The 72,089-nt window shown below is 30.9% G+C and overlaps 1 protein-coding gene and 1 long non-coding RNA gene across 3 annotated transcripts; both read right to left on the minus strand.

The window, feature by feature from the left end:
• Positions 1 to 13,759: 13,759 nt before the first annotated feature.
• Positions 13,760 to 49,901, minus strand: LOC148937733 (uncharacterized). Its single transcript, XM_089071188.1, is given in 11 exon segments — positions 13,760 to 14,097; positions 14,939 to 15,537; positions 17,051 to 17,644; positions 19,233 to 19,826; positions 21,333 to 21,687; positions 27,000 to 27,610; positions 29,210 to 29,803; positions 39,005 to 39,598; positions 45,144 to 45,752; positions 48,172 to 48,295; positions 49,140 to 49,901. Coding segments are annotated over 8 exon segments (3,939 nt in total). The 5' UTR covers positions 45,709 to 45,752; positions 48,172 to 48,295; positions 49,140 to 49,901; the 3' UTR covers positions 13,760 to 14,097; positions 14,939 to 15,505.
• Positions 32,006 to 37,523, minus strand: LOC148937734 (uncharacterized). 2 transcript variants are annotated; one of them, XR_016137977.1, is made up of 4 exons: positions 36,969 to 37,523; positions 35,959 to 36,090; positions 34,840 to 35,415; positions 32,006 to 32,231 (listed from the first exon to the last, which is right to left on the minus strand). It is a non-coding gene; the product is annotated as an uncharacterized LOC148937734 (long non-coding RNA). The 2 variants fall into 2 exon arrangements; XR_016137976.1 differs by lacking the exon at positions 32,006 to 32,231 and having other exon boundaries at positions 34,585 to 35,415.
• Positions 49,902 to 72,089: the final 22,188 nt, after the last annotated feature.

Consider the following 72,089-nt stretch of genomic DNA (forward strand, 5'->3'; position numbering starts at 1 on the left):
AACATTAATATTATCCAACATTAATATTAATGTTATTAATAACGGTGCAATGGGTACTGTTGGCTTCTTCGTCTTTGGGGTATGGAACCCCTCGGAATACTGAGCCCCTCTGCCACGTCAAGGCCGTACCCTTTGGAGGGGTTAATATTTATAAAAAAATCATAAATTTCAAAGAAATAAGTCGCGCTAAGTACGTATATACTTTGTTAGATAATAATTATTTCGATATGTTTACGAATTGTTAATCATACCGATTAATAAGTAGTTTTAGTATGCATGCATAAGATATAGCAATGTTTCGTATCATTCAGCATCGAAGAAATATGAAGAAATGCGGAGCAATGGATTTTGCTACTTGCCCGTATCAAAGCCAGTGAATGAATGATAGCACGTGGAGCGCTCGTAAACGCGTGACACGCTATTCGCGCACGTAAACACGTGACGTATCAATCGCGGCGCGTAAACATTACTCAAGGCTACACAACACACAGTCTGACTACGACGGAATTCAACAATATTACAAATCAATTTTAATTTCACAAAACGTTACAGTATCTTTCGATAACAGAACAAAAGATTAAATAATATAATTGTTACATTTTAAATACCTTCTAAATTTTCTTTATTATTATACATTTGCCGTTTTATTTAGAGCGCATTTGTTTGGGCGCTCGCGCGTTGTTCTTATTTTGCTTTAATGTGTATAAATAATAAAAATAAAATGATACTTATAGCACATTTAAAATAAACGTAGCCTTTCTTTTATACTAAAAGCAGTACTCGTCGAAGGAATTATCATTTACAAAAAGACGATGAATTATCATTACTTTAAAAATATTAAGCGCTGATCAATAAATATAAGTCAGTTCCGCTTAAAATATTCAATAAATATTCAATAAAACAACGTTGTCTTTTGATACGTATGTATAAATCTGACGAACTCTATAACTACGCGAGCTATCAAAGTTTATTGTAATATACATATATCGTAAGATATATTGACGTAAGATTGTATTCTGTGTTATCTAGTACTTATCACGACTTCATTTCGAAAGGAAAATGCGAAGATACACGGAGCGAACACGTAATACCACCTGCTCGCACGAGTATCAACGGTTGAATGATAACGCGGGCGCGTACACAATACCCGTCGATTATAAACAAAATATCAAGGCCGCGCTATTTCAAACATAAACGTTTCAATGTCTGTAACAAAATATTAAATATTATAAGATAATATCTTTAAGCTTTGCGCACAGTAAAGAAAATATTAGGAATAGGAATAAATGTTAATTTATGAAATAAATAATATCTTGAAAATAAAACTTTGGAATAACATTTAGTTAATATTAGTAATTGTGTGGGATTTTAGTGGCGAAGTTATGTATTATATAATACGTGATATAAATATTTTATATAAAAATATATAATATTAAAAAACAAATGGTGCGCGCGAAGCGCGCGCCTTATAATGTTGTATGGAATTGTTAAAATATAGTATAGTGATACAATTATGTTTCTATATATTTTTATAACTCCTGTAGACACATATTTTCTGCAAAATATCTGTTAAAAAATATTTATTCAATGATTGCATATGTAAATAAAACGTGCTTAACTCTTCGTACATCCAAGTAGTTTTAATATTATAATAATTTCTGGGAATTTAATAACTGCAAGAGAAAGAGAGATTAATTTTGTAAATTATACTAATTTTAATTAATTATATTAATTTTATAAATTACATTTGTAAAATATAAAATGTTTTTTACACCAGAACAAATCTGTCATCTCCGAGCATGAGAAGAGGGATAAATGTGTGGAAGTGTGAATCCCACGTTGTGAATTTGTGTCACTCACTCGTAATCGAGGATCGTTTCTAACACCATCGTTTACGATATTGGCTGATAATGGAGCTGCTCAACAAATAATCCGTCCCTTGTATATCATCTGAATACTCGCGTTCGCTTATAGTTCTAATTTACAATAATCTGCGGTCGACATTTTTTCATAGCTACGAATTTAGTGGCTTTCTATTAGCTGATTCAATTTTTCTTTTGCACGCAGTGTTTAATTTCGAATTTTTTAAATGTATGCTCTACATATATTCTAAATGCGTGTAAGACTAATATCGAATTTCATATTTGGTAGATAATTTGGAAATAGCAGTATTTTTATAAGCAACTTTTATGAGCAACTTTATATATTGCTTTTATATCCAGAATCTTTATTTTAACTTTTCTTGCGTATGAGAATGTATAAATTTATTTTATAATTAAACATTTAATAATTAAACGTTATTCTTCTTGTGCTAATTAAATGGCTAATGATATCATTAATTATCGACGCGCAGAAAGAGCATGGAAATGTCGGTTATTTATGTGAAGAGCGATAGAGAGCTTTGAAAATCATAATACTCCGGAAACTAGCAAATTTACAACATTAAGCGCGGGATTAATTATGCGTGTTTCTCGAGATTTTAATTACTTTTCAGTTCTAATCCGACATTGTTCTCGTTTACATAGAGCCGAAGACATACACACGCGATAATTACGGCGTAACTATTTATACACGCGGTCCGCAGTACGTTTCGCGTTTCGCAGTAATTTACGTTGCTAACGTGTGATTTGCGCCAGCAGAACGCAATTATAAAATATGAGACAGCGTCGGCCTGAAAAATGCAGGCGCGTATTCATTTTAACAAGATTGAGTGGCAACGCGCGTCGGAACAGCACGCGCGGACATTGTCTCTGCGACAAATGTACGGTCTAAAATTGTCCGCGTTTCAACCGATATCGATGTTTAATGCGACACCGCTTAATTAATTTGTGATCCCGGCGCGAGTCGCCGACCGGACGACCATCCGCTTAATTAAAACGCGCGAGTAATACGGCGCGTTTATTATTTTCGCGTCTCGCGGCCGGTAGCACGTTTCATTCCTTGTTAATTTTGCTTGTCCTCGGGACAGAACAACGGACTGCTGGGAACCGTAAGTCACTCTTGCGATCTTTTCTCTCGATCCCGACAAAGCGCGATATACGAACTCGCATGCTGCGATGCGGTCGACAGCGGCGGAGATGCGGTCTTTGATACATCTGCAACGCGTTTTCTCCCTGTAAAAATTAAGTGGCTGTCTAATTATGGAGTTATTTGCATGCAAGATTAAAGGATGCCCGCGAATTAAGCATCGAGACAAATTCTGCCCAACGAATTTTCGTAAACAGATATCATAATATCATTTATGTACCTAATTTCCAGTTTTATTTCGACGGAAATTGAATTTCGAAATTAGACGGTGCTTTTAATTATTTTCCTTGATTTTATTATATAATAAAATAGGAACGCTAAGAAATCGTATACGAATTCTTTTATATCGAAAAAAGTAAACTTTTGATGTATGTGGTTATATGCGGATTTTATTATTATTTTTTAAATGATTAGGTAAGATTTCGAATTACGAGTTTGCGCATAATTGAGACAACATGCGTATTCTTTGCGCTTTAATATCGTTAAATCCTTACGAGAGTGATGCGAATGGACCACTAAATGTAGGCTCGTTAAAAACACACGCGTGACAAATTTCTTCGCACGACTTAGTGGCATGTTGCCGTGAGGGTTGCAGGATGGGGCTGGTGTTTTATAACTGGCATTCGTTAGTAATTGAGCACTCTGCTGAGTAGGAAACGCGACGGTCGACATTGTTGTTCGCGGAAAGCATTCGTTTAAAGTGCGTTTTACTTAAAATAATGGTGTAAGTCCGGAAGATGCATTTGGAATTTTACGTCTTTTTGTAAACATAAATATTGCGACATTTAAGCTATACAATACGTACTTTTTAGTTAATTGACAAGAAAAATGATATAATAAAAAACTAAAGTAATTATTACATAAGTAATAAATATATAGTATTAATGTATAAAATAAATTAAAATTAACATTAGCATTATTTGGATCTACTTAAAAAATTCTGGCATTGTTGAGAAAAATTCCGATTTCATTCATGTTTATAACGAACACCGAATAAATCAAAGCAACTGACTTTGTCGTTAAACAGGACGAAAATCCAATGACATGAAATGGACATATCCGCGCCCGTCGGCATTTTTGGAATACGCCTTTACGAAGAAGCGCCTCTCGATTCCTAGGCCGCGCCGTGTCGGAAGAGGGTGAGATCGCACGTTCAGACAGCCCGGGAAAACATTAGGCTCGGTTTCGGGCTTGGAAATTTGATAAGCCCGTCTCGTTGCGACCGGCCAATAATTTTGCGGCGATGCTTTCGCGCAGACTTCCGGCGAGTCGCGATATATCAGTCCCGGGGGTCCGGGGATCCGGGGTGAGCCGGAACCGGAAACCGTCAATCATAGGACTAAGTTAACGCCGAGCTGCTCTCGCTGCTCGCGAGTCTGCACACCCCGTGTGCCGTCGTACGAATCGTTTTATGGACCCCACCGTGCCCCATACTCTGTAACTCAGATCTCCCGTTCTAACTCTCTTGCGCCGTCATCCCTTGAAAATATACTTTCTAGAAGCGAGCATCGATTTTTTCATAAATAACCGCCCACCTGATCGCCCGGTAAATCTCTCGATCTGCTCTCTCACCCCCGCCGGCCGCCCCTTCGGACCGTTTAATAGCGCGGCGAAGCGCACGTAGATACAGCGTAAAGCACTTTACGCGACAATGTAGCGGGATTATGTACAGTGAGAACCTCGAAGGGATCCAGCCCACATCATGTCGGTGGTTTTCAACCCTTTACTAGGGCATTAGCAGATTGTTTCTTTCTTGAATAGGGATTGCAAGGGATTGCAAGGGAGATGCTACCAATTCGACGAAACGAGCTGCTAAAACTGCTAAAACTGCTGAAACGATCATATGAGTTTCTGCAATAAATGTAGGGAAGCACAAATCTTGATACTTAACTGTAGACGAAATAAAGTAAAATTATGCGATCTTAGTGGAAAAATTTAACTGAACATTTACTTTCTGTAAATATTATAAAAAGATATTGAGAGTATCGAAATGTGATAGCTATTTAGTAAAAGAATTTTCTGCACGACTTTTTCAATCATATAAAAATGAAAATTATAAATTGGAATTATAAATTATCATATAATTACAACATTTACATCTGATTTGTAATTCTTTATGGATACATTGATTAAATTAAATGTTACATCGCACTTTGAATTTTTTACTCTAGATATAATTTGCCAATTAATTTCAAATTGAGAATAACGCGGAATAACGTATAAATTACGGAAATGAGTTCGGACATCACTGCCAAATTCAATGTTGCGAAATTTTCCAAGTTTCGTTTGGGGGCGTTTAACGACATATCGAATAACGTGCGACGAATAATCAATGCATTTATCCCTTAGTCTTCTCCCTCGGAGAGGAACGTTGGCGTACAAATCCCCTACTCTTTCATAACGGGTAAAATTTTACGGCCGTTTTACGCTCGGTCATTAGCGAGATCGGTGGTAGCCTCCGTTTCTCGCTTTTACGAGCAATCCTCGCGCGCACCGGTAATCGTTTGAAAAAAAAAAAAAAAAAAAAAAAAAAATAAAACGCCGACGGCACCAGCGACGCGATTGGCTCTTTCGGGTGTTGCGTGCAGCAAAATTCTGCCCGGCGGAAACTATGCCAGATAAAAGCTGAAATTGAGTGCGATGTCTAAAAAAAATGCGGTGCTCCTTTAATTTATCCAGCCTGAAGTTTTTAACATTATAATGTTTCGAACTCACATTGGTCCAAATTATTTTCGTCCAAATTATTTTATTTTATTCTGTACTTCGCACTTAATGTTGCGTTTATTACACTTCAATCCGGCAAAGTTTATAAAAAATTTATTACATATATATATATATATATATATATATATATATATATATAGTACACTGTGTATCTTCGTGATTTATTTAGATGTCTTTGCCGTGGTAATTTTTTTTTTAAATTAATGTGATTAAGAGTTAATAAAATTCCGAAGTAATCTCTCTCTCTCTCTCTCTCTCTCTCTCTCTCTCTCTCTCACTCGCTGCCTCCAAAAACTCGACGTGAAATGGATGAAACGACAATAGTCCTCGTATATCACATCGGGATGACGTGTTGTCCGTCAAAAAGTAAAATCTGTCGATCGATCGCTCGCCAGCGGCCGATCGCTCGACAACATCCGCATTAATTAATCGCGATGTAACGGGCGTAGCGATTGTGGCGACGAGAACGGCATTTCCGGGTGAGATGTTCCGCGAACGTTCCCAAGTGTGCGCACGATGAAATATCGCGACGTGTCTCGCATACGTGGCCATTATGCAGATCCCGGGAATCGTAATAACGACAGCTCGGATCGACGGCACATTTTTATTCCGCGCGTTTCCCTTTGCTCTTTTTTTCTTCTCGTCTCTCTCTCTCTCTCTCTCTCTCTCTCTCTCTCTCTCTCTCTCTCTCTCTCTCTTTTTTCATCGTATCTCCGCGGCGCGACGACCAACCGGCTCGTCACGAATCCCGTATTTTTCCAACGTGAGTTACGAGCCGATGCGAACAGTGGTTAAAACCGGCCGGACTCTAATTCTTCCCGGACGTTAACAGCCGCGAAAGGATAACCACGTACGGCACCGGGACGCGCGTGATACAAGGATAGCGCGGGCACATCTATAATTCATGTAATCAATTGGCGAAACGAACGATAACTTAGCCGCGACTAAACGTTCAGCCTTTACGAGCGCTTTCGCGAGAAAAAACGCGATCTCGTTGAGAAAAAGGCCACCGAGGCCCAGCGGAGCCCTTGGTCGCATTCGCGTTTTTCAAGAATTTCTATACTCCGGGTATATACTCCGGGAACTTTAAGAGCATTAAACTGACGAGAAGTTAATTGGCGAAAATTTTCAAGTCGGTTGCATATTCATTATGAACTGTGATTATAAGGGATACAAAAGGGATACAAAAGATTGATTCAATGACATAATATTCAAGAGAAAGTTTAAGGGAAAGGATACTTAAAGTATATTGTAATTGAATGTTAATCTTGCTTAATAGGAAAAAAAAATCAAAATTTACATATTATATTTGAAATTCTCGTGTTATTTATTTCTGCTTTTAGTGGCATAAGATAAAAGTTCGAGATTAATTAGTAGTATAAAACAATCCGTGCGAATATTACCTCCGCCCAACGTAAATGACACGATCTTAAACTATTTCGACTTCTAATTCTCGTTAATCATTTCGCTTATTAATAAAGATATTCCGCTTCGTCCTTGTAACGTGTGTGCAATGAACAGCCATAATCGACTCTGGAACGCGCTACTTGGTCACCTTCGAAGTTTAGCCGATGGTCCATAAAGAGCCGGCTGAAATTACGTGTCGTGACACGATGGTGGTTGTAACGTGCCCAGCCCCACCAACCCCCGTCGCAGTACTGGGGGGGAGAAAGCGGAGGCCGCACCGTCTTCCACCGTCCAAACCGCCTCCGTCTTACTACACTTAGAGGGTAATACCCGGCTTGGGAGTACACAACACGGCATGCTGGTATAAACTTTACGATGATGAGGGTGGATCGGGCGGAGTCTTCGAAGTCCTGCGGCCAACCTCCTTAACGGCACCTTGTGGCGTTAGTATTCAATAGCTCCTCGAAGCTTGTCGATTTTTATATCGTTCGCGTGCGATAACGGGGGAACATAGCGATTATCGCGCGGTGACGGTATCAGGATTTGCGAACATACTTTGAAGTGCTGGTTATGGCTGGAATGTGTGTAGCTGAAAGTTCACACGAGTACACGAGTACGCATATCATAAATACGCAGAGTTAACAAATTTTATAATTAATGAAATTATGTTAAGCATCCCATCTCTCGTTAACGATAGAAAATTTAATTAACATTTTGGGTTTAGATATTCTTCCACTGTTTCTATCAATATTTTTTAATTAATGAGATTTAGTATTATTTTATTAAAATACAGGCGGATAACGTATAAATTCTTTGTGATTCGACGAAAAGCCGTTATTACTTTTAAACGTTCGCAAATCAATGGTTATTCCGTGAAGTGCACGATCTTGTTAACCGGTGAAATTATACCGAAATTCTCTATAGGGAAGGAATCAACGTCCCTCGTCACTCCCTTTCAGGAAGTGTTTATACTCGCGAGAGAGAAGAGACGCTTTTGCGTTAATCCCGACAATTTCGATGCGCGATTCCGGCGAGAACGAATTCGACCGCCATTGTTCCGCGTTGCTGGTGCAAAAAAAGAGATATCCGCATTTGCATGAAAATATCCGTGGCCCCGGCGGACCGCGCACCCCCCGTTGGGCGAATTCCCGGTCTGGCGTTCGAGGCAGGACACCTCTACAATACCGCAAATTTCGCGCGCGAAGGGTTGATGCTTGACAAGAGAAAGGAATTAGATGAGGGGTCGACATGTACGTGTATACTTAATGGGTATCTTCCATTTCGACATCAGTACTGCAACATTGCCGACGATGAAATACCCTGAATTATCCTACTTGGGTATTCCGACACAAATGCAAACAACAAATTATCCTCAATTCTCAATTTATCTCATCGAATTTAAGTTTCAATCTTTAATCTTGACAGATGAGAGAGACGCGAATTTTTTGTATATATTTTTAAACAACGCATATTGTCTACGAATATTTAACTATGTAAAAAAAGCTTGAGCGAATATCGACTTTTTCATGTAAATTGTATTTCACGAGTAATTTGACGCTCTAAAAATTCCATTCGCTTGGAAAAAGATGCAACTTTCCCTCCGTCGAAGTCATTATGCGTTCGTAAAGTTTCGAAATAAATAAAACGGGCACGCGGCGCGGATTTGTATCGTTCTTTTATGCAAGCGCATCTATCCCGAAGGCGCGCTAAACTTTTCGATGCACCCTTAATTAGGAGCCGCCTTCTTAATGACCGATAAAAAGATCGCTCGCGCGACTATGGGGGAAATTTCATGGCCATTTTTAAGCTCGTCTTTACGCGACGTCGAAGGCGGCTAAAAGCTTCCACGATGCGGATACTTCGATTTTATAGACCAGGTATGCATAATAGAGAAGGTTATTGGCGAAAGTGGTGCCAGTTATCGAGCGTGCACTCTCCGCTTTGCGATGCTTTATTCACGCCGACGATATGCTCGCTGGTTTTTCCGCCGCTTTAATAGCGATATCAAAATCGGTTCATCTACCTGTCTATTGCGAACACAAGCTATACCTGTATCGCAGAATGGCGGTTTTACTTTCAGTTAAAAAAAAATTGCGTGCGTTTAATCGATCGTACGTTTTTAGGTAGGCCTCTCTAATTAAAAAGAGATATATTGAATGAAGTGGTATTAAAATAAACAGTGTGTCAAGCAAACTTTTTTAAATAATAATAACTTTTGTAGTATTATGTTCTTCAATATATAATAGAATTATATTGAATTTTTATTCATTATTAAATTTTGACAGTTAAAATTTTTTCAATTTAATAATAAAGCATAAATCTTGTCTCCTTTTTCGGGGACATGACAGTTTTTTTTTTATTTTGTAATTATAAAACGTTATAAGATATTAAAGAGCCAAATACACGATGTCGCGAGGAGGAAGACACTAGTCGTTTCTTATCGTTAATCTTCGATCGAGACGTGCTTAAGTGGATTTTCGAGACAGCCCGTGAAACGGGGTCAATTATGTGAAAACTGCTTTACGTGCCTCCGAAGATTCCGTATATTCGCGGAAATCGGATTGACGCTTTCTGTGCTATATCGATCATCAATTCAGCCGGCCACTGCAATGCACCAGTCGGCTTTCAAACCTCTCTCTCTCTCTCTCTCTCTCTCTCTCTCTCTCTCTCTCTCTCTCTCTCTCTCTCTTCAATTTGCATTCCGCATCTTTACTACTGACAGATATTCACGTATCTATTTACATTTCTCCTGCCACCCTCGCCATCTCTCCTTATTCGTCGTCCCTTCTCGACTTCCTTTCGCGGCTTCGCGAGGAGCTCTCCGAGACGCCCCGATTTATATTTATTCGCTCGAGTTATTTATTGAAATACAATTACGTGCCATCTGCGCGGATCTTAGCGATATTGTGAATTGTAATGCAGCGCTATTTGTCTCTAGGCCGGAAAATGGAAAATAGTCTCTTCTCAAATCAGTTGTAGTACATTCGATAAAAGTAGCGTGACGAATAAATGAATTTTAAAAGAGCGAACGTTTAACTTTTAAAAATCGATTTTTCTATTACTAAATAATAATAAGTAATTATTCTAAATATAACGAATTAACATGTCTATCTTTATTCATTATTATATTGAGTGATTGACAGAGATTGAGTCTTTTTGAAAGGCAGCGAGTAAATTAAGCAGCTAAATGAATTTTCTATGGGAGCATTACGGTAATTTGTATGAATATTGATTTACATGACATAATAACTGTCATGTCGGCATTGATTGCATGATTAATAATTAAAAATGATTACGTCCACAATGATTAAAGACAATCTCGTTTATTTACTTTTATTGAAATTTTGTCTTTTTTATCATTCGAATACATGCAGTCGCAATTACACCGGTGTAAAACAAACCGTTTTACATAGATTCGATTATGCGCCGATATAACGAGGAAGAATTAATTACGCTAATGAACTGCTAGTACCTGTATTCGCGATTAATCATGATACGCGTATAGAACTGACATAATGCGGTAGATGAAGTAGAAACTTGCCGCGTTGGACAGCCATTGCCAGGCGCCTGTTGCCATGATCGCTCATCATGCGCCGAAATATCGAGGTAAACCCGTATCATGGGGAAATTCCTGTTGCATTATTATACCATCCAAGTTCTGTTTAGCTTAGTGCGAGATGCACACAATACAATTAACCAATTACTATGGTGTACCTCGTAAAATTGAAAAACGCTTCGAAGATTTTAAGATCCGTAAATCCAAAAATTTTCCTTTCGTATTCAGAAAATGGAAAAATATCTAAAGCAATTCATACGATTATATTTTATATCTTAAATTCAATCTTCCTAAGAAAAACCGTAAAGAAATTCTAAGAAATTCTAAGAAAAAAATATATTTGGAATTTGAAATTTCTAAAGTTTCGTGGATTTAAAAATTCATGAAGAAAATAGGATTTGAAAAATTAAAATTTAAATATCTTGTTATTTCTCAGAGCTTTAAGATTGTTAAAAAAAATTTGAAGATAAATGTATCAAAATTTTATTTTAACAATTATCCGAGTCAGAAGATGATTTCCACTTTTAAAGGTTGAAATTCCGGAAGGCGTTCTCTGATTGCGTCGTGAGTTAGAAATCTTTCACGACGCCGTCTTTCTAAACATAGGGTACTCGTGTTGGATAGACCCACTCGGTATAAACTGTTTGCCGGCAGAGATTGAACCCGGAGAAGACAGAAAGGAAAGATGGGCAAACAATCTTCTGGACGTCTCTTCGCGATAGTGTCGAAAAGTCGGATATCTACTTGCAAGATCGTTTGCGCAAGAAAACGCCGGTAGTTGACGTTAATTCATCAAGTCAACCTGAGCGAATTGTCAAGCTTATTAGTTGTGCTACTTGGAAACCTTCCCTGGTATGGAAATGATTTGTTTACGGGATCATGGTCGGGATATAGTTTAATTTAGCAGTCTGCTAGTGAAGACATAGTTAAAATCGGAATCTTATTGGTATATCGAAATAATCAGAATCCATTGAAGAATTCGATCGAGATGAAAGATTCGTGGCGCGTAATCGCCGCGCTAAAATCCGCCGCAAAGCTCTTCGAGGACTCTTGCGGACTCGTCCTGGGATTACCGGCTCGTCCCATGGAATTTTTTTGTCTTTCCCGCTTGAAATCCCTTGAAGCGTGAGAGGATTATTTAACGGGGATTACGCTGACCGTGTAATGAAGGTCATTTCGCGATTAGCTCTTTTTCTTCTAGCCGCGAGTCGTCGTTATAGAATATTTATTTGCTGCAGTTACGAGAAGAAAAAAAAAGAGAGAAAAAGAGAATTCGCTGTTAAATTTATGAAGAGTGTTCCTAACTTTTCATGTTCTACGTTATATACATTTCGCGCATGTGAAAGTTATATGCGCGGCATGGTGGAAGGGAAAAGCTCCGGAATACCACTCGCTCAGTAATTAAATTTAATTAATTAACTTGAAACTTCTCTTGGCTATGACCATGATCCGCTTTTCCGCGAACATTAAATACTCAGGAAGAGTATTTAATGCTCGCAAAAAAGTTTACATAGGCACCTACATATATAAAATTACACTGTTTCATACATGTTATTCACGATTATGACTGCAAGATCGAATTGCACATAAAGGAGATATTATTAAGTTAGACATTAAGTGTAAAAAATACGTTTTATAAGTAATATTAAATGTTTGCCATGCTAATATTTTGTTATCTTTATTCGACAGAAAATAGGCTTACATCTGATTTATCTAATCTGATACGTCATCTGTGCCACATGTCATTTATAATATTTTACTTAATTATACTATTCTTTTATTTAAATATTTTAAGAATTTTAAATATTCTATTTTGTCAAGAAATTTGGTAATTATTAATATACATAAAATCATTTCTTAAACATTGTAATCACGAGAGATGAAGGTGTTTTATTAAGGTCATGCATAGCGAAACCCATAGTTATTTATCATGTGAATCGCTAAGATGAGTGTAGCTTACATTTTCATATCTCTACAACGGCTAAATCAATTGAATTCTAACTAAGTCTCAATGGATTAATCAAACTGATAAAATAATAAGAACATATACATAGGCATATATTTTAACGTGACTTGGGAATGTTAAGTTTTGTATGTTAGTAAAATTATATTTTGTACAATAAAACTAACTTTATAAAGTTAAGTTCTTATTAATTAAATTTTTTATAATACACAGTTACAAGGACAATAATTATATTAAAGTTTATTTAATATTTACTAGTTGATGCTAGATTTTAATATCAAATTTTTTTTAGAATATAATTTTAGCATTATTTCACATATTAGAATGTTTATATTTTTATAAATATAGATACAATAATTATATTAAATTTTTCTAACAATTATAAGTCGATATTAGATAATATTAGTTTTCTATAAAAAAATGTTTTTATTTCTATAAGATTTTTTCTTATTTTCATTAAAATTAGAAATTAGTGTCAGTTTTTTATATCGAATCTAATATAAAAATAATAAAACGGTTTATTTACCGATATAGAGATATTTAATAAATTTTATAAATAAAATAGACTTTTGCACACAAAACAATTAAGGATATGTAAACTTGGCATCATTCTTTTACTTTTTTCAAAAGGTAATTTGGTTCGGAATACACATACAAATACACATATAATTTTTAATTTTATTTAAAAGTGTATATACATAATTTTAAATTAATAATGGAATTGTGATTTATTAAATACCTATTAGCATAGATATTTAAATCTAGAGATGAGAAATTTACGTCATGTCTCCGATTTAATCGATTTTAATTTTGGATAACTTTAACATATTAACTGTAAGATTTATTATTTTTGTTAGATATTAAAATACAGAGTATAATGAGTGTAACAGTAAATGAATTACATTCTTAAAAAGTATCGTGAGCACATAAGATCTTTTTATTATATTGATTATGACCTAATGTATATTACAATGTCATATTCAAATAGCGAAAATAAAAGTCATCAATTTATATGTGTACGTATTGGCTGTTTTAAGTCAAAAGTTTCAGTTATTAATAAATTAAAAGAAAGGAGAATGGTAATTAGTATACAGCTTAAATAATTTATTATATAAAAAAAACATTAAAAACAATACACATACAATAGTATATAATACATAGATTAAATATTTTATTTTTAAAATGTATGTTGTAAATGAAAGGTCTATATATTTAAAGTATGAGAGATGATATAAATTTTAGCAAATATTTATTACCAATATTGCCCTCTTATGTTGTTTATATAAATTAGTTTATGTTATATGTTTATGTTATGTATATAATGTGCTATCAAAAATTTATATTTTCTCGTTATTTCCTTTATTAAATATTATATTATTACATCCAGGATATTTCCTTTCGTACTTCTTTTAGTCTGCATCTAAAGATTGATGAACATATGGAATATTAAATCTTTTATCTCAACATTTAAATAATTACAACGAGTACATGTTATTATATAAATATTTCTCACACTGAATTTGAAATATTACGATATAACGATACACATATATTAATTGTATTGATGTATATAGGCAATAGAACTAAAAAAAACTCAAATTTATAAAGTATTATTAATTTATAAAGTATTGATTTGAAGAATTTGAAGAAGATTTGTTTGTTATACGTTTCTTAATAATTGACATGATACACAATAGGAAAGTAGAACAAATATATCAATTTGTCATAAATTGCTTCTTAAAGTTATTATTTCTTTCTATATGTATGATATGTGTGACAACTATGATTAATATATATAAACCAGAATTTTATAAAAATCAGTTGTTTCTGATAAAAGTATCAATTAATCAATTTTGTTCTAGTGTTTATGAATATTACGATCTAAATATTATTTTATGCCGATATTGTTACAGTAATTGTCAAATTTAAATTAGCATTAATATATCTAAATATAAAATTTATGAAATAATTCAGATGATGATTTTATCTGATAAGAATTTGAGTAATTATTGGCATTTCACATCGCATTTAATTTTTCATTATTATATATTTTAAATTCTTTTAAGTTTTCATCAATTTTTCTTTTCATTAATAAAAATTAAATATCCTACTTTTAATATATATGTTGTAAATATAAATTCGTTATATTTGGCTTATGAAAGACGAAAGAAATACTTGTATCATTTGCTGTTATCATATTTGTTACTTGGTTTTATCATTTTCGGAATTTGCGAATGTCTAATGTTCTATTGGAAACTTACTCGCATTATTTTCAGATTTCTTGTGTTATTGTAACTATTAATTTTTTCCGTTTGTTGCTAAAGGGTGATGTATATTATGATATAGCATATCTGTTTTAAATCTTCAGTTCCAAGAAATATGCTTTAGAAGTTAAGTATTAGAAGTTAATCGCAATGACTGCATTTTATTATTCTTAATTCATCGAATGTCAAATATTGAAGTAATCAAGAAGATTCAATTTCTTCTTGGAGTTCTTTTATTACATCTTTATGAATGCATAAGTGTGATTCTAAATAGGATATGTTATAAACAGCTTTTTCTTTCTTATCACAAAATTTGCGTTGAATGTTTTTTCTTTTGTGAAATATCGCCAAACCGAGTTAGGACTAACTTCCATCGTTTTTCACCTTTCATCTTCTTTGGAATTAAATGTCTTATGATCGTAATATAAGTGTATCTTGAAATGACTTGCTTAGCGAATAATAAATTTTCATATATTCTTTGTACTGTATTTCTTTATTATCCTGTATTCCTTTATTTATCGCATATTCCCTCAAAATGTTGCCACGCCCAAGATCTGTTTGATTCTAATTCTCTATATCACGATTTACTTCAAAACCTGAAATTTATATTATATTTATATTTATATAATTTATATTATTTATATAAGTATTTAATAATATTGTAATCCGTATAATGCGTGCGCGCGGTGTGTGTGTGTGTGTGTGTGTGTGTGTGTGTGTGTGTGTGTGCGCGCGCGCGTGCGTGCGTGCGTGCATGTGTAGAGTGAGGAACCGCCCACAGGCGCGGATATATATATATATATATATATAATTTGAATATTAAACTAAAGTTAATTTCCTCTTATTTAAATCTCTAATTAATCGAATATTTAATCAAAGAATATTTGCATTAAGAAATATTTACACAATCAAATGTGCAGTTTAAAAATTTTTTTGATATCTGATATCAAGCGGTATAAAAATAAAATGATGTACATTTGACTTAATAAGAATATTTGATTCTGATGTTTATGACATGTTGTTACACTCATATTTTAAAATATTTGCATTCATATTTTAAAAGACTTTTTTAAAATTAAAATTAATAAAATAAATGCTACACACCTGACTGTATTTTGTATAAATATTTTGATTTTATATAAATGTTTGTATATCTGTGTACGTGTATTTCCAGAAATAAATGTTAAGTAAAAACAATTGTAAATAAATGAAAAACATAAATGCATTACAATACAGAGTACATAACTAATTATTGGCATTATATTATAGTTTAAAAAAATATTGAATGACTCATCTTTATATTAGGGTAAGTGAGAAAGACTCTTGTGTCCCCTCGAGCCTTTTGGGCCCAATCAAATTGCAGGATCACACATTGTTTCAATTCCAAAATTAATAGACATATCAACCGATATAACAAATCAGAGACAACATAAGAATACAATTGATATGAATGACGATATTTATGACGTTTTTATTATTCTCTTTAAAATCATTATGGTTAATATAATAAATTAAAATTTATTTTGGCACAAAAATTTAAGAGAACAGGATAGTCTCTACGCTTAGGATAGATCACAGATGAGTAAACATTTTTATATTTTTATTTTTATTCTCTATTTTTCATTTTTTAAATTACAATACATTGTAAAAAACTATGGTATTTCATACCGCATTTGATGTTTTACTGCTACATTGAGAAAAAGGTTTGGTTGGATTAATTGGAATTCTGATAGAAAATGGACAAAACAAAATTTTCTACTTAAATCTGCTGAATTTCTGTTTATATTTATTAAAATTTTAGTATTAAATTGAAGTAACTAGAGTTGATTTGTATAATATCCGAATCTTCTGTTTCTTCATTTTTAATTTTCGACGTTTTTCTCAGTATATGCATTTCACTTTGCTTTAATTTCTTATCAAGTCTTATTAAATGTTTAAAGATTAAATATTCAATTTTTAATACACATATAATGTAAATATAAGTTTTTTTGTATTTAGCTTATGGAAGATGAAGAAAATATTTATATCATTAAAAATTATCATGCTTATTAATTGGTTTTAACATTTTTACGTTATTTGCGAAAGTATAATGTATCATTGGAAACTTACCCGAATTATTTTCAGGCACTTCTTGTATCACTATAGGTGTGTTAGTTTGTTCCGTACTTCGATTTGTTTCTGAAGGTTGACTTATATTATGACGGAGCATATGCAGCTTTAAACCTTCTGTTCCAAGAAATATGCTTAACTTGTTATCGCAGCAACTGCATTTTACTTTTTTTTGTTCATCGACGAATGTGAGATATTTAAATAACCAAGAAGATTTAATTTCTTCTTGAATATTTTTTATTATTGTTTCATGACAGTTTAAATGACTTTCTAAAATCTTTAATATATATGCATTTTTGATTATCTTTTCACAAACGTTGCATTTTGCTTTGAATGTTTCGTCTTTTGTATAATATCGCCAAGCCGAGTTAGGATCAACTTTCATCGTTCTCCACTTTTAGTCTTCTTCGGGATTAGATTCCTTATGATGGTAATATAAGTGTGCTTTCATAGCTATTGTGATTTTGCGAGTTTTGTACGTTATCATACATTTCTTGCAGTTTATTTGATTATCGCTTATTCTCTCAAAATGTTTCCACGCCCAAATTCTGTGTGATTCTAATTTTTCGTCTGTATCACGATTTACTTCAAAACCTGTAATTTATGTCAATTATTTAAAAGTATTGTAATCCGTTTGACATGTGCGTGCATGCGAGAGAGAGAGAGAGAGAGAGAGAGAGAGAGAGAGAGAGAGAGAGAGAGAGTGTGTGTGTGTGTGTGTGTGTGTGTGTTTGTGTAGGGTGAGAAGTCGCTCACGGGTGCGGATGTATATATAATTTGAGTCTATAATTAAAGTGATTATAGACTTCTTATCCAAATCTCTGAATAATTGAATGTTTAATCAGACTATTTACATTAAAAACTATTTGCACAATTATTCAAATGTAATTTAAAGAATTTTTGAATATTTGGTGTAAAGCGATATAAAAATAAAATGATGTACATGCATCTTAACTAGAATATTTAATTCTGATGTTTATGATACGTTGTTAAGTTTATATTTTAGAGTTTATATTTTAGAGTTTATATTTTAGAGTTTATATTTACATTTATATTTTAGAATATTTTTTTAAAATGAATATGCTAAATACCTGACTGTGTATTTTGTATAAGTATTTTGATTTTATATAAAAATATCAGTATAAGTTTGTATCTGTTTATAAGGGTTTCCAGAAATAAATATTAAGTTATAATAATTGTTATGGTAAATGGAGAACATGAATTAACTGCAATAAGGAGTGCACAAATAATTATTGACAATACATCATATTTTAAAAAAAATATGTAGCTGATTGAGTGACTCGTCCTTTTATCAGTGTAAGTGAGAAAGACTCTTCTGTGCCCTTAAATTTTTGGGACAAGACAATTTGCAGAAGGACGTCATGCAATTGTTTCCCAAAATTGATAAAAATGTAAAAATATAAAAAATATAAATAGATAAAAAATTGATAAAAATCGTTATAATAAATCATAAAGGCAACATAAGGATCCAATTGATAAAAGTGAATGACAATATTTATGACGTCTTTATTATTTACGACTTTTAAATCATTGTGGCTAACATAATAACTTAAAATTTATTTTAGCACAAAAATTTGAGAGGACAAAATAATCTCGTTGCTTAGGCTAGATCACAAATGAATAAAAGTTTTTATTCGATCTTTTTTTTCATTTCTTAAATTATAATGCATTATAAATAACTATTAGCATTTTATACCTTATTTGATGTTTTATTCCTACTGAGAAAAAGATTTGGTTGGATTAATTGGAATTCTGATAGAAAATGGACAAAATTTTCTGCTTAAATCTGCTCAATTTCTGCGTATATCTATTAAAATTTTAATTAACTTAAAGTAACTAGAGTTAATTTGTATAATATTCGAATCTTCTGTTTCTTCATTTTCAATCAAATGTTTTTCTCAGTGTATGCATTTCACTTTGCTTTAATTTCTTATCAAATCTTATTAAATGTTTAGTATAGATTAAATATTCAATTTTTAATACACATATAATGTAAATATAAGTTTTTTTGTATTTAGCTTATGGAAGATAAAGAATATATGGGAGATAAAGAAAATATTTATATCATTATATTTATATCATTAGAAATTATGATGCTTATTAATTGGTTTTAACATTTTTACATTATTTGCGAAAGTATAATGTATCATTGGAAACTTACCCGCATTATTTTCAGGCACTTCTTGTATCACTGTAGGTGTGTTAGTTTGTTCCGTACTTCGATTTGTTTCTGAAGGTTGACTTATATTATGATGGAGCATATGCAGCTTTAAACCTTCTGTTCCAAGAAATATGCTTAATTTTTCATCGCAGCGAATGCATTTTATTTCATTTTGTTTATCGACGAATGCGAGATATTTAAATAACCAAGAAGCTTTAATTTCTTCTTGAATATTTTTTATTCTTGTTTCATGACAGTTTATTATATGACTTTCTAAAACATTTAACACATATCCTTTTTTGATTATCTTTTCACAAATGTTGCATTTTGCTTGGAATGTTTCATCTTTTGTGAAATATCGCCAAGCCGAGTTAGGATCAACTTTCATCGTTCTCCACTTTTCGTCTTCTTCGGGATTAGATTCTTTATGATGATAATATAAGTGTCTTTTCATTTCTATTGTGATATAATAAGCTTTATACGTTTTCATACATTTTTTGCACTTTATTTGATTATCGCTTATTCTCTCAAAATGCTTCCACGCCCAAATTCTGTTTGATTCTAATTTTTCGTTATTACGATTTACTTTAAAACCTGTAATTTATGTCAATTATTTAGAAGTATTGAAATCCGTTTGACATGCGGGCGTATGTGTACGTGTGTGTGTGAGAGTGTGTGTGTGTGTGTGTGTGTCTGGTGTGTGTGTGTGTGTGTGTGTGTGTGTGTGTGTGTGTGTGTGTGTGTGTGTGTGTGTGTGTGTGTGTGTGTGTGTGTGTCGTGTCGTGTGTAGGATGAGAAGCTGTCCACGAGAACGGATATATGTATATATAATTTGAGTATTAGATTAAATTTGATTTTCTTCTTATTTAAATCTCCAAGTAACCGAATATTTAATTAAATACTATTTACATTAAAAACTATTTACAAACAATCATTCAAATGTGTAGTTTAAAGAATTTTTGAATATTTTTGAATATAAAGTGATACAAAAATAAAATAATGTACATGCGTGCTAATGAGAATATTTAATTCTGATGTTTATGATACGTTATTACATTTCATATTTTAAAATATTTTCATTCATACTTTACCATATTTTTTAAAAATAAATTAAACACCTGACTGTATTTTGTAAACGTATTTTGATTTTATTTAAAAATCCGTATATTGTATATCTGTCTATAAGTGTTTTCAGAAATAATTGTTAAGTGATAATAATTGTAAATACATAAAAAGCATAAATTAACTGCAATAAGGAATGCACAAATAATTATTGGCAATATATTATAGTTTAAAGAAATTTGTAAAGGGTTAAATGTCTCATCTTTATATCAGCGTAAGTCAGAAAGACTCTCGTGTCACCTCAAATTTTTGGGGCAAGACAAATTGCAGGTCACACTATTGTTCCAAAATTGATAAAAATATTAACGGTTATAACAAGCCATAGAAACAACAAAAAACCCAATGTTAGAATGACTAAGTTTATGATGTTTTTTATTATTCTCGGCTTTAAAATCATTGTGGTTAAAACATAATAACCTAAAATTTATTTTAGCACAAAAAAATAAGAGACAGTTTTTTGCTTAGGATGAACTACACATGAGTAAAAATTTTTATTTGGTCTCTATTTTTCATTTTTTATGTTATTATAATACATTGTAATTAACTATTTCATATCGCGTTTGATTTTTTATTGCTACACTAAGAAAAATGTTTGGTTGGATTAATTAGAATTCTGGAAAAAATGAACCAAATAAAATTTTCTGCTTAAATTTGCTGAATTTCTGTTTAAATCTACTAAAAGTTGAAGTAATTAGAATAGATTGATATAATATCAGAATCTTCTGATTTGTTCATTTTCAAACAAATGTTTTTCTCGGTGTACGTATTTCAGGTTGCTTTAATTTTTTATCAAGTCTCATTATATATTTAGTAAAGATTAAATATTCAATTTTTAATATATATATTCTAAATGTTAATTTTTTGTATTTGGCTTATTGAAGATGGAGGAAATATTTATATCATTTGACATTACCATGCTTATTAATTGGTTTTAACATTTTTGTAATTTGCGAAAGTAATGAACCGTTGGAAACTTACCCGCATTATTTTCAGGAACTTCTTGTATCACTGTAGGTGTGTTAGTTTGTTCCGTACTTGGATTTGTTTCTGAAGGTTGACCTATATTATGACGGAGAATATGCAACTTTAAACCTTCTGTTCCAAGAAATATGCTTAATTTTTCATCGCAGCGAATGCATTTTATTTCATTTTGTTTATCGACGAATGTGAGATATTTAAATAACCAAGAAGCTTTAATTTCTTCTTGAATTTTTTGCATTGTTTCTTTATGACGGCATAAGTGCCTTTCTAAATTCTTTAAGTCACATGCACTATTTTTTGACTTATCACAAACTTTGCATTTTGCTATGAATGTTTCTTTTGTATAATATCGCTAACCCGAGTTAAAATCAACGACCGTTTTCCACTTTTTGTCTTCTTCCTGATTAAATATCTTATGATCGTGATATAAGTGTGCTTTCATATGTGGTGCGATATCCGGAGATTTATAAATTTTCCTACAGTTCTTGCACTCTATTCTTTCATCGTTTATTCTATCAAAATGTTGCTATGCCCAACAGTTTTCTGATTGTGCCATCATGTCCGTACAGTATCACAGAGCTCGTGTTACTAAATAAGTCGAATCTATTATACCAAGAAAAATATTTGTTAGTATTATACAGAAAAGGTCAAAAAGAATTATAAATTGATTTTTAAATATAAATATTTTTATATGATTTGTGCCTTGACCGATAGTGAAATCATGTCGTTTCACGTTTCAAATCAGGCCGGTCCAAAACAATAAAAAAAGGGTAGATGATAAATTCTATTGTCTTATTTTGTTTGTTTTTATTTTTGTTCCACTCGGTGATACGTTGGAGATGAGAAAGCATTTAGCTCGCAAGCAAAGAGATAGACAGATTTGATATAAGTATTAGTTTATATTTAATATCATATATCAAGCATAAAAGTGTTGTTATTTCTTGTATTACTCCTTTCAATATATAATGTAAATTTTGCATCATCACTGTTTATAATCTAAAATTAGAATTTAACAATTAGCAATATTTGATACTCTTAACATTCAATTCCATACTTCAAATAATTACATGCTAATTATTATATATATCATATACTTTCAGTCTTAATATTATAACTTCAATTCGCAATTCTAAATTAGAGTTAGAAATTTATATAAAAATTTTAAAAAGACAAATATTTAACAGACCGTATGCAGATATAATGCAATATACACGGATAAAGGTAATAGACAGATAAATATAAAAAACATCTCAATACATGTCTATGTTTGAAAAATTATTCAGGAAAGTAGTTAGAAAATTTTATATAGAAAAATAGTGACACATAGTAAAGTTAAAATGAATTATATGTGTTGCCATATGTGTCTCTTTCTTTTATCAATAATTTTTCAGATATCAAAAAAGACTGTGCACAAGACTACAAGACTACACAATGTCTTTTTAAAATTTTCAATATTTATTTTAAAACATCTATGTTCTATGTCTGTTTTTCTGATGAAGTTTTCTGATCTCTAATATTAAATACAAATCTCTAATTAATATTAAATACAAAATATATTTTATTTAAATTTGTTATTTAATTATTTATCTGAAATTAGATTTCTTACTATTTAAGTATGTAAATGTTGTAGGTTTAATCGAATTTTCTAATTCTCTATTTTCAAAGATGTTAACATAATAAATCAAACGCGTATTTTGATAAATCGCTAAATATTTATGTATTAAAATAACAGTAAATTTTAATTAACAGATTTTAAGAAATATTCAATGAAATAAAAACATTTAATATTACTTATTATATTTGTGTCAAAATTTTTATTAATTATAATGTTCGATGCAGATTTTATACTACGAACTATATGGTTTTTATAGATTTTTTTATCGCTAAAGATAGATCCGCTAATAAAATTATTATGGCAAGCCATTTTATTCCTTGATCGAAAAGATTGTATCGAACGTTAAATTCTTAAAACACGATTGTTTAGTAGTGATTACGATTCTTATTAATGAATTAAAATTTTGGTACGACGTAATAATAATTGCATAAATTAAATTATGTCTCAACATAATATAAATTTAAATTATTATTTTGTTGCAATATAATTTTAATTCATGCAATTATATCGTATCAAAATTTTAATTTATTAATAAAAATCGTAATTTCTTTTTAGACAATTATTTTTTAAGAATTCAACATTGACGCAATTTATTAGATGCTATTATAAAGTAAAACGTCTTAAATTGTTACATCATATTTTTTAAGAAAGTTGAACTTAATGCCAAAAATGATATTTTTGAGCTAAAATGTGCTATAATAGAGCAATTTCATTTACGAATTGCTTTTCCTCGACAAAAAATCTATAAACGTTTTTTAGCGTATTGACAGTTTGGCAGTTTCACTTAAAAAGTTCAGTTATTTATAAATTAAGAGAAAGGAGAATCGTAATTATCAGCTTAAATTTTTTATGTACAAAAAAACATTAAAAGCAATATAATAGTATATAGTATCTAGATTAAGTACTTTATTTTTAAAATGTATGTTGTAAATGAAAGATCTATATATTTGAAGTATGGGAGAAACAATTATTATCAATATTGCCTTCTATCTCATGTTGTTTATATGTGTATAATGTACTATCAAAAATTTAAATTCTCTCGTTATTTCTTTTATTAAAAATTATATTGCTACGTCCAGGTTACTTCCTTTTATACTTCCGTCTGCATCTAAACAATGAAACTACATCTCAACAAATAAAATATTACATCTTTTATCCCAACATATTTTTTAGTAATTACATCGAGTACATGTTATTACATGAATATTTCTCACTGAATATATAATATTCAACAATATTAAATATTCAACAATATAACAATATAACAATATATTAATTGTATTCATATATACAAACGATAGAACTTTAATTCAAATTTATAAGGTATTATTGATTTGGAAAGTTTGTTTGCTACATGCTTCTTAATAATTGATTTGATACATAATAGGAAAGTAAAATAAGTATATCGATTTTTGTTATAAATTGTAAATTATATAAAGCTATAAATTGCTATATAAAGTACTATTTGTTTATATATGATACGTTTGGCGAGTATGACTAATATATATAAGCCAGAATTGTATAAAAATTAATTGTTTTTGAAAAAAGCATTAATAAATCAATTTTTTTCTAGTATATATGTTACAATATTACAATTTAAATATTACTTTAGGCCCAATATGTTACAGTAATTGTCAAATTAAACTTTAGCATTAATATATCTAAATATAAAATTTATGAAATAATTAAAATGATCACTTTAGCTAATAAGAATTCGAGTAAATACTGGCGTTTCATATCGCATTTAATTTTTTATTATTATATATTTAAATTATTTTAATTTTTCATCAATTTTCCTTATCATCATACTTATATATATATATATATATATATATATATATATATATATATGTATATATATATATATATATATATATGTGTGTTGTAAATATAAATTCGTTATATTTGGCTTATGGAAGATGAAAGAAATATTTGTAAAGTATTACGTGTTGTTACAATATTAATTTATGAATTGGTTTTACCATTTTTGGGATTTGCAAATTTCTAATGTTTTGTTAGAAACTTACCCGAACTATTTTCAAATACTTATTTTATTGTAACTGTGCTAATTTTTTCCGTTTGTTTCTGAAGAGTGATGCTATATTATGATATGGCATATCTGCTTTAAATCTTAAGTTTTAAGAAATATGCTTAACTATTGATCGCAATGATTGCATTTTATTATTCTTAGTTCATCGAATGTCAAATATTGAAATAATCAAAAAGATTAAATTTCTTCTTGGAGTTCTTTTATTACATCTTTATGAGTGCATAAGTGTGATTCTAAATGGGATATGTTATAAACAGCTTTTTCTTTCTTATCACAAAATTTGCGTTGAATGTTTTTTCTTTTGTGAAATATCGCCAAGCCGAGTTAGGACTTCCATCGTTTTCCACCTTTCGTCTTCTTTGGAATTAAATGTCTTATGATCGTAATATAAGTGTATCTTGATATGACTTGCGATACTCAGCGAATAAATTTTCATACATTCTTTGCACTGTATTCCTTTATTATCCTGTATTCCTTTATTTATCGCATATTCCCTCAAAATGTTGCCACGCCTAAGATATGTTTGATTCTAATTCTCTATATCACGATATACTTCAAAACCTGAAATTTATATCAAGTATTTAATAATATTGTAATCCGTATAATGCGTGCGCGCGAGTGTGTATGTGTGTGTGTGTGTGTGTGTGTGTGTGTGTGTGTGTGTGTGTGTCGTGTGGTGTGCAGGATGAGAAGCTGTCCACGAGAACGGATATATGTATATATAATTTGAGTATTAGATTAAATTTGATTTTCTTCTTATTTAAATCTCCAAGTAACCGAATACTTAATTAAATACTATTTACATTAAAAACTATTTAGAAACAATCATTCAAATGTGTACTTTAAAGAATTTTTGAATATATTTGAATATAAAGTGATACAAAAATAAAATAATGTACATGCATGCTAATGAGAATATTTAATTCTGATGTTTATGATACGTTATTTCATTTCATATTTTAAAATATTTTTATTCATATTTTATCATATTTTTTAAAAATAAATTAAACACCTGACTGTATTTTGTAAACGTATTTTGATTTTATTTAAAAATCCGTATATTGTATATCTGTCTATAAGTGTTTTCAGAAATAAATGTTAAGTGATAATAATTGTAAATACATAAAGAGCATAAATTAACTGCAATAAAAAATGCACAAATAATTATTGGCAATATATTATAGTTTAAAGAAATTTGTAAAGGGTTAAATGTCTCATCTTTATAACAGCGTAAGTCAGAAAGACTCTCGTGTCACCTCAAATTTTTGGGGCAAGACAAATTGCAGGATGAGGTCACACTATTGTTCCAATCCCAAAATTGATAAAAATAGTAACCGTTATAACAAACCATAGAAACAACAAAAAAACCCAATGTTAGGAATGACTAAGTTTATGATGTTTTTTATTATTTTTGGCTTTAAAATCGTTGTGGTTGAAACATAATAACTTAAAATTATTTTAGCATAAAAATTTAAGAAAACAGGACAGTCTCTTTGCTTAGGATAAGTTACAAATAAGTAAAAATTTTTATTTGGTCTCTGTTTTTTATTTTTTATGTTATAATACATTGTAAATAACTATTAGTCTTTCATATCGCGTTTAATTTTTTATTGCTACACTAAGAAAAATGTTTGGTTGGATTAGAATTCTGGGAAAAAATGAACAAAACAGAATTTTTGCTTAAATTTGCTGAATTTCTGTATAAATCTAAAAGTTGAAGTAATTGGAGTAGATTGGTAAATTATCAGAATCTTCTGTTTTGTTCATTTTCAAACAAATGTTTTTCTCGGTGTATATATTTCAGGTTACTTTAATTTTTTATCAAGTCTCTTTATATATTTAGTAAAGATTAAATATTCAATTTTTAATATATATATTCTAAACGTTAAGTTTTTTATATTTGGCTTATGGAAGATGGAAGAAATGTTTTTATCATTTGACATTATTATGCTTATTAATTAGTTTTAACATTTTTATAATTTGCAAAAGTATAATGTACCATTGGAAACTTACCCGCATCATTTTCAGGCACATCTTGTATCACTGTAGGTGTGTTAGTTTGTTCCATACTTCGATTTGTTTCTGAAGGTTGATTTATATTATGAAGTAGCATATGCTGTTCTAAACTTTCTGTTCCAAGAAATATGCTTAACTTGTTATCGCAGCGACTGCATTTTACTTTTTTTTGTTCATCGACGAATGTGAAATATTTAAATAACCAAGAAGATTTAATTTCTTCTTGAATATTTTTTATTAATGTTTTATGACGGTTTATTAAATGACTTTCTAAAATCTTTAACACATATCCTCTTTTGATTATCTTTTCACAAATGGTGCATTTTGCTTGGAATGTTTCATCTTTTGTGAAATATCGCCAAGCCGAGTTAGGATCAATTTTCATCGTTCTCCACTTTTCGTCTTCTTCGGGATTAGATTCCTTATGATCGTGATATAAGTGTCTTTTCAGGTCTGGTGTGATATTATAAGCTTTATATGTTTTCATACATATTTTGCACTTTATTTGATTATCGCTTATTCTCTCAAAATATTTCCACGCCCAAATTCTGTTTGATTCTAATTTTTCGTCTGTATCACGATTTACTTCAAAACCTGTAATTTATGCCAATTATTTAGAAGTATTGAAATCCGTTTGACATGTGCGTGCATGCGGGCGTGTGTGTGTGTGTGTGTGTGTGTGTGTGTGTGTGTGTGTGTGTGTGTGTGCGTGTGCGTGCGTGCGTGTGTGTGTGTGTGTGTGTGTGTGTGTGTGTGTGTGTGTGTGTGTGTGTGTGTGTGCGTGCGTGCGTGTGTGTGTGTGTGTGTGTGTGTGGGATTGGGAAGATGTAGGATTGGGATCTGTCCACGGAAGCGGATACAGGTATATATAATTTAAGTATTAGACTAAATTTGATTTTCTTCTTATTTGAATCTCTAAATAAACGAATATTTAATTAAATATTATTTACATTAAAAACTATTTACAAACAATCATTCAAATGTGTAGTTTAAAGGATTTTTTAATATTTTTGAATGTAAAGTGATACAAAAATAAAATAATGTACATGAGTCCTAATGAGAATATTTAATTCTGATGTTTATGATACGTTATTATATTTCATATTTTAAAATATTTTCATTCATATTTTACCACATTTTTTTAACATAAATTAAACACCTGACTGTATTTTGTAGACGTATTTTGATTTTATTTAAAAATCCGTATATTGTATATGTGTTTATAAGTGTTTTCAGAAATAAATGTTAAGTGATAATTGTAAATAAATAGAAAGTATGAATTAACTGCAATAAGGAATGCACAAATAATTATTGGCAATATATTATAGTTTAATGAAATTTGTAAAGAGTTAAATGTCTCATCTTTATACCAGCGTAAATCAAAAAGACTCTCGTGTCATCTCAAATTTTTGGGCAAGACAAATTGCAGGATGAGGTCACACTATTGTTCTAATCCCAAAATTGATAAAAATATTAATCGTTATAACAAGCCATAGAAGCAACAATAAACCCAATGTTAGGAATGACTAAGTTTATGATGTCTTTTATTATTCTTGGCTTTAAAATCATTGTGGTTAAAACTTATTAACTTAAAATTTATGTTAGCACAAAAAATAAGAGAACTGCACAGTTTCTTGCTTAGGATGAACTACAAATGAGTAAAAACTTTTATTTGGTCTCTATTTTTCATTTTTTATGTTATTATAATACATTGTAACTAACTATATATGTCGCGTTTGATTTATTGCTACACTCAGAAAAATGTTTGGTTGGATTAATTAGAATTCTGGGAAAAAATGAACCAAATAAAATTTCCTGCTTACATTTGCCGAATTTCTGTTTAAATCTACTAAAAGTTGAAGTAATTAGAATAGATTGATCTAATATCAGAATCTTCTGATTTTCAAACAAACGTTTTTCTCAGTGTATGTATTTCAGTGTATTTTTATGCTTTAATTTAATAATAATGCTTTAATTATCAAGTCTCATTATATATTTAGTAAAGATTAAATATTCAATTTTTAATATATATATATATATATATATATATATATATATATATTGTAAATGTTTTTTTTTATATTTGGCTTATGGAAGATGGAAAAAATATTTATATCATTTGACATTACTATGCTTATTAATTAGTTTTAACATTTTTATAATTTGCGAAAGTATAATGTACCATTAACTTACCCGCATCATTTTCAGGCACTTCTTGTACTGTAGGTGTGTTAGTTTGTTCCGTACTTCGATTTGATTCTGAATGTTGATTTATATTATGACGGAGCATATGCTGTTCTAAACCTTCTTTTTTAAGAAAAATGCTTAACTTGATGTCGCAGCGACTGCATTTTACTTTTTTTTGATCATCGACGAATGTGAAATATTTAAATAACCAAGAAGATTTAATTTCTTCTTGAATATTTTTTATTATTATTTGATGACGGTGTATTAAATGAGTTTCTAAATAGTTTAAGGAATATGCATAATTTATTTGCTTATTACAGACGTTGCATTTTGCTTTGAATGTTTCATCTTTTGTATAATATCGCCAAGCCGAGTTAGGCTCAACTTTCATCGTTTTCCATTTTTCATCTTCTTCGGGATTAGATTCCTTATGACGGTAATATAAGTGACTTTTCATGTGTGTGGTTATACTGTAAGTTTTATACGTTTTCATGCATTTCTTGCACTTTATTTGATTATGGCTTATTCTCTCAAAATGTTTCCACGCCCAAATTCTATTTGATTCTAATTTTTCGTCTGTATTATGATTTACTTCAAAATCTGTAATTTATGCCAATTATTTAGAACTATTGTAATCCGTTTGACATGTGCGTGCATGCGGGAGCGTATGTGTGTGTGTGGGTGTGTGTGTGTGTGTGGGAGGGGGTGTAGGATGGGGAGCTGTCCACGGAAACGGATACATGTATATATAATTTGCGTATTAGACTAAATTTGGTTTTCTTCTTATTTAAATCTCTAAATAACCGAATATTTTAAATTAAATACTATTTACATTAAAAACTATTTACAACCAATCATTCAAATGTGTAGTTTAAAGAATTTTTGAATATATTTGAATATAAAGTGATACAAAAATAAAATAATGTACATGCGTGCTAATGAGAATATTTAATTCTGATGTTTATGATACGTTATTACATTTCATATATTTAAAATATTTTCATTCATATTTTACCATATTTTTTAAAAATAAATTAAACACCTGACTGTATTTTGTAAACGTATTTTGATTTTATTTAAAAATCCGTATATTGTATATCTGTCTATAAGTGTTTTCAGAAATAAATGTTAAGTGATAATATTTGTAAATACATAAAAAGCATAAATTAACTGCAATAAGGAATGCACAAATAATTATTGGCAATATATTATAGTTTAAAGAAATTTGTAAAGGGTTAAATGTCTCATCTTTATATCAGCGTAAGTCAGAAAGACTCTCGTGTCACCTCAAATTTTTGGGGCAAGACAAATTGCAGGTCACACTATTGTTCCAAAATTGATAAAAATATTAACTGTTATAACAAGCCATAGAAACCACATAAAACCCAATGTTAGAATGTCTAAGTTTATGATGTTTTTTATTATTCTCGGCTTTAAAATCATTGTGGTTAAAACATAATAACCTAAAATTTATTTTAGCACAAAAAAATAAGAGACCTGGACAGTTTTTTGCTTAGGATGAACTACACATGAGTAAAAATTTTTATTTGGTCTCTATTTTTCATTTTTTATGTTATTATAATACATTGTAACTAACTATTTCATATCGCGTTTGATTTTTTATTGCTACACTAAGAAAAATGTTTGGTTGGATTAATTAGAATTCTGGAAAAAATGAACCAAATAAAATTTTCTGCTTAAATTTGCTGAATTTCTGTTTAAATCTACTAAAAGTTGAAGTAATTAGAATAGATTGATATAATATCAGAATCTTCTGATTTGTTCATTTTCAAATGTTTTTCTCGGTGTATGTATTTCAGGTTGCTTTAATTTTTTATCAAGTCTCATTATATATTTAGTAAAGATTAAATATTCAATTTTTAATATATATATTCTAAATGTTAATTTTTTGTATTTGGCTTATTGAAGATGGAGGAAATATTTATATCATTTAACATTACCATGCTTATTAATTGGTTTTAACATTTTTGTAATTTGCGAAAGTAATGAACCGTTGGAAACTTACCCGCATCATTTTCAGGCATTTCTTGTATCACTGTAGATGTGTTAGTTTGTTCCGTACTTGGACTTGTTACTGAAGGTTGACTTATATTATGACGGAGCATATGCAGCTTTAAACCTTCTATTCCAAGAAATATGTTTAATTTTTCATCGCAGCGAATGCATTTTATTTTATTTTGTTTATCGACGACTGTGAGATATTTAAATAACCAAGAAGCTTTAATTTCTTCTTGAATTTTTTGCATTGTTTCTTTATGACGGCATAAGTGCCTTTCTAAATTCTTTAAGTCACATGTACTCTTTTTTGACTTATCACAAACTTTGCATTTTGCTATGAATGTTTCTTTTGTATAATATCGCCAAGCCGAGTTAAAATCAACGACCGTTTTCCACTTTTTGTCTTCTTCCTGATTAAATATCTTATGATCGTGATATAAGTGTGCTTTCATATGTGGTGCGATATCCGGAGATTTATAAATTTTCCTACAGTTCTTGCACTCTATTCTTTCATCGTTTATTCTATCAAAATGTTGCCATGCCCAAGTACAGTTTTCTGATTGTGCCATCATGTCCGTACAGTATCACAGAGCTCGTGTTACTAAATAAGTCGAATCTATTATAGCAAGAAAAATATTTGTTAGTATTATACAGGAAAGATCAAAAAGAATTACAAATTGATTTTTAAATATAAATATTTTTATATGATTTGTGCCTTGACCGATAGTGAAATTATGTCGTTTCACGTTTCAAATCAGGCCGGTCCAAAACAATAAAAAACGGATAGATGATAAATTCTATTGTCTTATTTTGTTTGTTTTTATTTTTGTTCCACTCGGTGATACGTTGGAGATGAGAAAACATTTAGCTCACAAGCAAAGAGATAGAAAGATTTGATATAAGTATTATTTTATATTTAATATCATATATTAGGCATAAAAGTGTTGTTATTTCTTGTATTATTCCTTTCCATATATAATGTAAATTTTGCATCATCACTGTTTATAATCTAAAATTAGAATTTAACAATTAGCAATATTTGATACTCTTGACATTCAATTCCATACTTCAAATAATTACATGCTAATTATTACATATATCATAATACATATATCAAAATACTTTCAATCTTGATATTATAACTTCAATTCGCAATTCTAAATTAGAGTTATAAATTTATATAAAAATTTTAAAAAGACAAATATGTAACAGACCATATGCAGATATAATGCAATATACGCGGATAAAAGTAATAGACAGATAAATATAAAAAACATCTCAATACATGTTCATGTTGGAAAAATTCAGGAAAGTAGTTAGAAAGTTTTATATAGAAAAGGAGATAAAATAGTGATGCATAGTAAAGTTAAAATGAATTATATGTGTTGCCATATGTGCCTCTTTCTTTTATCAATAATTTTTTAGATATCAAAATGACTGTGCTACACTATGTCTTTTTAAAATTTTCAATATTTATTTTAAAACATCTATGTTCTATGTCTGTTTTTCTGATGAAGTGTTCTGATTTCTAATTAATATTAGGCACAAAATATATTTTATTTAAATTCGTTATTTGATTGTTTATCCGAAATTAGATTTTTCTTACTATTTAAGTATCTGAATGTTGTATATTTAATCGAATCTAATTTTCTATTTTCGAAGATGTTAATATCAAACAATCAGTATTTTAATGAATATTCAAGTATTAAAATAACGGTAAATCCGAATTAACAGATTCTGAGAAATATTCAATAAAATAAAAGTATTTAATCTTACTTATTATATTTGTGTTAAAATTTTTATTAATTATAATGTTCGACACGGATTTTATATTAGGAACTGTACCTATTCTTATAGATTTTTTTGTCGCTGAAGATAGAACCGCAAATTAATTTGCTATGCAAGCCGTTTTATTCTTTAATAATATCTAAAAGATTGATTCAAATGTTAAATTCTTAAAACACGATTGTCTAATAGAGATTACGATTCTTATTAATAAATTAAAATTAACAGTACAACATAATAATAAATGCATAAATTAAATTATCATCTCAAAATAATATAAATTAAATTATCATCTCAACATAATATAAATTTAAATTATTATTATGTCGCGATATAATTTTTTCTTGCAGTTATGTCGTATCAAAATTTTAATTTCTTAATAAAAATTGTAATTTCTTTTTAGACAATTGCTTTTTAAGAATTTAACATTCGACGCAATTTTTGTAAATGTTATTAAAAAGCGTTTTGTCATAATTTGCTAGATCATATCACATTTTTATTAAAATTGAACTCAATGCCGAAAATGACATTTTTGTGTATTTTTGATCCAAAATACAAAATTTGACATCATAGAGCAATTTTATTTACGAATTGTTTTTCTCCGATAAAAAAAATCTATAAAAGTTTTCTAACGTAGCTTGGCAGTTTTATTTATTAAAAAAATTTAGTTATTTATAAATTATGAGAAGGAATAATAATTATCAGTTTATACAGCTTAAATAATTTTTTACATGTAAACATTAAAAGCCGTATAATAATGGTATATGGTACATAGATTAAATACTTTATTTTTAAAATGTATGTTGTAAATGAAAGGTCTATATATTTGAAGTATGGGAGATATAATTATTATTAATATTGCTTTCTATCTCATATTGTTTATATATGTATAATGTACTATCAAAAATTTATATTCTCTCCTTATTTCTCTTATTAAATATTGTATTACTACATCCAGAATAATTCCTTTCGTATTTTTTTTTGTTAACATTTAAGTCCTTTATGTCTAAAGATTGATGAATAAATGTAATATTAAATCCCAACATATTTTCAAATAATTACAACAAGTACATGTTATTATATAAACATTTCTCACATTAAATATGAAATATTGCAATAACTACATATATAATTGTATTGACTATAATTGTATAATTGTATAACAGAACCATCAAATTTATAAGATATTGTTGATTTGAAGAATTTGTTTGCTACACGTTCCTTAATAATTGATTGGATACATAATAAGAAAGTAGAATAAGTATATCGATTTTTGTTATAAATTTTTGTATAAATTTTTGTAGTTATAAATTGTTATATAAAGTATTATTTGTTTATATATGATATGTTTGACAAGTATGACTAATACATATAAATCACAATTTTATAAAAATCAGTCGTTTATGAAGAAAGCATTAATTAATCAATTTATTTTAATATATATGAATGTTACGATCTAAATATTACTTTATACCCAATATTGTTACAGTAATTGTAAAATTAAACTTGAGCATTAATATATCTAAATACAAAGTTTATGAAATAATTAAGATGATCACTTTATCTGAGAAGAATTCGAGTAATTACTGGCATTTCATTTAATTTTTTATTATTATATATTTTAAATTGTTTTAATTTGTCATCAATTTTCATTATACTTAATAAAGATTAAATATTCAACTTTTAATATATATGTTGTAAATATAAATACGTTATATTTGACTTATGAAAGAAATATGTAAATTTGTATCAACCGTTGTTATCATATTTATCACTTGGTTTTATCATTTTGGAAATTTGAAAATGTCTAATATTTTATTGAAAGTACTTACTCGCATTATTTTCAGATACTTCTTGTTTCATTGTAACTGTGTTAATTTCTTCCGTTTGTTTCTGAAGGGTGATTTATATTATGATATAGCATATGCTGCATTAAACTTTCTATTCCAAGAAATATATTTAATTTTTGATCGCAGTGATTGCATTTTATTATTCTTACTTCATCAAATGTCAAATATTGAAATAATCAAGAAAATTCAATTTCTTCTTGAAGTTCTTTTATTACATCTCTATGAATGCATATGTGTGATTCTAAATGGGATATGTTATAAACAGTTTTTTCTTTCTTATCACAAAGTTTGCATTTTGCGTTGAATGTTTCCTCTTTTGTGAAATATTGTCAAGTCGGGTTAGGATTAACTTCGTTTTCCACCTTTCGTCTTGTTTGAAATTAAATGTCTTATGATCGTAACATAAAAGTGTTCTTTGATATGACTTGCAATGCTCAGCGAATAATAAATTTTCATACATTCTTTGCACTGTATACCTTTATCGCTTATTCTCTCAAAATGTTGCCACGCCCAATATCTGTTTGATTTCTTCGTCTATATCACGATTTACTTAAAAACCTGTAATTTATATCAAGTATTTAGTATTGTAATAGTGTAATAAATATGCTATGTGGGCGGGCGCGCGCGCGCGCGCGCGCGTGCGTGAGTGTGTGTGCGTGTGTGTGTATGTATAGAATAGCGCGGATATATGCCTATATTATTTTAATATTAGACTAAATATTGGTTGATTTTCTTCTCATCTAAATCTCTGAATAATCGAATGTTTAATCAAAGACTATTTACATTAAGAAATATTTGCATAATCATTCAAATGTGCAGCTTAAAAATTTTTAAATATTTGATATAAATCGATATAAAAATGAAATGATATACATGGTTGTTTTACGTAAAATGTTTTAGTTATTTATAAATTAAGAGAAAGAAGAATGGCAATTATCAATTTATAGCTTAAATAATTTCTTATATGTGAAACATTAAAAGCCGTATAATGATATATAGTACATAGATTAAGTACTTCATTTTTAAAATGTATGTTGTAAATGAAAATTCTTTATATTTGAAGTATGGATGATGATATGAATTTTAACAAATAATATTTACCAATATTGCTCTATGTTTCATGTTGTTTATATGTGTATAATGTGCTATCGAAAATTTGTATTCTCTCGTTATTTCCTTCATTAAAAACTGTATTACTATCCAGGTTATTTCCTTTCGTACTTCCGTCTGCATCTAAAGATTGATGAACAAATAAAATATTAAATCTTTTATCCCAACATATTTTCAAATAATTACAACGAATACATATAATTATTGAATATTCTCACACTGAATATGAAATATTACGATAACTATATATTAATTATACGATAACTATATATTAATATTCATATATTCAAACAGCAGAATTAAATTTATAAGATATTATTGATTTGAAGAATTTATTTGCTACACGTTTCTTAATAATTGACTTGGTACATAATAAGAAAGTGGAATATATCGATTTTTGTTATAAATTGTTACATAAAGTTATAAATTGCTCTATAAAATATTATTTGTTTATATATGATATGTTTGACAAGTATGATATATAAAAGCCAGAATTTTATAAAAAAATCATTCGTCATTGAAAAAAAATGTTAACTAATCAATTTCTTTCTTGTATATATAAATGTTACAATCTAAATATTACTTTATGCCCAATATGTTACAGTAATTGTCAAATTAAACTTTAGCATTAATATATCTAAATATAAAATTTATGAAATAAATAAAATGATCACTTTAGCTAATAAGAATTCGAGTAAATACTGGCGTTTCATATCGCATTTAATTTTTTATTATTATATATTTAAATTATTTTAATTTTTCATCAATTTTCCTTATCATCATACTTATATATATATATATATATATATATATATATATATATATGTATATATATATATATATATATATATGTGTGTTGTAAATATAAATTCGTTATATTTGGCTTATGGAAGATGAAAGAAATATTTGTAAAGTATTACGTGTTGTTACAATATTAATTTATGAATTGGTTTTACCATTTTTGGGATTTGCAAATTTCTAATGTTTTGTTAGAAACTTACCCGAACTATTTTCAAATACTTATTTTATTGTAACTGTGCTAATTTTTTCCGTTTGTTTCTGAAGAATGATGCTATATTATGATATGGCATATCTGCTTTAAATCTTAAGTTTTAAGAAATATGCTTAACTATTGATCGCAATGATTGCATTTTATTATTCTTAGTTCATCGAATGTCAAATATTGAAATAATCAATAAGATTAAATTTCTTCTTGGAGTTCTTTTATTACATCTTTATGAGTGTATAAGTGTGATTCTAAATGGGATATGTTATAAACAGCTTTTTCTTTCTTATCACAAAATTTTCGTTGAATGTTTTTTCTTTTGTGAAATATCGCCAAGCCGAGTTAGGACTTCCATCGTTTTCCACCTTTCGTCTTCTTTGGAATTAAATGTCTTATGATCGTAATATAAGTGTATCTTGATATGACTTGCGATACTCAGCGAATAAATTTTCATACATTCTTTGCACTGTATTCCTTTATTATCCTGTATTCCTTTATTTATCGCATATTCCCTCAAAATGTTGCCACGCCTAAGATATGTTTGATTCTAATTCTTTATATCACGATATACTTCAAAACCTGAAATTTATATCAAGTATTTAATAATATTGTAATCCGTATAATGCGTGCGCGCGAGTGTGTATGTGTGTGTGTGTGTGTGTGTGTGTGTGTGTGTGTATGTGTGTGTGTGTGTGTGTGTGTCGTGTGGTGTGCAGGATGAGAAGCTGTCCACGAGAACGGATATATGTATATATAATTTGAGTATTAGATTAAATTTGATTTTCTTCTTATTTAAATCTCCAAGTAACCGAATACTTAATTAAATACTATTTACATTAAAAACTATTTACAAACAATCATTCAAATGTGTACTTTAAAGAATTTTTGAATATATTTGAATATAAAGTGATACAAAAATAAAATAATGTACATGCGTGCTAATGAGAATATTTAATTCTGATGTTTATGATACGTTATTACATTTCATATTTTAAAATATTTTCATTCATATTTTACCATATTTTTTAAAAATAAATTAAACACCTGACTGTATTTTGTAACGTATTTTGATTTCTTTTAAAAATCCGTATATTGTATATCTGTCTATAAGTGTTTTCAGAAATAAATGTTAAGTGATAATAATTGTAAATACATAGAAAGCATAAATTAACTGCAATAAGGAATGCACAAATAATTATTGGCAATATATTATAGTTTAAAGAAATTTGTAAAGGGTTAAATGTCTCATCTTTATACCAGCGTAAGTCAGAAAGACTCTCGTGTCACCTCAAATTTTTGGGGCAAGACAAATTGCAGGTCACACTATTGTTCCAAAATTGATAAAAATATTAACTGTTATAACAAGCCATAGAAACCACATAACCCAATGTTAGAATGTCTAAGTTTATGATGTTTTTTATTATTCTCGGCTTTAAAATCATTGTGGTTAAAACATAATAACCTAAAATTTATTTTAGCACAAAAAAATAAGAGACCTGGATAGTTTTTTGCTTAGGATGAACTACACATAAGTAAAAATTTTTATTTGGTCTCTATTTTTCATTTTTTATGTTATTATAATACACTGTAAGTAAATATTTCATATCGCGTTTGATTTTTTATTGCTACACTAAGAAAAATGTTTGGTTGGATTAATTAGAATTCTGGGAAAAAATGAACCAAATAAAATTTTCTGCTTAAATTTGCTGAATTTCTGTTTAAATCTACTAAAAGTTAAGTAATTAGAATAGATTGATATAATATCAGAATCTTATAATTTGTTCATTTTCAAACAAACGTTTTTCTCAGTGTATGTATTTCAGGTTGCTTTAATTTTTTATCAAGTCTCATTATATATTTAGTAAAGATTAAATATTCAATTTTTAATATATATATTCTAAATGTTAATTTTTTGTATTTGGCTTATTGAAGATGGAGGAAATATTTATATCATTTGACATTATCATGCTTATTAATTGGTTTTAACATTTTTGTAATTTACGAAAGTGTAATGAACCGTTGGAAACTTACCCGCATCATTTTCAGGCACTTCTTGTATCATTGTAGGTCTGTTAGTTTGTTCCGTACTTGGATTTGTTTCTGAAGGTTGACTTATATTATGACGGAGCATATGCTGTTCTAAACCTTCTTTTTTAAGAAAAATGCTTAACTTCTTATCGCAGCGACTGCATTTTACTTTTTTTTGTTCATTGACGAATGTGAAATATTTAAATAACCAAGAAGATTTAATTTCTTCTTGAATATTTTTTATTATTGTTTTATGACTGTGTAAGTGATCTTCTAAATGTATTAAGGAATATGCAGATTTTACTAGCTTATTACAAACTTTGCATTTTGCTTTGAATGTTTCGTCTTTTGTGAAATATCGCCAAGCTGAGTTAGGATCAACTTTCATCTTTTTCCACTTTTCGTCTTCTTCGGGATTAGATTCCTTATGACGGTAATATAAGTGACTTTTCATGTATGTGGTTATACCGTGAGCTTTATACGTTTTCATGCATTTCTTGCACTTTATTTGATTATGGCTTATTCTCTCAAAATGTTTCCACGCCCAAATTCTATTTGATTCTAATTTATCGTCTGTATTATGATTTACTTCAAAATCTGTAATTTATGCCGATTATTTAGAACTATTGTAATCCGTTTGACGTGTGCGTGCATGCGGGAGCGTATGTATGTGTGTGTGTGTGGGGGGGGAGGGAGTGGGGTGGTACACAGGATGGGGATCTGTCCACGGAAGCGGATACACGTATATAATTTGAGTATTAGACTAAATTTGATTTTCTTCTTATTTAAATCTCTAAATAACCGAATATTTTAAATTAAATACTATTTACATTAAAAACTATTTACAACCAATCATTCAAATGTGTAGTTTAAAGAATTTTTGAATATTTTTGAATATAAAGTGATACAAAAATAAAATAATGTACATGCGTGCTAATGAGAATATTTAGTTCTGATGTTTATGATATGTTATTACATTTCATATTTTAAAATATTTTCATTCATATTTTACCATATTTTTTAAAAATAAATTAAACACCTGACTGTATTTTGTGAACGTATTTTGATTTCTTTTAAAAATCCGTATATTGTATATCTGTCGATAAGTGTTTACAGAAATAAATGTTAAGGGATAATAATTGTAAATACATAGAAAGCATAAATTAATTGCAATAAGGAATGCACAAATAATTATTGGCAATATATTATAGTTTAAAGAAATTTGTAAAGGGTTAAATGTCTCATCTTTATATCAGCGTAAGTCAGAAAGACTCTCGTGTCACCTCAAATTTTTGGGGCAAGACAAATTGCAGGTCACACTATTGTTCCAAAATTGATAAAAATATTAACTGTTATAACAAGCCATAGAAACCACATAACCCAATGTTAGAATGTCTAAGTTTATGATGTTTTTTATTATTCTCGGCTTTAAAATCATTGTGGTTAAAACATAATAACCTAAAATTTATTTTAGCACAAACAAATAAGAGAGACCTGGACAGTTTTTTGCTTAGGATGAACTACACATAAGTAAAAATTTTTATTTGGTCTCTATTTTTCATTTTTTATGTTATTATAATACACTGTAAGTAAATATTTCATATCGCGTTTGATTTTTTATTGCTACACTAAGAAAAATGTTTGGTTGGATTAATTAGAATTCTGGGAAAAAATGAACCAAATAAAATTTTCTGCTTAAATTTGCTGAATTTCTGTTTAAATCTACTAAAAGTTAAGTAATTAGAATAGATTGATATAATATCAGAATCTTATAATTTGTTCATTTTCAAACAAACGTTTTTCTCAGTGTATGTATTTCAGGTTGCTTTAATTTTTTATCAAGTCTCATTATATATTTAGTAAAGATTAAATATTCAATTTTTAATATATATATTCTAAATGTTAATTTTTTGTATTTGGCTTATTGAAGATGGAGGAAATATTTATATCATTTGACATTATCATGCTTATTAATTGGTTTTAACATTTTTATAATTTACGAAAGTGTAATGAACCGTTGGAAACTTACCCGCATCATTTTCAGGCACTTCTTGTATCACTGTAGGTCTGTTAGTTTGTTCCGTTCTTGGATTTGTTTCTGAAGGTTGACTTATATTATGACGGAGCATATGCTGTTCTAAATCTTCTTTTTCAAGAAAAATGCTTAACTTCTTATCGCAGCGACTGCATTTTATTTTTTTTTGTTCATTGACGAATGTGAAATATTTAAATAACCAAGAAGATTTAATTTCTTCTTGAATATTTTTTATTATTGTTTTATGACTGTGTAAGTGATCTTCTAAATGTATTAAGGAATATGCAGATTTTACTGGCTTATTACAAACTTTGCATTTTGCTTTGAATGTTTCGTCTTTTGTGAAATATCGCCAAGCTGAGTTAGGATCAACTTTCATCTTTTTCCACTTTTCGTCTTCTTCGGAATTAGATTCCTTATGACGGTAATATAAGTGATTTTTCATGTGTGTGGTTATACCGGGAGTTTTATACGTTTTCATGCATTTCTTGCACTTTATTTGATTATCGCTTATTCTCTCAAAATGTTTCCACGCCCAATTTCTGTGTGATTCTAATTTTTCATCTGTATCACGATTTACTTCAAAATCTGTAATTTATGCCAATTATTTAGAACTATTGTAATCCGTTTGACATGTGCGTGCATGCGGGAGCGTATGTGTGTGTGTGGGTGTGTGTGTGTGTGTGTGTGGGGGGGGGAGGGAGAGGGAGGTACAGGATGGGGATCTGTCCACGGAAGCGGATACACGTATATAATTTGAGTATTAGACTAAATTTGATTTTCTTCTTATTTACATCTCTAAATAACCGAATATTTAATTAAATACTATTTACATTAAAAACTATTTACAAACAATCATTCAAATGTGTAGTTTAAAGAATTTTTGAATATTTTTGAATATAAAGTGATACAAAAATAAAATAATGTACATGCGTGCTAATCAGAATATTTAGTTCTGATGTTTATGATATGTTATTACATTTCATATTTTAAAATATTTTCATTCATATTTTACCATATTTTTTAAAAATAAATTAAACACCTGACTGTATTTTGTAAACGTATTTTGATTTTATTTAAAAATCCGTATATTGTATATCTGTCTATAAGTGTTTTCAGAAATAAATGTTAAGTGATAATAATTGTAATTACATAAAAAGCATAAATTAACTGCAATAAGGAATGCACAAATAATTATTGGCAATATATTATAGTTTAAAGAAATTTGTAAAGGGTTAAATGTCTCATCTTTATATCAGCGTAAGTCAGAAAGACTCTCGTGTCACCTCAAATTTTTGGGGCAAGACAAATTGCAGGATGAGGTCACACTATTGTTCCAATCCCAAAATTGATAAAAATATTAACCGTTATAACAAGCCATAGAAACAACAAAAAAAACTCAATGTTAGGTATGACTAAGTTTATGATGTTTTTTATTATTCTTGGCTTTAAAATCATTGTAGTTAAAACTTAATAATTTAAAATTTATTTTAGCACAAAAAAATAAGAGAACTGGACAGTTTTTTGCTTAGGACGAACAAATGAGTAAAAATTTTTATTTGGTCTCTCTTTTTCATTTTAATGTTATTATAATACACTGTAAGTAACTATTTCATATCGCGTTTGATTTTTTATTGCTACACTAAGAAAAATGTTTGGTTGGATTAATTAGAATTCTGGGAAAAAAATGAATCAAATAAAATTTTCTGCTTAAATTTGCTGAATTTCTTTAATTTAAATCTACTAAAAGTTAAGTAATTAGAATAGATTGATATAATATCAAAATCTTATAATTTGTTCATTTTCAAACAAACGTTTTTCTCAGTGTATGTATTTCAGGTTGCTTTAATTTTTTATCAAGTCTCATTATATATTTAGTAAAGATTAAATATTCAATTTTTAATATATATATTCTAAATGTTAATTTTTTGTATTTGGCTTATTGAAGATGGAGGAAATATTTATATCATTTGACATTATCATGCTTATTAATTGGTTTTAACATTTTTATAATTTACGAAAGTGTAATGAACCGTTGGAAACTTACCCGCATCATTTTCAGGCACTTCTTGTATCACTGTAGGTCTGTTAGTTTGTTCCGTTCTTGGATTTGTTTCTGAAGGTTGACTTATATTATGACGGAGCATATGCTGTTCTAAACCTTCTTTTTCAAGAAAAATGCTTAACTTCTTATCGCAGCGACTGCATTTTATTTTTTTTTGTTCATTGACGAATGTGAAATATTTAAATAACCAAGAAGATTTAATTTCTTCTTGAATATTTTTTATTATTGTTTTATGACTGTGTAAGTGATCTTCTAAATGTATTAAGGAATATGCAGATTTTACTGGCTTATTACAAACTTTGCATTTTGCTTTGAATGTTTCGTCTTTTGTGAAATATCGCCAAGCTGAGTTAGGATCAACTTTCATCTTTTTCCACTTTTCGTCTTCTTCGGGATTAGATTCCTTATGACGGTAATATAAGTGACTTTTCATGTGTGTGTTTATACTGTGAGTTTTATACGTTTTCATGCATTTCTTGCACTTTATTTGATTATGGCTTATTCTCTCAAAATGTTTCCACGCCCAATTTCTGTGTGATTCTAATTTTTCATCTGTATCACGATTTACTTCAAAATCTGTAATTTATGCCAATTATTTAGAATTATTGTAATCCGTTTGTCATGTGTGTGCATGCGGGGATGTGTGTGTGTGTGTGTGTGTGTGTGTGTGTGTGTGTGTGTGTGTTTGTGTGGGTGTGTGGGGGGGGGTGTAGGATGGAGAGCTGTACACGGGAACGGATACATGTATATATAATTTGAGTATTAGATTAAATTTGATTTTTTTCTTATTTAAATCTCTTAATAACCGAATATTTAATTAAATTACTATTTACATTAAAAATTATTTACAAATAATCATTCAAAAGTGTAGTTTAAAGAATTTTTGAATATTTTTAAATATAAAGTAATACAAAAATAAAATAATGTACATGCGTCCTAATGAGAAGAATATTTAATTCTGATGTTTATGATACGTTATTACATTTCGTATTTTAAAATATTTTCATTCATATTTTACCATATTTTTTTTATTTTAAATAAATTAAACACCTGACTGTATTTTGTAGACGTATTTTAATTTTATTTAAAAACCCGTATATTGTGTATCTGTTTATAATTGTTTTCAGAAATAAATGTTAAGTACTAATAATTGTAAATAAATAGAAACATGAATTAATTGCAATAAGGAATGCACAAATAATTATTGGCAATATATTATAGTTTAAAAAAATTTGTAGAGGATTAAATGACTCATCTTTATACCAGCGTCAATCAGAAAGACTCTCGTGTCATCTCAAATTTTTGGGCAAGACAAATTGCAGTATGAGGTCACACTATTGTTCTAATCCCAAAATTGATAAAAATATTAACCGTTATAACAAGCCATAGAAACAACAAAAAACCCAATGTTAGAATGACTAAATTTATGATGTTTTTTATTATTCTCGGCTTTAAAATCATTGTGGTTAAACATAATAACCTAAAATTTATTTTAGCACAAAAAAATAAGAGAACTGGACAGTTTTTTGCTTAGGATGAACTACAAATGAGTAAAAATTTTTATTTGGTCTCCATTTTTCATTTTTTATGTTATTATAATACATCGTAACTATTTCATATCGCGTTTGATTTTTTATTGCTACACTAAGAAAAATGTTTGGTTGGATTAATTAGAATTCTGGGAAAAAATGAACCAAATAAAATTTTTTGCTTAAATATGCTGAATTTCTGTTTAAATCTACTAAAAGTTGAAGTAATTAGAATAGATTGATATAATATCAGAATCTTCTGATTTGTTCATTTTCAAATGTTTTTCTCGGTGTATGTATTTCAGGTTGCTTTAATTTTTTATCAAGTCTCATTATATATTTAGTAAAGATTAAATATTCAATTTTTAATATTTATATTCTAAATGTTAATTTTTTATATTTGGCTTATTGAAGATGGAGGAAATATTTATATCATTTAACATTACCATGCTTATTAATTGGTTTTAACATTTTTGTAATTTGCGGAAGTATAATGAACCGTTGGAAACTTACCCGCATCATTTTCAGGCATTTCTTGTATCACTGTAGGTATGTTAGTTTGTTCCGTACTTGGATTTGTTTCTGAAGGTTGACTTATATTATGACGGAGCATATGCAGCTTTAAACCTTCTATTCCAAGAAATATGCTTAATTTTTCATCGCAGCGAATGCAGTTTATTTCATTTTGTTTATCGACGAATGTGAGATATTTAAATAACCAAGAAGCTTTAATTTCTTCTTGAATTTTTTGCATTGTTTCTTTATGACGGCATAAGTGCCTTTCTAAATTCTTTAAGTCACATCTACTCCTTTTTGACTTATCACAAACTTTGCATTTTGCTATGAATGTTTCTTTTGTATAATATCGCCAAGCCGAGTTAAAATCAACGACCGTTTTCCACTTTCTGTCTTCTTCCTGATTAAATATCTTATGATCGTGATATAAGTGTGCTTTCATATGTGGTGCGATATCCGGAGATTTATAAATTTTCCTACAGTTCTTGCACTCTATTCTTTCATCGTTTATTCTATCAAAATGTTGCCATGCCCAAGTACAGTTTTCTGATTGTGCCATCATGTCCGTACAGTATCACAGAGCTCGTGTTACTAAATAAGTCGAATCTATTATAGCAAGAAAAATATTTGTTGGTATTATACAGGAAAGATCAAAAAGAATTACAAATTGATTTTTAAGTATAAATATTTTTATATGATTTGTGCCTTGACCGATAGTGAAATCATGTCGTTTCACGTTTCAAATCAGGCCGGTCCAAAACAATAAAAAACGGGTAGATGATAAATTCTATTGTCTTATTTTGTTTGTTTTTATTTTTGTTCCACTCGGTGATACGTTGGAGATGAGAAAACATTTAGCTCACAAGCAAAGAGATAGAAAGATTTGATATAAGTATTATTTTATATTTAATATCATATATCAAGCATAAAAGTGTTGTTATTTCTTGTATTACTCCTTTCAATATATAATGTAAATTTTGCATCATCACTGTTTATAATCTAAAATTAGAATTTAACAATTAGCAATATTTGATACTCTTGATATTCAATTCCGTACTTCAAATAATTACATGCTAATTATTACATATATCAAGTACTTTCAATCTTGATATTATAACTTCAATTCGCAATTCTAAATTAGAGTTATAAATTTATATAAAAATTTTAAAAAGACAAATGTATAACATACCGTATGCAGATATAATGCATATACACGGATAAAGGTAATAGACAGATAAATATAAAAAACATCTCAATACATGTCTATGTTTGAAAAATTATTCAGGAAAGTATTTAGAAAGTTTTATATAGAAAAGTTGATATATAAAATAGTGATACATAGTAAAGTTAAAACGAATTATATGTGTTTCCGTATGTACCTCTTTCTTTTATCAATAATTTTTCAAATATTAAAAATGACTGTGCTTCTCAATGTTTTTTTAAAATTTTCAATATTTATTTTAAAACATCTGTATTCTACATCTATATTCTCTGTTTTTCTAATAAAGTGTTCTGATCTCTAATTAATATTAGATACAAAACATATTTTATTTAAATTCATTATTTGATTGTTTATCCGAAATTAGATTTCTTACTATTTAAGTATCTGAATGTTGTATGTTTAATCGAATCTAGTTTTCTATTTTCGAAAATGTTAATGTAATCAATCAAACGCGTATTTTTCAATGAATTGCTAAATATTCAAGTATTAAAATAATAGTAAATCTGAATTAACAGATTCTGAGAATTTTGAATATTCAATGAAATAAAAATATTACTTATTATATTTGTGTTAAAATTTTTATTAATTATAACGTTCGGCACGGAATCTGTTAATTCAGATTTACTATTATTTTAATACTTGAATATTTAGCGATTTATTAAAATACGCGTTTGATTGATTACATTAACATTTTCGAAAATAGAAAACTAGATTCGATTAAACATACAACATTCAGATACTTAAATAGTAAGAAATCTAATTTCGGATAAACAATCAAATAACGAATTTAAATAAAATATGTTTTGTATCTAATATTAATTAGAGATCAGAACACTTTATTAGAAAAACAGAGAATACAGATGTAGAATACAGATGTTTTACACTAGATTTTATACTGTATGACTCTCATAGATTTTTGTCGCTGAAGATATATCCGGAAATAAAATTGCTATGCGAGTTGTTTTATTCCTTGATCTAGCATCTAAAAAATTGTGTCAAATGTTACATTTTTAAAATACGATTGTCTAATAGACATTACGATTCTTCTTAATGAATTAAAATTGCGATACAACATAATAATAATTGCATAAATTAAATTATATTTTTACATAATAATAATTCCTTGAATTAAAATTGTCTCAACATAATATAAATCTAAATTATTATTACGTCGCGACATAATTGTAATACATGCAATTAAGTCATATCAAAATTTTATTCATTCAGTTCATTAATGAAAATAATAATTTCTTTTTAGACAATTATTTTTAAAAAGTTAACATTCGAATTCAATTTGTTAAATTTTACTATAAAGTAAAGCGTCTTGTCATAAATTGCTAGATCTTGATGATTTTTTAAAAAAATTGAGCTCAATGCTGAAAATGATATTTTTGAGTATTTTTTAATTAAAATACAAAATGTAACATAACAGAGCAATTTCATTTACGAATTGCTTTTCTTCGACAAAAAAATCTGTAAAAGTTTTTTAGTGTGTTGGCAGTTTCACGTAAAAAGTTTCAGTTATTTATAAATTAAGGGAAAAGTGAATTAATTATCAGTGATAATTAATATTGCTTTCAATGTTTTTTATATATATAAATTATTTAAGCTGTATAAACTGATAATTATCAATGATAATTATCAGTTTATACAGCTTAAATAATTTATATATATAAAAAACATTGAAAGCAATATAATAGTATATAGTACATAGACTTTATTTTTAAAATGTATGTTATAATTGAAAGGTCTCTATATTTGAAGTAATATAATATAATATAAATTTTAGCAGATAATTATTACCAATATTGCCCTCTATCTTATGTTGTTTATATATGTATAATGTGCTATCAAAAATTTGTATTTTCTCGTTATTTCCTTCATTAAATATTGTTATTACATCCAGGATATTTCCTTTCGTCTGCATCTAAAGAGTGATGAACAAATGGAATATCAAATCTTTTATTCCAAAATATTTTTAAATAATTACAACGAGTACATATTATTACATGGACATTTGTCACTGAATATGAATTATTACAATAACTAGATATATAATTGTATTGATATACCAGAACTATCAAATTTGTAAGGTACTATTGATTTGAAGAATTTTTTTGCTACACGTTTCTTAATAATTGACTTGATACATAATAGAAAAATAGAATAAATATATCGATTTTTGTCATAAATTGCTATATAATGTTATAAATTGTTATATAAAATATTTACTTATATATGATATGTATGGCAAGTATGTATGTATAGTATGTATAAGCTAGAATTTTAAAAATCAGTCGTTTCTGAAAAAAACATTAATTGATCAATTTTTTTCGATTCAATTTTTTTTCGTATATATATATATATATGAAAAAAATTGATCTAATCTAAATATTATTTTATGCCCAATATTGTTACAGTAATTGTCAAATTAGACTTTAGCATTAATATATCTAAATGTAAAATTTATGAATTATGTGTTATGATCACTGTATCTGATAAAAACTCGAATAACTAGTGGCATTTCATGTCGCATTTAATTTTTCATTGCTATATATTTTAAGTTGTTTTAATTTTTTCAGTCCTCCTTACCATTATATTTAATATAAATTAAATATTTAACTATTAATATATATGTTAGTAAATAAATTCGTTATATTTGTTTGTAGAAGATGAATGAAATATTTATATCATTTACCGTAATCATACTTATTATTTTATTTTATCATTTTCGGAATTTGCGAATGTCTAATGTTTTGTTGGAAACTTACCGCATTATTTTCTAATACTACTTGTTTCATTGTAATTGTGTTAGTTTTTTCCGTTTGTTGCTTAAGATTGACGTATATTATGACGTATATTATGAGCAAATGCAGCCTTAAACTTTCTATTCTAAGAAATATGCTTAACTTGACATCGCAGCGAGTGCATTATATTTCGTTTTATTTATCAGCGAATGTGAGATATTGATATACCCAAGAAGATTTAATTTCTTCTTTCTTCTAACTATTTCTATTATTTCTTCATGTATAAGTGTTTTTCTAAATTCTTTGGATCATATGCATACTGTATTAGCTTATCACAAACTTGGCATCTTGCTGTTAATAATTCACATTTTGTGTAATATTGCCAAATTGAGTTAGTATCAACTTCCATCGTTCTCCACTTTTCTCTTCGGAATTAAATATCTTATGTCCGCACAGTATCACAGAGCACGTGTTACTAAATATATCCCGAATCTACTACGTCAAGAGAGACATTCATCAGACTAACTTAATTGAAAAAGATCGAAAAGAAACACAAATTCTATCTATATAAATATCTTTATATGATTTTATATATTTTATATTTCTATCTTATCAAATAGTTGAGTCATGTCATTTTACATCTAAACCAGGCCTGACAAAAGCAAAAAGGTATAGATGATAAATTCTGTTATCTATCCTTATTTGTTTTCTTTTCGTCTTTCTCAATGAGAACGTTGGGATTATGAAAGCGTTTAACTCCCGACCAATGTTAGTCTCAGTCCACAATAGGTATTTAATCTTTAAGCCATAAGAAATTGACCTATCTTAAGCAATTATTCTTTTCATATTCTTTTATTTGATTATGATTGGCCAATTTCTTATTTCTTGAATCACCTATTGTGGACCGACACTTAGCCAGATTTAATCTAAATATTATAGTCTTTAAATCAGACATACATAAGTTGCTGTTATTTGTTATATTACTACTTTCATATTTAATTTGGAATTTGCTTTATCACTGCCTGCTACTTTATAATCTATAATTAGAATTCAATAATTATCATGTTTAAAAGAATATTTTGCTTATATATGTATATTATTCGATTATTAGTTGAAATTATTCTTTTATTATTTGAATGTCTCGAATAATTGAATGTTTATTAAAGTATTACTTGCATTTGAAATGTTCGCAAAAATGAAAATTTTAACTAATTTTAATTAATTATTGAACATTTAGGAATACTGAAGTATACAGCAAATAAAAATATGATAAATATTTATTTGATTGAATAGGAATATATTTTAATATTTATATCATATATTATGTTATGTATTACATTAATATTTACATTAATATTACATTAAATTACGTATGATACTAAACGTATGATTATTTCATAATATGATAACTGTTACATTTATACTATATTTTTAATAAAAATTTTTCATATACATATTGTAGAAAAAATAATCCATTATTAGGTTTGATAAAATTTTGATAAAATGAAAATTTTTTATTCTAATTTTTATAATTTTTATAATTTTTTATAATTTTTTATTCTAATATTTATAATAATTATTATATTTAGATTATAATTTTTCATTAAATTATATATTTAGGGCTATATATATTTTTTTTCAACAAAAATCTATTCTATTAAATTTATGGTAGGTAGAAATAATTATGGTTCAGAAATAATTTGTATAGTATTTACTATTCTTTTAAGCTTGCGAAAATATATCGTGTTATTGAAGACTTATATTTGCATTATTTTGCTCAGTTTTTTCTTGTATTATTAAATTATAATGTTTCCTCTTGTACATCTTCATCTATTTCTAATAATTAATTTATGTAATGAGTGGTGAACAAATAAGAATACTTTAAACTTTCTACTCCAAAAAATATATCATTTTACCTTCTGCCTTAAATGTAAAATTGAGACAATTTTTAATTTTATTTTGAAGATTTTTTATTTCTATTACATGATTCCGGACTTGTAAGTATTTTTCTAAATTTAATATTATATCTGCTTGCCGCCTTACAAATTCACAAAAATTGTACTTTGCAATAAATGTTTTATCTTTTGTTTTTAGTATTACCACGCCGAATTGGTATCAATATTTATTTTTTTCTCCATTTTTTTATTTTTCTCATCATTAGATTATATTATAAACAAAATACAAGTATGCTTTTATTTGATTATTTATATTATTGTTACATCGATAAATTAGCTTACATTACATTGCTATTATTGTTTATTTTAGAAATATTTTGTTATGTCCAGCTTCTTTTTGATTCCATTATATACACACGGAATCGAATATATCGTATATCAATAAAAATATTTGATTGTTTAGAACAGATCAGAGAAATGTAAATCTTAACAAGTTCATTATTGTCTAAAAATTATTATAGTGATTAATAATATAAAAACTAATTAAAATATTTAAATGTATATATATATATATATATATATATATATATATATATATATATATAGATAATCTAAATGCAAGAAAGAAGAGATCTATAACACACCACACACACACACACACACACACACACACACACACACACACACACGCGCGCGCGCGCGCGCGCGCGCGCGCGTGTGCCTGTATATATAATATAAATGTTTTTTTCCGCATTTAGATTATCTTTAAAATCATACATGTTTAGTAGAGTTCGTTCAGCCGAAGTCCTCGAAAATCAAAGGGAAATATTGTCCCTAAATAAAGCCATACGTTGATTAATGCGCCGGATTACGCAGCGGAAGTAGCTCGCGATTCAACGTCTAGTAGAAATCGGTCGAGCGAGGAGTTCCCATTGTCGTCGCTGTTCCATCAGCGAGCTCTATCAAAGTGAGTTCCCTTGCATCTGTGTGCCCAGTGTGTGGAATATGCGAAGCACTTGATGACATGCATGAAACCTTGCGTGCTTCTCAATCTCGTCGCGGCACGCCTCAAGATACGGTTCGACTCGGCTTGGCGCCGCGCCGCGCCAAGATGTCCTCGTTCTGAGTGAATGGCGTGGCTTGATGCAAATCAAGCAATCCCGGGGTAATCAGATCTGGGTTTATTATGGCCTACCAATTCTGCGGTAAGCGTCGTGGAGCTTTAAGCGCCCGGGAGAAGATTGGTAGAGCGAGAAAACGAGATCTGTACGTTCGGCTCCGTTTCGTCTCCGCTTCTCTCCTTCTCTCCCTCTCTCTCCTCGTAATCCGCGCGCGTTTGCGCGCGTTTTGTCTTGTCACGTTAAAAGCTTTTATCATGTACGCGGGCTTCCCCGACGCCACGATCTGATCCATAATACTGCGAATTATCATGTTTATCGATTCGTATATCTATTAATTCGGAGTAAATTAATTATATAAACTTTCCCTCCTATAAAACAGCTTGACGATATCACAGTCTTCTTTATGATTTTTATAATGGCTCAACATTCAATTGCAGTTTAAACGGGACATAAGTCAAGTCAGTTAAAAATGTAGAAATTTAGATAATTATTTTCTTGTGAAATTAAAATTTCACTGAGTCACGTTGATTAGCCTTTGAATCAATTATACGTCAAAGGAACATTTTTGAACGAGACGACTTTTATTTTAATTTCTACGCTACGGCAATTTACATTGATCATCCCGACCAGGGTCTTATAGCTTGAAGAAAAAGCGGCCTGTAAAGGCAGATGTGTTACGATGATAATCATTAGCCTAGATCGGCGTTGCGTTTCGGTGCGATTCATTCAACACTCGTTTCGAGAGATCCAATCGATATCTCCTCGGCACCGAGTCCTGTAATTAGAAGTTTGGACCATAGCGTGCGAGGATATGGTCTCTATGGTTGACTAGGATACTTCAAAGAGATGGCCTCTCCTTCGATTCTCCTCGTAAAGTTAGCACGAGATGGAGAGTCCAGTATCACGAGAAAAGACTGGGAAAGACCGGAACGTTCAAGCGCGCGTTAAGCCCGACAAATGGGATTCGATGTAAGTGAGGGTCTTCGAGTCGGTAACATGGCTATTAGGCAGTCACCTAGACTAACTAGACCGGTATTCATTGATATCCACTCGGGAATCACCGGTGTAGCATCGAAGCGAGTCTCATTTTCCGATCTTGATGCGCGTCTCGCTGTGAAACAATACTCGAGGAATTTTTATTTACCGAGAGATTTTATGTATTTTATATAACAAAATAACATTAATAAATACTTTTATTAATTGTAGACTATGTTATTATAGTCTAATATTGTAATTCTGAATTTCCGTTATACCACTTGCACGTCTGTTGTAAAATAAAACGAAAAATTTGTCAATTTTTGTTACAGATAATAAAGCGAGAATAGAGATTATTAAATCATAATAATTCATCATATTTTAGGTATGTGCCATTTTTTTTCTACTAAAATTAGTTTGTTAAATGATGCTTCGAATAAATATTTCAAAAGTGAAGTTCACATGTTTAATATGAAACGTGCCGTGATATCGGCGCCGTAACAATCGGAGCGGATTCGTATCGAAAGCGATACGTGCGTAAGGATTAAGCGTTTCACAAAGTTGTCAGTTCCTGAAGTGGACTGGTTAGTTGCGAGCTAACGGCTAATGAAGCGGCGCGGTAAAATAAATGCGTCGAATACGAGTTTGCGGCGGATTCCACGAGTGAGTATCCTCTTGAGTTCTCTCGAATCGAATAACAACGTCTCTCGAACGCGACGTATATAGTATACACGCTTCCTCACGAGAGGGGAAGGGACGAATATCGAACGCGGAATTTCCAATTAGAGCAACTCCATCGCGGAGAATCGCTAACGAGTTTTGACCGAGAAACCGGGTCGTGTCGATTACGCGGAAAGCTTTAGGAGATTTATGAGTGACATTTTCGGTCTCGAAACTTCGCGTTATATATTGTTACGCCAAACAGCCTTCTAATTCTTACTCTTTTTGTATTTCACATCTATTTAATTTGTTGTAATGAATGTTTCATTATTTAGTACTGCTATTTTTGAATTTTATAAAATTCATGTGATTTATGTGAGATTATTGATTTATTATCGAAGAAATTGCTTTGCGATTTAAGAACGTTATATTAAACAAATAAAATAAAATAAAAGATAAAATAAATAAAATAATAATAATAATAAAATTAATTATAAGCTAAGTATTATATAAATACATCTACTTAGCTTATAATACTTAGCTTATAATTAATTTTAATTTTAATATAATAGAAACTTATAATTATAATGCAAATATCGAATGTCGAAAGTTAAGGTATTACAAGTAAGACACAAGGATTTTTAATCACTTTAGGAATCAGTTGAAACTCGCTTCTTGCTCTCCGCGCGTAATATTTATAAATAATTCTATAATTATCGTTATATCGCTGAGAGAAATTTTGAGATTGATTAACACAAAGTTTAACATAAGTTTAAACTCTGTCCTGCGTATTTTCGCGTAACGAGTTCGATGAGTAGCACAATTAAATTCACGAGAATGTTTCTACGCGTACGTTTTTCTGCGAGAACAAGAGACGGCGGAAGAAACTTTCTCCCGTACGAGGGCGCGAAGAAAGATTTACTTAAATGGGGTACATCGATGATGACACACGACAAGATTGTTTTCTAGGTTTCTACCACGGGACCACCAGCTTCGTTCCCTCGCCCCACGGGCTTTCGCGGGTTTGCTCTTGTAATATCTTATTATACGATCACTACCTTGGCGATGTATGCAGCGCTGTATACAGGATGTTTCAAAATAGATGCTTTTCAAAGTGGCAAAGAGTTTCAAACAGATTTCTAATTTAATCTTGTTTAATCTAATTAATCTAAAATTATTATGATTATGAATTATTATTATAAAAGCAAATTTAAATTACGTCTGCCACTTTTGAAAATGGGATATATCTAGGGAAAGTGGATTTTATAGGAGACTAGGAAGATTGAAAATGTTTTTGATATGTTTTCTCATGAGAATAATATAAAAAAACGTAAAGTGTATTGAACTAGAAGAGCCGATTTAGCATAATTAAAGGTAGAGAAAGTTAAAAAAAATAATCCGAGTGAAATTGTTAAAAATGTGAAATAAAATTTGTATAAAAGTGTAGAGTTTAGAAAATTCTCAGTAATCGTATCTATTTTATTAACCAACCATACATATTGCAGATCAGATTAAATCTTAGAGATCTCGCTCTCACTTATCTCGAGTTACTTTTCTAAATATATAAAAAACGTGTTGCAGTAAACGTTCAGGGTTGAACGCGCGGGTTAATGCCTGTCGATTATCGAAGCCGCGTGCAGTTTCCCGTATGGGCGGATCGATGCATATCGTTCCCGCGAGCCCTGTACCCCATGCCCGCGCGTACGGAGGACCACCGGCATTCCGTATGAAGTTATTATCCTCGTCTTGATTCTGGTACGACGACGCATGCACGCATGCACGCATGCCTCTGCATCGGAGGAGACCTGACGCAAACCGTGTCGGCCCTCCCTCGCTCAACGAGCCTCCTTCGCGCGAGGGGGGAAAGAGAAAGAGGCGTGGGCAGCCCTTAAAGTCACGTACTAGACCAGCCGCGCGATTGCCGGCATTAATATCTTATTACGGGATTATCGACGTGGGGTTTCGCACGCGGGCGATCCGCGCCTACGAGAATCCGCGCACCGGGAATCCGTAGAAAGAGGCTCGCGCGACATGCAGATTTCGTGCCGTGCTGACTTGCCTCGACTCAACGATATTAGACGTCGAATAACCTCGGCTGTTGTCTAGTCTCGTATTGTCAGGAAAATCCGTGACCATAGTGTTAACTTGTTACATCGATATGAATCTGACACGAGCGATGATCACGTGAAGATCTGAACGTAGAAATGTAGATATGTTATGATTTACGTGAACGCGAAAACTCATGTCACTTTTTTTTTACAGAATTCTCTTTTATCACTTGCATTAATCTTAATTAAAAAAAAAAAAAAAAAAAAAAACAAACAATGTCTGTTTGATATTTTTATGGATACAATTGAGAAGTAAATTTAGTAATTTAGTCTTGTTTGTATCGTCAGAAAAATTTATCAGACTGCGATTATGCTGTTATGTCAATATATGGATGCTGGAATAATGAATGCTATTCTGCAGTTGAGAACATGAAAAATATGTATCGAATCATCCATCCATCTTTGTTCTATTATACTCGTCTAATAATGTAGATCTATGATCATATCATAGCCATTATCTTGCAGCTGGAAAATTGATATCATTGCGCTATAGGGAATTACATTACAGATGGATGGATGTTTGAAGTATATCCAGTATTAATAGAATTAATTCTCTCGAAGATTCTTTAAAAATTAATATTTAAATTTTTATTTATTAATTTTAATTCTTCACAAGCTAGGCCAGAAATCATATTGGCATTTCAAAATTAAAATGTCTAGTCAAATTTTTTGAAAAAAAAATTGCATTGCGGCAAATTTTTTTGAAAAATTAATAAAAATCAAATATCTTGAAACGTAGCAAAATATTTTTTGTCGATAAAAATTATTAGCTTATGGGAAAACTGCGTTAAATTAAATGTGGATATATTGCAATTTCTAGCAATTTTCTAGCTTCTATTCATCGGCAATATTGAAGTGTACTTAACGATCAAGTAAGTAAAGCTTTTTGCAATGAAGTATTAAATCCACGACAACGTTGGATTCGACTTCGGAGAGGTCGGCGCGATGACAAAGGTTGTTGATCACTGTGAGAACCTCTGGAGAGGATACGGCGCATCGTGGCGGATGGCTGGATGGATGGACGGGGCCTCGCTCGCCTCGCTCACTCGCCCAGCTCAAAGGGTATTATTAGGACCGGGCTCGAACGTAATGACTTAATACTACGAGACTCTGTTAGTTGGCCTATGCTGGGCAACGTCTACCTATGTACTCGTATCGGCTTTGAGTCTCTTCGCGGTAACTCTGTCGGGAAGTCGAGTCGAAGATGGTATGCCGTCATTCTGAAAGGAAATTGATTAAAAAGACGGATGAAAAGTATAGGGGTAAGTGGAAAAAGAACGGGGTAAGAGATGAATAGAGGGAAGGAATAGAAAAAAGAAAAAAGAAGACGGAAAGAAAAGAAATAATTAAGACTTTGGATTAATGAAGATAGTGGAGGGAGTGCAGCGAAACGTTAACGTATTATATATCCTGAAATATTTTAAAATATCTCATTTATCTCATACTTAATGCCAGTAATATCTGCTACTTGAAAATGAACCTTCGCGCGCCCGAGATTCTTCATGAAAAGAATCATTACCTATTTCCCGGGGTAGGCAATCTCATATATCTCGCCCGCGCGGCGGTGAAATACTTAAAGTTCGGCATTAAAGCGGGACGTTAATTTCACCCGTGGAAAACTGGGTTAAACATCCGCTCTTTTTTCCTCCGGTCGAAGCCGAGGAGAGCGGCTCGTTGCGCGAGTCGAGTACTTTAGCACGAACACGGTTTTAGAAGATCCTTTTTCTCTCCTGCCAAGTCCGTCCTTCCCAGTGTTCCTCGCACCGCTCGCGTGTCCTCGGGGCACCGCTCGTCATCCTGTAAATCTGTTGTGGAAGAAAGGAAGAGAGAAGAAGAGCGAAGGCGAGCCCTCTATTCTTGACGGTCGAAGATACCGCAAGGTACCTTTCGGCCTTGTATTTTTTCCGCTATCCATACTACCCCTCGGTCTATGCATTTTTCATCCGAGTTATTTTTGTTTTTATCCTTGTAATCTCGCGTTATTCTCTCACAGAATGAAAATGTTGGAAATCAGGAGGATAGACCGTTCTGTTGCTTCAAGGTCTCGCATATGAGGAAATCGATTTCTCTTATCCTCACAAAAGCCGCGTATTTCTTTCAATAAATGCGCAAACGCGGTGGTGTTCCTGATAAAAATATTCCAGAATCGACAATAAAATTATCTTTCTCAATGAAATGTTCTTGATTAATACTTCTACAATTACGTAAATAAATATTTATATATAACTTAGCATATTATATAATCTTCACATATCATCATAGCTTCAATCAATAAATTCGAAATACATTTTTGTAATATATTTTTAAGAAATTAAATAGTTTTGATGAATTTTTATGAAGAAAGGATTATCTTCAAATTTATTGATGCTATTGATGTGCAAAATTTTCGATTTGCATTTCCTACTCTTTTTTTCCTCTGTTACTTTTTGTGGCATCTGTTTTTTGCACGTATGCTCTTATACCGGTTTCTTTTTCTCTCTTTCTCCCATATCATATATCGTTTCTCGAGCTCGATACTGTACTTGTCGGATAACAACGGGAAGTTATAACTCCCGGAATTAGTGAGTATTCTTTGGTATGTTTGGTAGCCATTTGCATCGCTATACATACAAATTTTGAATTACAAAACGAATGTGGCATTTTAATAAACTAAAAAAATTATACAGTATTTTCAGCAGTTAAAATCAGGATCTTTAATTCAAATAAAAAAACGATTTTTCAGAATTTCTATTAGGAAATTAATTTTGAATATCGAAAATTTATTGAATACATATTGAAATAATAACAATCTACATAATTATTCAACTGAAAAATTGGCTATATTTCAATTTTATTTTTATACATTAATATATTGTTTATTAATTAAATCTCCAGCATATACACAAAAAATAATCACAAAAAGCAGACTTTTAATTATTGTATATATAAATTTTAGATTGTCCGTTATAATTTAATGAAATAGATCATTTAAAATTGATTTTATTTATATTATTGATATTATTTAACAAATAAGTTTAAATAATCGCATCTGCGGATCGTATCTCACTGAAACGATTTTTTATTGAGAAGAATTCGAGAATTTCCTTGATCTCGAGAAAGCCCACTCTAAATCTTTCCTTGATTCTTTTTCTTTCGTAACCCTATCGGCTTTTTCTTCTTTCTCGTTCACGGCTGCACAATTCTCGTACGCGAATAATTGCACCTTTTCCTTTTGCTCCGTGCAAGCGTTCGATTAACGGCCGGTTAGGCTCGTGTGTTTTACGAAGGATTTACATCGAGTGCAGGAGGGCGAGGGGCACAGAGAGAAAATGCTTCTCGCTTGATCTTAATTGCACGTGCATTAATTGATCCATGACAGGCTCGCACGCGGGCCGCAGGTGCGCACATAAATTTCTTCCGGATAGTCTCGCAGCTTCCTGCGCGTTTCCGCTTGTTACACCGGAAAGGGGGATCGCATTTATCGAGTGTTGCGATGATATTGTGCGGAAATATAAATGGATATTATCATGAATTACATATTGGCGAATATTTTATATCCAGACAATCGAGCGAATTTATTTGCACAAATCAATTCATCGTCAATCGCCAGTATTCGTTGGATTACCAATTGATAAGATATTTCGATTCTAATTGAGAAATTAAATTTAATTGCGAACTCGCTTGGTTGTTGAACATGAAATTTTGTATAATTTTCTTGTTATTAAATATTTTTTTAATTACAATATTCATACATTATTCATATTCCTTTATTTGTAAATCGAGTAAAATTCGTGTTTTTTTTTCTCTTCGTGTAATTTTTTACAGCAACGGTTGATTTGTTCGTGCAAGTACGTGCAGACAATCGTTTCATGCAATTAATTGCAAAGAAGACTGAAATAGACAAACGCCAGTATAATTCGGCCAATTAAAACCTGACTGTTGATGGTCCGTAAATACGTTGAACTCGGCCATGCCTTCCGCCTTCTTTTATGGCTTTCTTTTCTCGGTACATGCTGGGAATAATTTATCGACACGAACGTGCGAGGCGTTGGGTAATTACTTTAATTGCATCCTGCTTGTTATAACACCGCAATGAAGTTATTACTAGTTTTACCCAACACCCGTAAAAACATTCGCGGGTTGATTTCTTGTCGTTACTCTTTCTACATTATGTAGTCGCTTCAACAAAAAATTAAAAAAATATATAGATTAAGTCCAACCAATTTATTAATTTTATATTTATAACAGCGAAACAAATCGGAATTTTATGTGCAGCATTAGGGACTTGAACAATTTCACTAAATTTGCGCAGGACAAAGCCGCTTAGAGCAAGAAAGTTAGTAGAACATTCTAACGTTGAATCGGTTCCCTAGTGTAAATCAACATTTTTAACTCGATATAACTTCGGAGTTTGCTTAATCGAATGAGAGGATGTAATTTTAGCAGAAGTGGTGCAACGGGGGAATTAGCAATGAACGAGGTTAACGCTTGTATTAATTTAGGGGTAACATCTGGCTGAAGTTCGCAATTTACTTTAAGCAGTCGATTTGAAACAGCCACATTACCATGCGCGAAACATATTTAAAATCTCAAACTCTACTAGCTAAGGATCGAGAAGTTATTTATCTTTCTTAACTCGAAACTTTTAGACAGTTCTGAGAATAATCTTTAGATTCTAAAGTACTCTGGAAATCTCCGGACATCTCTTAAAATTATATTGTTGTAATAATATTATAGAGAAATTTGTATCTTGACTTTTAATGCTTGTAAATCTGTTTTAAATATAAAATATTTATATAAAATTAATATATACACACACACACACACACACACACACACACACACACACACACACACATATATGTTTATAATTTTATAAAGTATTTGACGATGTAATATTTTTCTTTTTGCACTTAAAATCTTGCATTTAATAGTATTCATACATATACGATAGAAATAAATTTCTATAAAAGTTAATCTTTCGAGAGAAAGAAGTATCTTCCGCAACGCTACAGCTTGTAATCAAAAGATCGGGTCAGAGGGCTTCAGCCATTCCGAAGCTTCACGAGAGCTAAGGGTCGCGAAGCTTGAGAATTCTTCAGTCGGCGTTGCTCTAAGAGTCGGCTGGTTTTTGTACAATTAGCATAATTATCGAGCTGGTTCACGAGCGGATCGATGGCGGGCGGAACGAGCGGTGCATAAAATCGGGACCCGCTAATGCGAGCGGATCACAGCTGCGGCCACGATAAGATCTGCAGTTGCAGCGCAGTTGGAGGACTCGGTCGAAGTCGTCAAAAGTCCAAACGAGCCTCTCGTTTATCCATCAGGCTATCTTGCCTCTGGCCCGGCACTCCGAGCTGGCACGCTAATCGCACGAGTCTCTACGACCTGCCATTTTGCCGGGGATTACAGCCATTCCTCGCGGCTGAGAAGAAGATGCGCCCGGATAGACATCATTCCGTTGGCCGAGCTTTTATTTTAACACTCATGGCGAGGATATCTTCCGATTATAAAATCTGACGACTCTCGGATTGCATACCGAGGAAACAATGTGCTATTTTGTGCGTCATATGTATCGATAATGTTGAACAAGTTTAATATATAATTTTTCTTCTGACACGTAAATATATTTGTGCACATACGACTGAAATTAATATTATCTTTTTCTTTTTAAACGAATTTAGGGAATATTTGTCATTGTTGGGAAATAATAATGCATCGTTCTGTACTTAATAATATAAATTACGCCAGCCAATTAAATTACTGTTTAATCGGATAATAAGCTTACGTTAATGAATAATTTGCGTTTAAGCTTAATATTAGACGATTGTCAAAAAGTATCGATTTAACAAAACTATTATGAGATGAGGATTGATTATTCAATTGCGATTTTTTAATATGAATAATTTTTATCAATTTAGGCAGAAGTATAAGTAATCTGCTATTATATTCTGATATTTAAAAAATTTATTTACTTCATATATAAATTTGAATCAACAGAATTCTTTTATGTTCATAAAATATTTGACGATTTTATTTGGATTAAAAAAGGCTTATAATAATATATGCTTTCTAATTGATAAATATATAATACATATATCTAAAAAATGTTTCCATAGCTATCGTATAATTTAAGTATTTTAGAGATTTATTAGACTCATAAATTTTAGTATAAAGATAAAATAGTTTTTATGTTATAAATCGAGTTGACCAATACTATTGTATAGAAAAAAATTGATTTTTAATTAATATCAATTAATTTCATGATTCCGAGCGTATCAAAGCACTAGCTGTTCATCACAGAAGATATTTCAATTTGTTTATGTAAAATAAGTATTTAAACGATAAGGGAAGAAAGTTATTACTGTTTTATGATATTTGCGAGAGATAATTAATTACTGTATCGACGTTTTGATTCGAATGTATCTCGTGCATTAAATTTTTCATTGGGATGGATATAATTTGTTTATTTTTGAATTGAGAAATGAATATAATAACTCTTACGTAATTATCAGATAACGTAACTTATGTAACTAAAAGCCGATATGATATATATCGATTATTTGTTAATAATTAATTTATAATTGAAAAAACTGTTTATCTATGTTTTAACGCTAAGTATTTTATAGTGCTTACACATTAAATTAGAACTTTAATTGTTGTCAATGTTTCTTTTGCGGCTTCTCTATATTTGTTATCATTCAATCAAAAAAAGAATAGATTTTAATATTGTTCTAATATTATCATAATTGACAATCTTTTTGCGAATAAATGGTATGTAGACATTTAATATCATTTATTCAATTTAATATTATAAAAAAAATAATAAGTAGAGATAAAATCTCTATTATAAAATAAATAAATTAGGACAAATTAGTATTTAATATTTTATCTTGTGATATATACATATAACAATCCATTTATTTTTCATGCGTATAAGGATATATATACAAATTTAAAAGATGATATATTATATCGATGCATCATTTATCGAGTAATTTTAGTATTTTATTATACGGGATAGTCATTACGTGGTACATTAGTCTTTTGAAATTTATAATACAAATTCATAAGCATAAATAAAAAAAATGATAGGAGATATTTCATAGAGCAAGCTCGGTAACAAGTAATAAACAGTGACAAAGTGCTTTTCGCAAAAGAAAAATTGTTTCTAAAGCTGGTAAAGATATTATCATCTTTTTCAATTTTTCCCGAAAATATAGATATAATTTTCAGAGAAATTATTAAAATTATAAAATTAAAATATGATTAAGAATATGAAGATATAGAACAAGATATAGAACTTTTAGTTCATTAAAATTAATAAAATTTTTTAATTTAATTTGCAAAATATTTAGATGATTGCCTTCGAAATAAAAAAATGAACGAAAGAAATGACATAAAACAATAAGATATTTTTCGTTATTTGATGAAATTGTTACTTGTGTTTCCATGGTATTCATATTTTTTTCATAAATTGAAATATCAGAAAGTACTGTAATGAATTTTTTGGAGTACTTTATATTTTTTATATTTTTCCAATTTTTAAGAATTTTTAAACAGCTAAATATAATAATTTATTGCGACGTAAAATGATATCGTTAATATATTTACAGTGTTTTGCTTAACGAGACAATTCATTAGATTAATACACAAATGTATATTGCATTCAATGACTAACTAATCTAAGACTCTTAAGCCATATTCCCTTGGAAACGCAGTAATTGTTTACGCTAACAGTAACAGGTAACGAAACTGCTGAACCGTCGAAATCCCAAACGGAGTTTAACCGAACTCCACGTTCGTCCTACATCTGGCCGATTAAATCGCTTCTTCCGCTGTTATTGTCGAAATTGCATCGGCGCAGCGACGCCGCATATAAGCATCTCGCAAAATTGCGCATCTCGCTTTGGGAGCATACCGTGCGTATCTATTTTGCATTAGTGCCGGCATAAGTGTTGTCATTATGCAGCATGTCGGATAGTTTTGGCATAGCCACGTTTACGTCCGTCGACGGCGAGAAATCTAACGAGCTTATGAGTCAGTTCGCTCGTAATCTATAAATGAAGTTAAGCTCTTTCGCTTCTACGTGGAGCTCTAGTCCTTTTTATCATGTCGCCTCTGCCAGATGGTGCTGATGCCGTTAATAATGTCGTTGTTTGGCCGGCACAGATTGCAAAATACTTAAAACTTAAATTGTAATCAGAAAACATTTCTCACTATTAAATCTTATTACAAAATGTGCTAGTATAATTATCTTAAGCATTTTAATTTAAAGATATCTTTTATTTTAATTCCTGAAAAAGTACTGGCATTGTGAAACTTGTAAAAATATCCTAAATTAACATCCAATATTCTAAATTAATATTTGTGCCCATTTCTACTAATGTAAATTAATTTAATTTGCTACTCTTCTTTTTTTAATTCATAATTTTTAGAAAGAGGAAAATAGATTTAAAATCAAGATTGAAATTAATAGAAATGGATAATGGATTAATCTTTTAGATATCGCGTTTCGATTTAGGGCAATGCTAATATTTAGTATGTCTGCTTGGAGCGAACATCGTCTCTTCCATTATCGGCGTTTCTATCGAAGTCCGTAATCTGTCGGGGCGGGCGGGGATGAAAAAGTTGGCGGACTTTTATTCTCGTGCTCTCGCTCGTGGCGATGGTCGGCCGTTGTTCGCTTAAGTGACGAAGCCTTAAAGACAAGTTAAAGCCTATTTGCCGCTGTCAGATGCCTGCTGTCGTCGCTCGTCGTCCGTGCCTCGGACGAAGTGCCGAGGGCGAAGCGCCTCGGAAAAGTTGGTTTAATTATCGATAAAACCGTCCGGGCGAATATAAGACGTTAATATAACGGAGTCGCGGCGAGAAGAATGCGACCAGCCACTCCGCCGTTGGGCTTTACGCCTCGCGCGACTCGTTTCATCTCGTCTCATCTCATCTCATCTCATCTCATCCTCCCGACCGCTGTGAAACTTTTCGTGGTTTTATGTCCTCGGCTAGTTTACGCGGCTCTCCCATGGACATCAGCATCTCATAAAGAAACTTCCGTAATGCGGTACACAAACGAATCTTGTATCGACGCTCTTTGATGCGTCGTAAATTCGGTGCTCCCCGAGCGAAGGAACTGTTACCATCGAAGTATTATTCGAATCAGGTTCTTTTGTCAGCTATAAGAAAGCTACTACAAAGAGATTTCTTCTCATGATTATTCAATTGGTGTACTGAGTTATGTGGTAGAAATTTTTATTTATGTTCGTACAGATGGGAAAGATTGAAACTAATCAACAATTTATCATAATCATCTCCTCATCAGATATAAAAAAAAACAAATGCAAAGAAATAACTCGATGTATATTTAGTTTTTTCTATCTAATTATATTGCACGTTTTCGAGCTATTATTAATTCTTCTCTCCTTAATTTACTAATTAAGTGAGTATTAAAAATACACACTTTCATAATTTTTATACGCATATTATTACAAAATATAAAGTTATTAGTATTTTGATAACTGATGGTTTTATTCCAAAAATTTCATCGTTTCAAGTTACAAAATTTGCGTATATTTTTCGGATAAAATGAAAACCGAGTGTTTTAGAGAATTAATCAATATTTACTCTTAGAAACGATCGCGAGATATCGCGAGATAAACCTGCCGATCGTAAATCCCATCATATCGGTATCGCTGGATATCGATGATACTCCAGAGAATGAGAGGAGGTCCATCGTTGGCGTCGAAGTCGGCGGAGCAATAACGCGAATGAAAATAAACCCGGTACTATACTCGTCTCCGGAGTGTCGTTCGTTTGTTACCCGTGTCTTTTAAATCCCGGTTATGACGGCATATAACGTGCCGGAAATTCGAACCGCGAACTCGGAACGACGACTCATTTCGGGCCTTTATCATTCTTCCAGAGCCATCATTTTTTCCTCGCATTCGGGAACGATGGCATAAAAGCGACGGCCGACTGAGATCCCCGCATGAGCATAAAGTTCGGTCTTTTTAGATTGCATTTCGTCTGCAAACAGGTTGGGATCTTCTCGCGTCGTTGTATCTGGACTGACACGACATAAACATCCGGTCTATTATCATTTCTTCTTATATTACACTCGTGATATTTACATGGAAAGAAACACTTTTGCTGGCAAATCTAAAAATTTGGCTGAGATCTGAAAACGATTTTGTTGGGCCTTCAAAATTATCGTATACGATGTTCAAATTGATTGTTAGAAGATCAAACATTTTTGCAGTATTATCATCGTATTTAAGTGTTCTACAAAATAATTTTGATGGGCCAACAAAATTATTTTCAGATCTGTATCTGTATCAAATTTTTAGATTTGCCAGCAAAAGTGTTATTTCCGTGTATAACTAAACATTTCGATTTCATATACAAATCATATATAATTATTATCATTCTGTGCTGAATTAATAATTTTTTTTTTATTTCTCTTTCGGAATTTTCTAAAAATAATTCGTAATAGTCTGCGCGATCGTAATTCTTCAAATTATTAAAAAAAAAAAATGTGTTACTTCGAACTCGGGTTAGATTGTAAAGGGTTAACGCGGATCCAACGAACGGAGGCGATCTCGCGGAAGACCCTTTTAATAATTACAGTTCGCGGGGCGTAAATCATTTCGCCGAAAGCGGGCGTCCCTGCCTCGCTCTGGCTGAACTAAGTGGCCTCCTGGAACGGGAAGGTCTTCATCGCGCCGCAGGATCACGCGGCCTGGCTCGGTTAATGTCTTTATTACCGGCGACGACCGGCCGGCTGGACGACCGCGAGATAGACAGTTGGGAGGAGGCGGAACAAAGGCGGGAGAAAAAAAAAAATACGGACTTTTTCCCGCGAAACGCCTGTGGGCCGAGCGGCAAACGAAGAACAAAGAACCGGGAAAAGATTGTTCTCCAAGATCGCATCCGCGTGACTGCGACTGATTTCTCGACTAATTCTTGGCTTATCTTTGAAGCGACGTCCGGCTTCGTAGATAAGTGAAACCGTCGGTAGTTTGACGGCTTAATTGATTGCGTGATTCCTACGTTGATAGCTTTAACGAGCTAGAAACGTTTTGATATAAAAGAGTTAAAGTATGATACTTACATTTTAATTTTGCAGATGACACAAGGGACATATGCGCTGAAAGTAATTTCTTTTTTTACTTTAAAGAATAAAAATAAATTATCTTCTCAGTACACATTGTACACATAGTAGCCTTGTATCAGCTGCAAAATTGTGATGTAATCTTCAAAAAATTGATTTTAATTTAAAAACATTCGTCAGTAAATTGCGAAGGCTTAAAGATCCTTTCATCCCTTCTAGACCTAACTTTTCCAGCTGTCTTATTCTGATAATAACAGAGCGCGGGATCTTGGTGTTACTTAAGAAACTTTCCCATAATCATGCAACGTCAAGAGATACAAATCTAACTCGAGAACAAAATTTCGTGAATGTTGTCGATAGAAAAGTAACCCAATATACGATAGATATAATTTTTTGTACAAACACCGGCAGATTGCCGGCACGCCATTATTAACTCGTGATGGAGGGATAATGACCGTGGCGCCAAGAAGGATCCGTTCCCGATTTTTCAGCTTGCGTTCGGGCTGCCGGCGATTATCATGGCGATTTTCCTATCGTCCATCGATCCCCCAATCGATCTATACCCGTGAAATTGGGCAACGGCAGGTGAAACCCGTTTCCGAGCGCGGACAAAGTTTTTGTTTTCCGTCGAAATTCATAAATCCCGATTTACCGTAACTAATTTACGACGGATTTATATTGTTCGCTAAAACCGGCAGAACCGACGTTGCTAATTAATTTCGGCATGAAAATGCGCGCCCGAGCTTTCAATCCTTTTCTTTTTCGAAGTAATGTTGAATATTTTCGGGCGCTAAAATTTTGTTGGATGCGCCAGAAAATATTTACGTTGTAATTATTCGGTCTATTTCGCGCGCGTATCCGCGCGATTAATAAATAATTCTGTTTTCCTCGCCGCGGTACATTTTTGATAACAATAAACAATAAACAGACGCGTTAATGCGCGACGGAAGCGCGAGCGAAGTCCACGGAGATTTTACAATCGCCGTTTTGATAAAGTTAATAATAATAAAGTACAATTTGAAAAAAAGCGCACTGGCGGGCGGCGCGACGCGCGGCGGAAAAATGGAAATAACGTGTAGTACATAGCTTTGATAACTCCACTCGCGAACTGCAAATGAAGCTTCAATACCGCTTTTGTTTCCGTCGGTTCTCTTTCCGTAAACTACACGAAATTCAATGTTAACGAGCGATTATCCGCGCGCCTCGTATTTTTCTATTGGCTTCCGTATCCGAGTCGCGGTTTCCGACACGTTCGGTTTTCCGTTTCCGTTACGCAGAGTTTTGTTCGGAAGGGCTAAATTAAAAAAAAAAAAAAGAGGGGGGAAGGCTGAAAAAGAAAGCTCGAGAGTGCTTTTCTCCGTTCTCGAACTCGTAGTGCTCGGCTCCGCTAATGAGTGAGAAACCTTGTTAATATTGACGCGAAAATCCACTTATCAAATAGTGCCGATTGTTTCGTTAATGAAGCCAGTCGTTAGAGTGCGGCATCGACCTATCTCGTCGTTAATTACTGTATCAGCACTGAATGCGAGAGCGGCGTTCCTCTCTCTTTTTTTTTTCGCTTTATCGTTAAAAGCGGATCGCTATTCGCTCTCGTCAGTCACGATAGGCTTGCTCCGAAACACAATCGCGACGGGTGGCCATCGCTGGAAAAACGTCGAAAAAACACTATCTCCCACCAATTTGCATTACTATCCGAGTCGATAAAGAAATTATAATTGCTGCTATTGAGCGCAATCAAGTAGGGACGTTTCTTCCCGAGATTAATGTCTCGGAGGAAAAGTTCTTGCGCCGCCTCCTCCCGTTTTTCACGAAAGTCATTTTCAGTTGTGTCTCTGAAAGTCTTGTAATTATTCCACGTGAATAACGCCCTTCCGGGAAGAGTAAGAACCTTAATTATTTAACAAATATTTTCCTCGCCCTCTTTCAAGTTGGTTATTTTAGGTGAAACTTTTCCACAACATTTCTAGAAAACGTTAGCGACCACGATCCTTCGGTTTCGAGGATAAATATTAATTAATCTGATGATACACCGATGATTAGAATTAATGTCAAAATCCCGGCAATGTATCGCGCGTTCAAAGTATCATCCCGCAAGAATTTCCTCGCTATTGCGATCCGAGTTTCGTTCCCGTTATTTTTGCCCACCGCCAATCGCAACGTTAATGAATCATAATAAAGTCGGCAACGTACGGGCACAATTACGGTTAACAACTCGCGTGCGTTTCGCGCATTTCGTTCTGCATTCCCCGGTGTTCGGTGTGCACGCGCTGCACGTGCACGTGTGTGCGTGTGTTTGCGCGTGTGCGCATGCGGATTTTGGTTTCAATTATTAGTCAGAGCCGCGCGGACCGGGCTGATTATCTACCTCGGCTCACGCAGGTGCATTACGCAGAGGTAAGCTACTCCCGGTGTGGCCCGAAAATTATGTGCCCACCGAGCTCGTAGCTTCGTATGCGGATTTCACCTGCTCGATAATGACTCTATCGAGACGGTTAGAGGATTCCCGGAGCTGAAGAGTCGACTCGCCGATTCGATATCCCGACGCACCTGTCCGTCCTCGTTAAAACGCGGGTCCCTTAGATCTCTCGGAAACTTGTTAAATTAGAAAATTACGCACCGCAGGCAGGACACCCTAATATTCGAATATTACGCGCAAAAAGTCACCTTTTTTGTGTGAATTCGAAACTAACTTAATACAGAAACTTACGAACAAAAAAAAAAGAAGCTATTCTTTGTTTGTATGAAACCTCTAATTAACTTGTGATTTATTGTGATTAAATTTGAGCAATATGCAAATCGGATACATATCAATAAATAAATGAAAAAATAATTTATCATCTATGGATTTATTATGCAATTGTTTTATTTTACTGGAGAAAATTATAACAGCAGTTGCACTTTATTATAAAAAAAAATTTTACTGTTTTAAATATTTTGTTCCATACTTCTTGACTTTATATTATTTTCGCTTTTCGCGATTTTGAACACGTACCTCGCTTTATTCGATCGCGCTTAATAAAAATTGGCGAGAAAACTTCTCCGTGATCGCCTTCTTATTAGCGATATGGCACGAGCGGCATGAAATTCAATTGAGAAAGCGTCGCCACTGCCGGAATTTCTCGAGTGATTACCTTAAAGAAGTCAGGAGCCACTCGAGCTATCATTCCGCGAGAGTGTAACAGACCGAAGTGAAGTGACAGCGGCACGCCCGCACGAAGGGGGATGCGCCTCGAAGGGGGCGGTGGTGCCGGTGGGATGATGAAGGAAAGGAAGCTTCGGAGGAAATTGAAAAATCCGGGTAAAAAGGACGCAGGCGGGCGTGCGGACTGCGGAGTATTTAATTTAACTTTTTCCTCGTTTTAGCCGCATTTCCAATTTTCCCTCGTCCCGCGGCGCGCCGTAGGTTAAGCCGCGGCCGAGGCGTCGCGACGCCGAGGTTCCGCAGAAAGGGAACGAGAAAGAGAGAAGGCAAGCGCGAGAACGATACCGGATATCTGGCGAGTTAGTTATTTTCCCGAGCGAGCGTGCGGAGTGGGAAAAAATTGAGGTAGGTTGTACGAAGGGGGGATAAATTCCTCGGTCGAGTGAGCGCCGAGCTGAAGTTGCTTTAATCTTAAGCGGCTAATGTGCACCGTGAATAACTTCATTGACTCGTATATTTCGGATATGCGCTATCTCCAATTTTGACTGGAAATTGGATCTGCGTTTTTTCTTCTCTATTCTCGAGACAAGATAAAACGAATTCGATGACGCGTTTTGGAAGCGAAGTATACAGATGTGATAATTACAAAGTCGGCGAGTTAAAAAATTAATAAAACCTAAAGAGAAAGAAAAAGAAAAAGAAAATAGAATTTACTCTATTTTACAAAATATTTTATTTTATTTTTATAAACGCGAATAGAGGAGAAGTGTACGAAGTGTGGATAGAGATGTTGATAGTTTTTCCAAGATTTTTCCACGCAGCCGCTTGAAATTCGTGATCGCAATGTCGTATTCTGTCGCAATGTCCGCGGTGCTGCTGCAACCGGCAAAAACTTTCTCATACCGAGACTCAATATGGGCGAACTTTGCCCATAAATTCCGTATTAATCTATCGTAAACTATAGATAGAAGTATTACGCGCTATGATGGTCTCTCGTTTAGTGGAACCCCTCTGTCGCGTCATGCATGGAACGACATCGATATAATTGAGTCCACTCTGCAACTTTGTCGACTAACGATATTGGTGCCATATCCCGTGTGCAAATTTATCCGTTACGTATAGTTATAAATTGGTTTCCGAGCAATCTCGGCTATCCTTATCCGATCTCGACCATATATTAAATCGTGCTATTGTATATTGCATATCCACATGTTTATAGATTATAGAAATTATGGAATAATTTCTTTATCGTCATTTAAGCTTACATAAACAGAAAGTTTATTTTAGAGATTGATATAAAAACCAAATAATATTAATTATATAAAAAAATATTAAAATAAAAAATATTAAAATTAATATTGCTTATATTATTTTAATATCTTTTATTATTATTTTTTTTTATATAAATATTTTGGAGATGTTTAATTAGATTCAAGATTTATATAGTTTTTTTTATTGTAACTAGAATAGTACAAAACGTGCGCTTTGCGCGCGCCATTTGTTTTTTTAATATCATATATTTTTATATAAAATATTTACATCACGTATTATAATCTTGCTACTAAAATCTCACATAATTATTAATATTAACTAAGGTTATTCCGAATTTTCATTTTCAAAATTTAATATTTATTCCTGTTCTTGATATTTCCTCCGTGTGTAAGGCCCAACGGAAAGATGTATACCTTATATATAATTTTGTTATAAATGTTGAAATTTTTATGTTTGAGGTAGCAATACAATAGCGCGCGGCCTTGGTATTTTGTTTACAATCGACAGGTATTGTATACGCGCGCGCAACGCGTTATCATTCAACCACCGACTATGCTCGTGTGTGGGCAGGTGATACGTATCGCTCCGCATTTTCATATTTTCTTTTTCGAAACGAAGTCGCGATAAATTCTAGATGATGTTCAGAACATCTTACGATGCATATTATAATAAACGTTGATAGCTCGCGCAGTTATGAGTTTGTCGAATTTATACG

The sequence above is a fragment of the Pogonomyrmex barbatus genome, unplaced genomic scaffold (genome assembly GCF_055798465.1).
Source record: "Pogonomyrmex barbatus isolate J1 unplaced genomic scaffold, ASM5579846v1 scaffold11, whole genome shotgun sequence".
Taxonomy (NCBI): Eukaryota; Metazoa; Arthropoda; class Insecta; order Hymenoptera; family Formicidae; genus Pogonomyrmex; species Pogonomyrmex barbatus.